General features: G+C 29.1%; 4 protein-coding genes and 1 non-coding gene across 5 annotated transcripts; 2 read left to right on the top strand and 3 right to left on the bottom strand.

Annotated features, from left to right (window-relative positions):
* Positions 1–7,831: 7,831 nt before the first annotated feature.
* On the bottom strand, positions 7,832–10,855 carry LOC124914817 (autophagy-related protein 101). The gene is made up of 7 exons (XM_047455427.1): positions 10,704–10,855; positions 10,520–10,556; positions 9,892–9,977; positions 9,529–9,624; positions 8,853–9,018; positions 8,594–8,756; positions 7,832–8,285 (listed from the first exon to the last, which is right to left on the bottom strand). Exons 1-7 carry the CDS (start codon positions 10,734–10,736, stop codon positions 8,210–8,212), a joined length of 657 nt encoding a protein of 218 aa, XP_047311383.1. The 5' UTR covers positions 10,737–10,855; the 3' UTR covers positions 7,832–8,209.
* Positions 10,856–28,172: 17,317 nt separating this feature from the next.
* On the top strand, positions 28,173–29,718 carry LOC124915511 (dof zinc finger protein DOF3.1-like). Its single transcript, XM_047456238.1, has 2 exons — positions 28,173–28,358; positions 28,459–29,718. The coding sequence occupies exon 2, from the start codon at positions 28,477–28,479 to the stop codon at positions 29,431–29,433; it is 957 nt and encodes a 318-aa protein (XP_047312194.1). The 5' UTR covers positions 28,173–28,358; positions 28,459–28,476; the 3' UTR covers positions 29,434–29,718.
* A 7,120-nt stretch (positions 29,719–36,838) lies between these two features.
* TRNAA-CGC lies at positions 36,839–36,911 on the bottom strand. Its single transcript has one exon. It is a non-coding gene; the product is annotated as a tRNA-Ala (tRNA).
* A 787-nt stretch (positions 36,912–37,698) lies between these two features.
* Positions 37,699–40,821, bottom strand: LOC124914863 (L-ascorbate oxidase homolog). Its single transcript, XM_047455481.1, has 8 exons — positions 40,535–40,821; positions 40,340–40,449; positions 39,928–40,198; positions 39,277–39,373; positions 38,835–39,180; positions 38,383–38,748; positions 38,213–38,291; positions 37,699–38,130 (listed from the first exon to the last, which is right to left on the bottom strand). The coding sequence occupies exons 1-8, from the start codon at positions 40,676–40,678 to the stop codon at positions 37,927–37,929; spliced, it is 1,617 nt and encodes a 538-aa protein (XP_047311437.1). The 5' UTR covers positions 40,679–40,821; the 3' UTR covers positions 37,699–37,926.
* A 27,255-nt stretch (positions 40,822–68,076) lies between these two features.
* On the top strand, positions 68,077–70,825 carry LOC124916084 (transcription factor HHO5-like). The gene is made up of 5 exons (XM_047456817.1): positions 68,077–68,358; positions 69,576–69,867; positions 70,051–70,127; positions 70,241–70,295; positions 70,653–70,825. The coding sequence occupies exons 1-5, from the start codon at positions 68,077–68,079 to the stop codon at positions 70,823–70,825; spliced, it is 879 nt and encodes a 292-aa protein (XP_047312773.1).
* Positions 70,826–72,089: the final 1,264 nt, after the last annotated feature.

A 72,089-nucleotide genomic window follows, 5' to 3' on the forward strand; every position in this document is an offset into this window, starting at 1 on the left:
CATTCATTTTATAACACTTTCTTTTCAACTTGGATTGTGACACTGTTTTGGACTCATTTTCAAATCCATTAACTCCACTAATTTCATTCCATATTAAATTATACTCTTTCTTAATTGTAAGTTACACTTATTTCTTAAATTGTATCTCAATCACTTAAGTGGTAAAATTTAAATATAAATATACTATTTGTTGGATATAGGGTTCTAAAGATTATTTCAAATAATCCAATATCAATCCCACTAACATTATATACTAATTTGATATATTTTTTAAATTGTTATTGTATTGACTATTGATCTTTTTAGTTAATTATACACCTAATTTTCAGAATATAAGGTTGTAAATTGTAATAGCCTAATAGGGTTAAATTTATCAAACTAAACCGACTCAATTCAATCCGTGATCAATTATACACCTTAAACCATATTAACAAGGACGAATTCAGAATTTAGGGTTAGGGTTGGGGTGAGCTTGAAAGAAATATTGGTGAACTTAAAATAATAATGAAAAGATTATGAATAAAACGAGTAAATTAAAGTAATTTTTATAAACTTTTTAATAATTAAATAAATAAACAATAAATTATATTGAAAAAAAATCGGGGATAAAACGTTTAAAGTATAATTTTCAATTTACTTTGTTTGTTGTTCTTAGATTTAATTTTCTAAGGATGCATTTTATAAAATAAAATAAAAAACAAATTAAGCATCCATTATTTGGAATCAATAATGAATATTCTTTCTTTTCTTGATTTTCAGTGAAAGATACTCCAAGATATTTTTTAATAGTCATTGAATTAATTGACTTAAATTAGTATGTTTTAAAGAAGATTTAACACGTTTCTATTGTTATTTTTAATACAAAAATTATATATATTAGTAATGAAATATTTAAAGTAAATTAAAAAAGGAAAGGATATCTGATTTTAATTTTTTTACTAATTTGATCCCTACCTTATTTTGCATTATGAAATGTTAATTTCTTGGATGATTATATATAGAAGATATGACGATCTTTGCGTTTGGATTGTTTCAGATGTCATGCAAATATCATGAAATTTAAAGGAAAGATAATTAAAAGATTATTAATTTCATTATATCTTGAAGAATAAAAGCATGTTTAATATATATTTCAAAGAAAATCTTAATACTAATGTTTTCATTTAATCCTATATCAACCCTTATCTTTCCGCTTGAACATTCTTTTTTTCCATTTCAAGGAAAAGAAAACAAAAAAAAGCTCGAAAACTTGTTTTATTTTTTCGATTAAAATTGTAAAATAAAAAAGTATAAATTATTTAGCTTGTTTGGTGTGTTACTTCAAGTTCACGTGTAAAACGAATTCACTTTGTTAAAGCCCAGAGGAACAGGAGATAGAGAGAAATCAGCTTTGCTTTATCCATATTTTCTTCATTTTTACTTTTGCTTTTTTTTTTAAAAAAATTTATAATTTGTTTGATTTAATCCAATGAAATTTTATTATTATTACTATTTTTTAACAAGATATTCAGACGCTAGACTGAGTAAGACCGGCAAGCTCTCGAGCTAGGGCAGCCCACTCCCCAGAGGACAGTCCATTTATTAAAGGAAGATATTTTATTAAATTTGTTATAATTTTAAATATGTGTTATACCTTAATGGTTGAAAATAAGAATCTAAATATTTTATTGGGTAATTAGTTCAAATTTTACCAAAAATCAATTTTTTAATTAATTTTTAAAATTAAAATCAGGCAACAAAAAAAATATTGATTTTTTTTTCTACCGAAAACTGGGGCAGCCAAAAACTCGGGACCAGCTCTATTTGAGACCAACCATTAATCCTAACTAATTAACATATTATCATTATCTTCCAATTTAGTACAGTAATTTCAATAAAAAGAAATAGAATTCTCAATGTAGTAATACTTCCTAGTACAACTTTCTTAAAGCACTCAGTTCATTTAACTCGGGTAAGTTTTTTTTTTTTTTTTTACAGTGGTTACTCAGTCTTTTTAATTCAAGGACTTCTATTAGGGTGCGTATTGAAATTGAAATTGAAATTGGAAGAACATGTGTATTTAGAGATTTAAATGTAGGAAGGGATATAAAATTAGAATTATGATGGAATTAAGATAAATGTATTTTTTTTAGTTTTAAATTTCACTATTTTTAGTTTTAAATTATAATTCTTAATCATATTTTCATATTCATTTTATTATCACTTCCAAAATGAATGATGTTGGTAGAAGAGAAAACAAAACTATTCATTCAAATCTATATTTTTTCCAACATTTGAAATTGAATTACAGTTATATACTTTTTTTTAAACAGTTAAAAATTAAAATTTTAATGACAATCCAAATTTTAACCTCCATCCAAACATACCCTCATATATATTATATTATTTTATAAGATGACTTGATTTACTATTAAACTCATCCCACCTGTCTAGCCACCAATTATTCACCCTGGTTATTTTTTTAAAATAAAAATAAAAATCCTACCAGGCTTCTGTCTCGAACAAGTTAACAAGTTAAGGGTAAGAGTTTTTTTTATTTGATCATAATTAATCATTATTTTTTTTTAATAAAATATATAACTTAATTTATTAATTAAAATATTAAAATATTCTATAATTAAAAATATATTTTATTATTATATATTAATACATTTAATATATTTTATAAAAAAAAAATAACATCATCAAATCACTACCATTTAACATTTTTTAAAATAAATTAAATTTATTTAATAAATTCAAACCAAAAAAGCTATAAGTAATGATAAAAGAATTCCAAAATTTAGGGCCTCCTTAATAATAAAAAATAAAAAGTTTTAGAGATTTATATCATGCAAACTTAGGAAATCATTTAAAGGTCCGTTCATGAGTTTTCTCCATATGTGATGATCCGATTTAAACTTTTTCATAAATGAATTTAGAATGAATATTTAAAAAATAATAATTATATATAATTATTTAGAACCTTGAATTGAAAATTTGTGAATATCATGTTAGTTTTATAGATTAAAATAAATAAATATATAACTCACTAGTTTATAGACATTCAATCTACATCAATAATATAACCTTCTAGAAACATATTCACATGTATCATGAAATCGTTTTTATATAACTCTAAATTATATATAACAAGACCCTAAAGAGTTTAGATCTAATCTTTTAAAAATCTTATAAAATATACATGTACTTCACATACTTGTCAATATCTAATTACTAATTATCTTTTTAAAATTATAATTTATTTTTCTAAAAAAACTAACATAGAAATATATATACAAATAATTGAGACTATAACTCCTTGATAGAATACAAAAATTAATGTTCTCATACTTAAGAGTTTGAATTTTCACAATCGAACCATATATATATATATAAATCAATATTATTAAATCTCTATAATGGGGTTGAATGTTATAAGAGTCTTTGTATCTTGACTAATTTTGTTGAACTAAGCATATTATTTATTTATTTTAAGTACATTCATGTTGACCTTTATTGTGATATGCTTGATTTACTTTTCAAAGAGAAAGAATGGAGACCTTATAAATATAGTTTTAAAGTTTAAATTATATGATATGATATTATAATAAAAAATATTTAAATAATGAATGACTGTTTCATGATACACGGTCAAAGTGATATTTTCATAAACATTTATTCTTTGTTTTAACAAAGACTATCTAGAAATTGTGATTTATACAAAATACCAATACACAATTTTTGACATTATATCGACGGAAAATTGTATTGCCCACCAAAATATTTCCACAAATACGAGATGACATGTCATTGATATGAGTATCGATTTCACATTATTTTAATTAAAATTCGAGCACCGAGGGTTCTCTGCTATCAATACTCCAGTGCTCTCTCTCACAGAAGAGGGGTAAAAGTGAAATATTTTTTAGTTGTTGTAAAAAGACTATTTTACCCCTGCCTGTGAGAAGGAACGTGAAAAGCAGTGGAGTATTGGTAGCGGAAGTATTGGTAGAAGACGATCCAACCTCAAATTCAAGTGCGAAACCTAACAAGAAACTATAGTCCATGACAATGCGTGACTCTGTGGGTTGAGGCCTTAATTAAGTTTTTAAGAACATTGAAAGGTGTTAACATTTAGTTGTTGAGTGCAGGCAAAAATCTTTGGGATTAATTATAATCACTACATACACAGAGATTTGGATAAGATACTTTATGTTTTAGCAAGAAAAAAATAAATAAAAAGGATAAGATACTTTATGCACATTTTTATACAGCATATAATACAAAAGATTGTGTCAATAAATATTAAGAGAAATGATTAGGTGAGAGAATTTGGTGAGGGAATGACTTGGCATAATCTTATTCGCTGAAAAAATCAAATAATTTCTATCACTCATCTATAATAATTTTCCAACTAATGAAGGTGATGTCAAATCATTCCCTTACCAAATTCCCTCTCTCTATCCCTCCTCAAATATTAATTAGGTTTGTTAACTAAAATATAATAATTATAATATAGATAACCAGTGTTCAATTAAAAAAAAGTTTAAATACCTAATTTCTTAAATTTCTTCAATTTAATTCATTATTTGTTTATTTAATTCTAAAAAATGACAAAACTTAATTTTATTTACTCATTTTATTTATATTTTTCTTAAATCATTCCAAATATTTTTTAAACTCACTCCAACATAGATTTATGGTACTTCGTATAAACACTTAATACTTTGCATATTCCATTAACTAATTCAAATGTTCGAATTGTAATTGTTGAAATCGATTATGTTAGCTAGGCTGCAATTAGCCAATTAGGGATAAAAATGGAACTGATGGGGAAGAATAATACGTTTACAATCCGCATATTGTTTTACTTTAGGAATATTTTTATTACCATCTCGCTCTGTTCAATTTCGAAAAATCAATCTTCGCTAAATCGTTTTTATCATAATTTTTTTAAATAAAATAATTTTTTTTATAATAAAATGATATAAAACGATATTTTTAAATAATATATATTTTAATATATTAAAAATTTATATTATTATGAAAAATAAATTTAAATTTCTTATAAAATATAATATATATATAAATTAGTAATGTTATATATTTAATTATATTTATTAGTGTTCGTGACTAAAATGTGATGAAATCGAGACGAGACACAAATACTCCCCATTCCGAGCAATTGATCAAATTGAACCCAACAAAAAAATCTCAATCAGAACAATTCGAATGAAAAATCTGATGCACCACCGAGTGTTGGTTGTTGACTGAAGTGAACACAAGTTGGCTTTGAAGTCAATTAGCAACTTTGAAGGTTAGTTGGCACCTTCCTCAAATTTCCTACACATGTTTTAGACCAATATTTATTATATATATTAATGTATTCATACTAGAGTATTTTAATTTTATTATTATAAAATATAAATATATCATTTATAACATCTCAATAATTAATATTGGCATGCATGCTAATTCTGAATAGTTTCACACCGTCCGATCATTTGAAAAAAATAAGATGCATGAACTTATGTCAGCGCAGCAGCCAGCTTTAAATTATTTCTTATCATATATATAGTCCCATGTTTGAACGTTGAATTTCTTTACTGAATTATTCAAACAATAAATAAATAAATAAATAAAAATTTAGCAGTCTATATTCATCACCAAATCTGAAATGGGAAGCTTCCCAGCATAATATATATAATCTTGTAATACAATTTTTTTTTAAAAGAATTAAAAATCAATTTTGGATTCCAAACAAAGCGGATCGACCATGTTGTTACATGTCTTCCAATCAAATATTATAATCACACGTGTTTTACAATTTTGGTATCATAAAGGTTGAAATATATCTCCTAAATAATATTTAAGTATGATACAAAAATAATATATTATTATCTTATATTAAAGAAATTATAAATAAATAAAGAGCCATGTGATTCAGTTTGATTTTTATAATTTAATTTAAACCTTTTTAAATGATTAATGAAATTAAAGTAAAAAAACGTTTTAGCATGCAACATAAAAAACAACCTAAAAAAAACAATTAAAAAAATTACAATTATAGTTGGATCGAAAATCTTAAAAAAACGCGATTAGATATTCTCCAATCCAAACGAATAAATATGTTTTTCGGATCTAATTTTCGACGTCCTATAATAATATTGTGAGTAATTTAATTAGTTTAGTTATATAAAATTAATATTTATAATTAGAAAAAGTAATTTATTTAAATATTCAGTTATTCGATTATCTATATAATAATTTATTATACCTTTTTTGTTTATAAATTTTAGTAAAATAAAGTTCTTGAAATAAATATATAAAAATTAGTACGTTAAACAATTTTAGATTAATAAAAAACATTTGATTTTTCAATTTAGTTAGTTGGATTTTATTAATTTTCACACTTATATATAACTTAAAATATATTAACTCGTATATAAAATAAATTATTTAGGTTTTATTCTCAAATATATTTATATTTAGCCATTAAATCTTATTTAAATAATGTGCTTAAATATTAATCATTCTAAAAATTCTTCTAAGATCGCGTTTTATAAATAAACGTAAAAGTATAAAAATAAAGATTTATTATTAATCGATTCGGTTTGAATTAGCAAATTATAACTATTGAATCTTTTCGGGTCGGCGCAATAAATGGCGGTTATGGCCTTTGAATTGTTCTTTCGTCCTATGCTCAATATTATCTTAAATATAACATTATATATTAACTAAATCTTGTTAAATGTTATGTTAATTATCCTACCTAACTACATTTGAGTCACATGTTCAAATCACCTCTAAATTCTAATGCCGTAACAACAAAATATCTGTTGGTCCCCTTTAGATATAACTTTAGAATAATTGCATTCATCTAATTATATTGGCTCACATTTATTACCTAATTTTTTTCTAACAAAAAAACAAAATTTCTTAACCTAGTGCCTACCTGTTTTTCATGTTTACTTGCCCACAATTGTTTTAAAACACATGTGCCCACTTCCTCAATTGATCACTATTAAAAATAAAACTTAATGACACAAATTGTTTCAATTCATTAATATAATTTAGACTCATATCTGGAAAGTATCTTTAAATGACCCCCCCATATATTTCTCAAGTCGTTTCTCACGATTGCCTACCCAATTATTCTTAAAAATGTTTATGAATTTAAAGATTAAAAATAGTCACTAAATATATATATTTTAATACTTCCAATCAGTAACTTCATTGACATATTGCTATATTATAAAATACACTATTAGAATATTAAGCATTTAACAGAATGCTAAACTTCAAAATAAATATACTTCTAATATTAAACTTTAATTTCTCAAGAAAATAAATCCCTAAAGTTTTGCATATTAATATACCCCATCATGTACGTACACATAACTTCATAGTTTATACTTGTTACTATCAATACCAAGGTAGTCAAAATAGAGTTAAAAAAATTTGTTAACAAGTTATAAACCTCTAAAATTTAGAGTTTATTTAAATATTGTAAAAATTTAATTTAAAAAATATTAGTTATATATTATTATTATTTATATATAATTAATTATTTTATATATAGACAATAAAAAAATATTTAAATATAAAATTAATTAAAAAATAATAATAAGTAAATAACACTACAAAATAGTAAAGTCGAAATTATAAGCTCATAAAACTGTACTATTATAATTTTAAAATCGTAAAAATTTACTTATTTAACAAATTAAATAAAATGAAACTCGTTAACTTTTTATAGAATAAACTTGACTAGTATAATAATTTTTATAAGGTTCAAATTGAATAAATAAATTTAACTATCATTCATGAAAATTCTTAATTTTCAAGCAATAAAATCAAATTTTCAATACATATAAAAGATATTAATGATAACACTTATTTAAAAAAGCAGCCTAACACCACTGAAAGTTATAATTAGTCATAAGATTAACAATAAGAACTCTTAATCAAACAGATTTAAAAGCTTTAGTGGTAACCCCACTGTCGTCGTCTAGTCATTGCCACAAACTGACTGTTCTTCGAGAAGGCAATTGACCCGACAGTGAGAAACAAAAAAAAAGGAGATAACATAACAAAAACTAAATCTTATATCAAATTCATATTTACAAATAACAGCAACTTCCTTAAAAAATAAAAAAAATTATTCTAGGTTCGCGTTCTCTTGACGTGTCGACATTTTCATAAATCAGATCGACATTTTCATAAATCAGCTAAGCATAGTAGGATGTCCTGTCTGGAGCATCCTCTTAAGCATGTCCATTCCAAATGCTGAATCAGATGAGCTAATAAAGAACACAAACAATAGAATTAATATAGATTCCATAGATAAGAACTTCATTCATCTTATGCATCTAAAGAATGATCTTGGTAGCCCAAGTTTCAATAATTTATTCACTATCTCATTTGGATCCGGATATATAAAATGAACCTGGTTAATGTAAGTTTCTTTTATGATTATTTCGGATAAATGACTAAAATAACGTGAGTGTTTTCAAATAGAGCCATGAATAGATTACTGCAGCTAATTATGCAAAAAGGCTAACACAATGCAATGCATTGGAAGAGAGTAAAACAAACACTTGGTACTCACCTTGAAATCGTAATCTCGTAGGGAAAGCAAACACCGTCGAGATTTGGTATAGGAGGAACGTGTTCCCTTTTTTCATTAGAAAATTTTATTATCTGAAACAGCACTTCACAAAGAGAAGCCTCCAATGCTGCCTGGCGAACGCTTCTTTCTTCTACTGCTGTCTCTGCCATCATTATTCACAAAGTTAGAGAATTGTCAAGGGTTTTCTATTAACGAATATTCATGAAAATTTTAAAAATTACAATGTTTTAGGCTGTACCTCCCGAATCTATCATTACATTTGAATGGTGAGATTTGCCAGATTGAGATTTTGGTTGTTGCACTACATTCAAATTTATGTACCACTGTTCCCAGTATAGCCGCTCTACTTTGTTACTGAACCATGTTGCCTGTGTTTTTTTCATTTCGTAGAATGATAAACATATCTGCATCAATACAAATGGGTCATTATGGAAAAACAATAAAATAGGAGCTATTCTCAGTTTTCATGCTTAATGACATACTAATTTGTTATAAGGGATAATTTTGTATTTGCATTCAACCAGCACAATTTTAAAGAGAAACACTGAAATAACTAGAAGCAGCTCCCTAGAAAAAGAGGGTCTTCCACAAGCCAAAAGGACTCGTCATCATAACTAACAATCATAGAACCAAAGTGAATATAACTTTAACAATCTAGAAAGGGAAAGGAATGATGTTTAGAATCATGATAAACAATGAGCAAAAAAAGTCATGATAAACTCTTCATCATTGCCAAATGTCTCGTGGGAGAAGGCAAGAAAGAAATTAAAAGATGACTAGATTTTGTGAACACCAAAGGAATTGTTAGTATGAAGAACAGAATAAATAATACAAAGGAGTAAACTCACTATACATTAGATTTATCAATGAAGTCGTGTAATTTGATAACTTAAAAGACAATAGAAGGAACAAACCTGATTTTTTTTGTTTGGGTGTTTCTCAACCCTCTCAATGAACTGGTCAATTTTCTCATCCACTTTCTTCTCTAGACCAATATCACCGCATTGCACCTAACGCAATAACCCCAACCACTAACAGTTAAAAACATAACACTCCTACAAGATGATACAGAGATTTCTTAAAGCTATAGAAACATTGTAGTGCAAAGAGTAATATGTATTGGATATAAGACAAGATTTATTAGAATTGATTTTCACATGTCAAAATTTCCAATTCAACAAAGAATTTTCATCATAAAAGAATCTAAGGAAACTAAGTTGTTTTTAGTCACGAAAGCTTAAGACTAAACATTTAAAAAGAAGTTAGAACATACTTACATATGTTATTTCAAACAGTTGAAGATCAACATCTTTAGGCCGAACAAGACCTAATGCCCTGTGGAATAATATTGTGTGTAGAATACCTGCAAAATTGTTTCCATTGTTTTGTTTAAGGCGTAGTTAATAACATAGAATGCTTCTCTTATAAAACAATCAAAGTAAACAAGAGAAACTCAAATACATGCAATTTCAGATCAACTTCTATAACCAAATAGAATGAATTGTCATGAACTTTGGCTATAAATACATTTCCTAATGTATATCCACTTAAAAGTTCAAGAAATTTACTATTCACATACAGGTTTTCTGTCTCTTTTTTCAGCAAGGAAACTAGTAATTCCCTCAATTGAAAAACAAAATTCACAAGTAATATAAAGATGAATACATAATAACAAGTCTCAGTATCAATACAGAACAGCAAAATACAGTTCATCCTAGAAAATCCTTTTAAGGAGTCATTAGTAGTTAGCAAATTCAGCAAAAGAAGACCAGTAATCATTCAATCATCCTGACCAAGCAGAAAAACAAAGTGATGCAATGAATTTAAAGAATCCAATTACTCATTCATAATGTCAATCATGTCTTCTCTTAATCGTTTTCGATTAAAATCGAAAGAAAAGCTTACAGCGCAGGACTTCACGTATCTCGAAGTGTTCCACTTCCTGAAAAAAAGCAATAGATTAATAAGCCCTAGGATAAATCAGGCTGCAACAAGCTGAAGTATTCATAGAAGAGATGGTGAGAAGTGAAACGGTTGGAAGTAAGAAATCCGAGAAAGATGTGATAAATATATATATATATATGTATACCAATTCTTTAAGCTGGCAGACCTCGCAGTTCATGATAAATTGGAATCTGTGATAGAGAAGGAAGGCAGGTGAAGAAGACGACTGAATTCTGAGTTTGAGATTTTGATCGGAGCAAGAGCATCTGACACGTCTCAACTTCTTGTTGTTATATTATTGCATCCTTTACGTTATCAGATTCGGACGGACGGGGCGGGTTTTCCTTTATTTTTGTGTACCTCTTATTTGTTTTTTTTTAAATTTAAGTTTTGTTGGGCCTGATTTCTGTTTTAAATGTCTAAAACTTAGGTAGACCCAAGAATGTGTCTCTTAGTCATACTCTCTTATAGTCTTATACATATAAAGGCAGGCCTCTTACAAGCCCATGAAATTCAATTTACCTAATAGAAAATGAAGAAGAAGATTGCAATAATGAGATATATCCAAAAGTATTGAAAAATAACTTATCTACTAAGAAAAAGTATGTTTAGGTCATTAGTGCATTGTTTAATTAAATTACTTAATAAAAGTAAGTTTTTTTTTTGGTTCAAACAAGTAAGGTAAATATGAATATGATTGATAAATGTGTTGTAACAGAATGCAATATATGATGTAAGTAATAAAGAACGACACAAATTTAACATGCTTCATTAGGATAAAACTTGGTTATGTCCACTTAAAAAATAGAAACTATTATTGAGAATATTGTTACATAAATGATAACATAACGAAATAGAATTATAACACGAGTTTATATAATACTCGGTTCCTTCAAACACTGATATAGAAATCATAACAAATAGAGAGTTTGGGCTGGCCCATTAAGAAAGCCCAATTATTCAAGTTTATTCAACAAATCTCCACATTGACTTGAATTCTCTCAGATGTCCCATGTACATTAGTCAATGCCTAGATGTCCCAAATACATTCGTCGATGTCAGATGACCTAAATGAATCAATTGATGCTAGATGGCCCATATGCACTAGTTGGTGTTAGATGACCTAGATGCACTGCTAGTGCCGGATGACCCAAATGCACTCGCTAGTGCTGAATGACCCAGATGCACACGCCGATGTCAGATGGTCCAGATGCACTTGCCGGTACAGAATGACCAAGATGCACTCGCCGGTGCCGGATGACCCAGATGTTTAGGGTGTTTTTATGGATTTTATATAATGATTATTAACATGAATTAAACTAGGAAGATTCCCGTACGATGCACACAGATAAAAATATAAACAAAATAAAGCTAATAAAAAAATTATAATAATATGTATTCAATGTTTAATTTTTTTTAATAAATTACGAATAATATATTAAAATAAAAAATATAACACTCTCATTTCACATTTTATTCATTTCGTTAAACAACTCATTTTCTCACATATCTCATCACATGATTTTCTCAATGAATTTCTCATCTCGTGACCTTACACTTTAGTCAAATCAAAAATCTCAAATATTATCAATCTCTTTTTTACCCTCACTTTAGCTCATCAATGCTCAATCGACCTCTTATCTCGTGACCTTAAATCACTCAGACTGACCAACCATCTCATTCCACATTTATCTACCAATTCAAATTAGACTTCTCATCTTGTGACCTTAACTTTTACTTCGATCAAATAACTAATTTTCTCACATATTTTAACCACTAATATCAATTCTTTCTCAATCGACCTCTATATTTTTACCTTACTTTCACTTCGACTAATAAAAAATCATCTTATTCCATATTTATCCCCCAATCACAATCGACATTTATTCTTTCGAAGGCCTTACTTTCACTTCATCAAACAACTCATCTTCTCACATATTTTATAATATACAACCCGCCATTCTTATCCTAAATTAGGCTAACCATACATCTCATTTCACATTTATCCACCCCAATTAATCTCTCATCTCGTTACCTTACTTTCACTTTGACTAATTAATCATATCATTCCACATTTATCCATCAATTCACAATCGACCTCTCATCTCGAGACCTTGCTTTCATTTCGTCAAACAACTAATCTCCTAACATATTTTACAATATACAACTCGAGTTTTTTTATCCTCAATTCGGCTAATCATCTATCTCATTCCACATTTATCTACCCAAATAATCAACCTCTCATATGTGACCTTACACTTTCACTTCGGTCAAATCAACCATCTCCAACATCACCATTCTCTTTTACTCTTCACTTTGGTCACCAATTCCTAACTGACCTCTTATCTCGTGACCCATCTCCTCTTATATTTTATAATATACAACCTGAATATTTTATCCTCACTTCGGATAACTAACAATCTCATTCCACATTTATCCACACCTTAATCAAACTCTCATATTGTGTGACCTTACATAATACCAATCTCCTTTACCCTCACTTTGGCCCACTAATCCTCAATCGACTTCTAATCGCGTGACATACTCACTTCGAGTTAACAACCATCTCATTCCATATTTTTATCCACTTCAATTGACATAAAATCTTGTGACCTTATACTTTCATTTCGGTCAAATCAACCATCTCCAACATCACCAATATCAACATCTCATATTGTGTAACTTTACACAAATTCATTTCGGTCAAATCAAATCATCTCCAACGTTACCAATCTCTTTTAACCTCACTTTGACCCATCAATTCCCCAATCGACCTCTCATAGCGTGACCTTACTTACATCTCATTCCACATTTTTATCCCACTAATCTCAATCGACATCTGATCTCGAGACTTACTTTAATTTCTGTCAAACAATCCATCTCCTCACATATTTTACAATAAACAACCCGACTTACTTATTTTCACTTCAACTGACCAACTCATCTCATTTCACATCTATCCACTATAATCGTACATCTCATATCGTGATGTTAAACTTTCATTTTGGTACATTACCAATCCCTTTTATCCTCACTTTGGCCCACTAATCCCCAATTGACCTCTCATCGTGTGTCATACTCACTTCGAGTGAACAACCATCTCATTCCATATTTTTATCCACTTCAATTGACATATAATCTTGTGACCTTACACTTTTACTTCGGTCAAATCAACAAATCATCTCCTTCCACATCGTGAATGTCATTTATCCAACCACCAATTTTATCGCATATTTTAACCATCCATTCCAATCGACCTCTAATTTTGTGAATGTCATTTACCCATCCACCAAATTCATCACAAATTTTAACCAATATTATTTGCATCCAACCATCTCCTCACTTCGATAAACCAACACGTTTTTAATTCACTCATATATATATATTTATTCCTTGGAAAATCAACCACCAATCTTAATCACAGTTTCACATGCTTTGTATTCTTCAGTAAACTAACCATCAATCTCAATCAAAATCTAATCTCGTAGCCTCACGATCTTTTGTTACCGACCTCTTATCTCTCGACAACCCATATTTCAATCACACTTTCACACGTCTCTTATCCCTAAGAAAACAAACCACCAATCTCAATTGATATTTAACATCGTGATCTCACACTTTGGTCAATCAAATATTTGATTCATATTTTTTAACCACTTTCAATTGTTATCGACCTATTATCCCTCGGCAAACCACATCTCAATTACATTTGGTTAAAGGGTTGTACTTGTTTTGTTAGGTTACAAGTTCGAAATATACATATAGAATTTTTAATTTTTTTTAACCGTTTTAAGTTTTGGGCGATTCAACCTAAAATTCGACTAAAGTATTCATTTACTCTCACATATATATCCAAATTAACCATAGTTCTCGACCCGACAATCCAGACACTTTGAAATTAAGTATTATTATATATATATATTAGTTAGTTAAAAGTAGAACTTATATTGTTAAGAATGTCTCACGTTCATCAAACTTGGTGTTGAAATTAAAATATAAAGTCTTATTAGCTTAATTGGTTAAATGCTTGTACTTGTTTTGTTATGTTGCAAATTCGAAACATATATATAATATTTTTAATCGTTTTAAGTTTATGGGCGGGTCAACCCATAATCTAACCAAAATATTCATTTACTTTCACATATACATCCAAATTAACCACTACTCACAATCCGATAATTTAAATACTTTAAAAGCATTATTATATATAAATAAATATTAATATATATGAGAGTAGGGACATGAACTAATCCATCCCTTCACCGATGTTAATCATGAAAATATGGTGATTCAAATTTATGAGTAAACTCATTATTGATTTTTTTTGTCTCGTTTTATTTTCATTTGTTTTTACTATTATTCACATCCTTAAAAAAACATCAGCTAAGCCTCCCTTTATATTATATTATATTCTAAAATAAAATATATAATAATATAATATGTTTATACATAATTAATATATTAAAAATTCATATTATTATTAAAAAAATAACCTTAAACTCTTAAAAAAAATATAAAAAAATATAGTATCTATATTATATATTTAATTATTAATGTCGAGAGGAATGAGATAAGAAGCGGAATATAAAATACTATTTCAGTTTTAATTTTCAAACAACTACCGGTCAAACCAGAAAATACTATCCAAAATAAATAATTTGGATCGAAAATTTACAAAATAGATTATATTTATTCATCTTATTGTCGCATTATATGAATTGAAAAAGATTTTGATATACTAAACACTTATAACAAGCTCAAAACACAAAAAAAATGAAAAAAAAAATCACAAAAACAAAGGCTAGTCCAAAATTTCCATATTATTTGTTTCTTACAATGCGGACTTTTTATTTTATTATTTTTTTTTTAATAAAGGAGAGCTAGATGACCCTCCATTGTAACCAACGTTAACCTTATTTCTCAAAAACAAAAAACATTAACTTTGATAAAAAAATAATAATGTGGTCTAGCTCAATTAAATAATTTTCAGTGAGATTCAATTATAGGTATGAAATTATTAAGAACATTTTTTTAATTTTTTTTATCAACTGTAGTAGTCTTTGGAGTCGTCTTTTTTCCATTAATTTAAAGGTGGCTATCTATCGACAAATAAAATATTATTTATCTTTTGTAAGAATAGTAGTTTATAACTAATGTCAAATCTTAAGGTCATGACAAAGACAAAATATTAGGTCTTAAACATGTGGAATTTGTCAAATATTTGAATAAAGTAATGATTTTCGTTGGTGACCCTTCAACATCATCAATCTTAACAAATCCCACATTATTGTTAATCCTTTTGTAATTGCCGTGACTTAGGGCTATAAAAAAACATAAACCTAAACATGACAATGACAAAAATAAGTTAAAATAAAAAGTCCCCTGCTAATAGTTTTATTTTCTTTTTGAATATTAAGAAGTACGTACAATCATAAACAATTATCGAATTCGTTTCCATTTAAGATATTTTTAATAAAAAAACTAATGTCACTTGAGTTAGCTTAATAGATTCTTTATAGAGTATTTTTAGTATAGATTATTACAAAATTGAGCCATTTATGCTCTTTAATAATATTTTTAGTTTAATCCCAAACAAGATTTTTTTGTTTTAAATATTTAAATTTTATTTTATTTATTAAAGTTTTTAACTACGTGTAATTTTAATTCAAATAGTATGTCTTATTTAGATTTGGGTTTATTTAAATAATAATAATATATTAATTATGGAAGTCTACATATCTACCAATATCTCATTTTTTGTTGGAAAGTTATTTATGACGAAATTCTTATCAAAGATAGAGGTATGCGAAAAAACATAATTTGAATCGGTATTGTATGCATTTTTTTTCATTCGATTTTTGTCTCTTATTATACTTCAAAATAGTGTATAAGCCGAATCAAATTTACCCTAAATGTAAAAGACTATTTTAATCCATCTTACTTTTAATTTTTTTTTCCTAGTTATGCAAAAACACACCTAGTTTTTTCACAATTTAGTTATGAAAACCAGTTTAAATAAACCTTACTAGGCTATGTATATATAAATTAAACAAGTCCTTAATGATGAAGGTGGGAAGTTGGTCAATGTTGGTCTAATCATGTGTTATGTGGAGCCACGTTTGTGATAGCGAAGCCTTCCACTTAGAGTTGTCCCCTATAATTCAAACACACCCTAATCAGTGTTCAACACGTGTAGGCCTTACAATCTCATTATCTCCCACTTCAAATTGTCCTCTAATACGTTTCACACGTGCCGGACTCTCATTTACTACAATTAATTAATGTTATAACTATTTTAAATAAAACAATCTTGTATATTTAAATTATAATATTAATTGTTCCATATACACAAATTTATTGGTCAAATTATTATTAATTAAGAATACAAAGTTTGATTTAGCTCTCCCATTTACAAACTACATTATGGTCAAGTTTATAGCAAGGACGGTGAGAAAGAAAATAGTACTGTTATGAATGATTAATTTTGGACTGTATAATATACAGTCCAGATTATACCATTACGGGACTTCCAACACTAGCCACGAATTAATAATTATATATTGGGTGGGTCCACAACAATTATTTATTTACAAATTCATTTTTTTATTTATTATAAAAATTGGCCCACACAATTAAATTTAGCCGGAGATTTATATTTTATAAAATGCTTTTAAGCGTGAATCAAAATGAAGATATTAAGTGTCTTAGATAATTCTAATTAAGATATCTTAATAAATTTAAAATTTAATTTATCTTATTCTAACCAAAAAAAAAACAAACAAACTATGATATAGACAAAAATTAGATTATAGTGACATTTAACATTCATTTATCATTTAAAATTTTGGATTAAGTGGAGGTCTAACAATGAGTTTATTTTTTATTTATTATTAATATTTTTAAATTTTTAAATTTTTTTTTAATAAAAGAGAAATAGCATGATACCTCACAATCATGCCCTCGCTTAAACTCAAAACGTTTTCAGATGAAATTGAACCCGTGACTTTTTGGTCTCTTAAAGTGTCTAACAATGAGTTTATTACTTGAATGATATTGAATTTTTTTGTACAGTTATATATTTTTAGTTAGTTAAATTTGGGGAAAAAATTCAATCACAATCTTTTGGAAAATATGAATTTTTTTATCTCATCCAATAAAACAGTTTTACCAAACAAAGATGGTTTGAATCATATATATACTTAGGTCTCTAAGTTCAGGGTGGCGCCAGGGCCGGCCCTGTGTGAGGAAGGTTTGAACCTTTAAGATCTAACATTTAATCAATTAAACTATATTACTTATGTTAACTATAATACAAAATTATTAATGTATTCCGTATAACATAAAATATAACAAGTTTAATAATAACCATATTTTTTCTGCCTAGAGATAACCCCTAAGTGTCGTCGTCTGTTGTTTTAAGAGTCCTCAGTCCTATAATTAAATTTCCAAAAGGAAAGATTTGAATATATTTATAGCTAAATTTGGATTGAATAAGGGAATGATATATAATAATTAATGGCATGAAAAAAAAAGTATATATGTCTTGCATGCGATGGTGGTGGGACACAACTGTCTGTCTGTCGTATCTTGGTAGAATTTTCATGAACCTACCTTAAAGATCGATGCAGCTTTGGTCAAAGTTCAGTCAAGAAAGTGGGTGACCACCTTGATGAGCTGGCATTCCTTAATTGCCAGGTATACCGTACATGTTTATAACGCAAGGAGGCACAATTTGATTTCAAATTTATTTGTTTAAAAACGATTTTAAAATCATTTATTGGAACCCAAAACACATTGCCAAACCATACATATAGTCCAATTTGTAGACATCAACACAAACACAAACACAATCTAGAGAAACCACAAAAATCAATCCAAACAAAGGGAGACTGGAAAATCCTTCAAGAATCTTATCTAGCAGTAATATTAAGTATTGGGGAATAATCAAACTAGACCTAACATGACATTTAACTTAAATTTAATTTCTCAAACCATGGTAACTACATTTTCTAATCCAAAATAAAGTTATATATAAAAGTAGGTCTCGTTATAACACCTTTGAATGAAGTTAAAATCCTTGAAAAGATGTGAAATAAAGGAAAATAAATAAAATTGAGAGCTGAAAAAGAAGCATTTAAAATACATAGTAACATCAATTCAGATGTATGAAAAATTGACATAGTATGACGAGTCGTTGATGGATGTGTCACAAAAAGGGAGTGTGCTTCATTTGCATTTATATTATATCGGAGTTATCGTTAGTTGTTGAGAAGTGTGAATAAAGACGTACGGTGAACTCGGTTGATTTGAGTCATCGAATTCATATCCCACTTATCTTCTGGTGATTCACTTGAAAAGAACCGTAAAACGTTTAGTGAACGTTGTCGTCCGATGAATTTTAATACATAATTATATTATTATACAATCGAGAAAGTTTATTAGGTAGATCAGTTGAGTGGTAGAGAATTAATTGATCTTCTTGAAAAGATATGTACTTGTTAAAATTCATTATGTTTTGTTCTTTGTCTATTATTGAAAATTTTAATTGATTTTCTCTCAATATTTTTTTTTTTAATATTTATCATTGAGCCTAACTACTCTCATTTATATTATTTTGCATTAATTAATTTTAAAAATAAAAAAATCAACAAGTCACAAAATTAATAAAATGATTGTGCGCAACTTTGTCATTTGTTTGTTGAATTGTTTTCTGTATAAATTTTAAAGTATCAACTTGTTTGTGATGTTTTTTTATATGAAATGTTTTTAAGATTGAGTTGTGACAAAATTAAACGTAAATCAATGTAAAAAGATTCAATTGTCTTAAAAGAAAAAAACATATATACAGTTGTGAAAGTGACATGAATGTAACAGTAGTATCGTATATTTGCAGTTGCAGAGTAATGGGCCCAAGCACCAAGAGGAGGTGGGGCAGCAACTTGCTAGCATGTGAGAAGAAAACAAAAGAGGGTCATTGCTGATCTGATGTCGTTTTCACTCCTGCCCGCTGTGTGGACCTATAAGGCTAAGCTGCCCGACATCCCTTTTTCGAATCCTGCTAGCCATAAGACCTACCGTAATTCTATTCTATATATGATGAAAGAGATGGTGTTATATCTTGAAACCCTAACTCTATTATTATAAGTTGGCAAACAAACTAGGCCTATAATCTTAGAGGGTGCACAGGCACATGTAATTAGGAGTGGCCTGTTGGGTGGGGGGCCATATATAAAAAGGAAAAATGGGTTCCTACTGATCCAGTCCGGTGTCCAGTCAAGTTCATAATTGTAACTTTTTTCTGCCCAAAACAATACATGACATCTCTTTTACGTGTGTCTCTTTTTTAGCTTCATCTCTCCTTTTCCAGCTGCTCAATCTCACTTTTCTCTCACCTCTCTCTCTATCTATATCTGACAATATGAAGTTAGCCGCTTCTATCATGCTTGGGATATCATCTTCATATTTCTATTATTGTTGTTTTTATTGTACAAGTTAGCTTGCAGTAGTTACAAAACACAATTCTAGTTTGTTTTTGTTTTTGTTTCTGTTAACCTATCTGACTACTTAAGCTGTTATATATATAAGATCTTTGTCTTGTTTTTTTACTATTGTCTTCGAATCATATACAAATTCATGTGTCCATCTGTCTATTTCCATCCACTTCTAATTAAACTTCTCAACAGAGTAGTTAAAATTGACAGAACAGACATAAAGAGAATGCTTGGCTTCTCTTGGGTCAATGTAATGAATTTGAGAATACATTATTTTTCTATTTATCCCTACTTCTTTACAGAAAATAAAAATAAAAATAAAAATTGTGATTTACCAATAATAAGTGCAATCAAATATTATTATAAAGCATAAAATAAGGTCACTCTATTTTAGTTTTTGGTTGGAAAAGGGGTTGCGTGTAGAGTTGGGCGTCGAACCAATCTTGTAATTCGACACGGGCACTTCGTGTCAAATTGACAATTGTGACGTGCATTGTCGAATGTCGAGGCCTATTTGTATGGGTGTCGTGTCGTGACTTGAACAAATTTATGCCGTGTCCAATCCACTGTGTGAGTGAGATAATATCGTGTTGTGTCATATTGTGTTGAATCTTATTGACCCAACCTGTTGTCCAGTTCTATTTGAGATTCTAAAGTGCTCAGCCAAATGAGAAAGTACAGTCTTCCTACTAGTTGTTGTTGAATGTCTTCTTCTATGTTATCACGTCGTGATTGGTATTTGGAACATCATTTGGTATTTGATTAGAGTTTAGTGGCTATGCCAAAATCATTGATTGTTGTTGGGATGCTTGGTTTGAGGCAACTATTCTAGCTAGCCTTAAATGTTGACCCTTCTATTATGGTTAAATTATTTGGTAAAATGATTTTGAGAACAATTGAGTGAGAATTAATTATTCACAACAGCTCATAGGAGATTAGCCTATAAATTCAGTTAGGGACCATCGGGAATGATTCTAAGCTAATTATTTTACCTCTTTCTTTTTGGTTTTTTATTTTTATTTTTTTTATTTTCTCTTATAATGCCTGTTTGTTAATGCATGGACAATTTAAAATATATATTTCTAGTTACACTTGCAACTAAATTACATAGTTATCTTTACAAATTATGTTATCCAAAATTTTGGGATTATTCAATATATAATTGGATGATAAAAACATGGATCTCTAGAGGAACCAAAGAGCTAGTCTCATATCATTTGAAAACATGACTCAGTATATATAGTAGGAGGAATGTCTTCTTTTTTACTTTTCATATTATAAATTAATGTCTTTTTTTATGAATATGAATTTATCCTGATGGGTTGATCTTTTTATTCTCGTCTTTTTTTAAATATCTTTAATTTGTTTTGTTTTATAAAAGAGACATTGTGATACTTATCTTGATTTAAAACTGATTAAGGTTCTTTCAAATGAAAAAAGTTTTGCTTAAAAAAAATCAACAATTTGATTCAAAAAGGTCTTACCCTTGAATCTCACTAAGAATTTCACAAGTTAAATTGGGAGTCATTAATTAATGTGAGTACCACACATTAACTTTCTAAATAGAATAATGTCTAATCTAAAAAAAACTTTTCTTAGTTTTTGTGTGATAATGTCACATTTACTAGAAGAATAAAAAAAAATTACTTAAAAATATCTATCCTTTTGATGCTTCAGCAAAATCAAACATAAGCTTTGTTGAAAAATTAAATAAAAAGTATATTATATATGTTGTGAAGTTTTAAGTATTTAAATTGCACATATATATAATGGTTATGTACATAAATAAGAACAATTATAAATAGTACAAAATTCTTAGCAAAAAATAATAATAATACAAATAAAATACAAACCAATATAATAATCTAATGTGATAATGTGTCCTCTTCTAAAAACTCAACATTTGGCACACAACCATCTTCTATTATTATCACTCACAATTCACACATAAAACATAAATTTGTGACATTGTGTTGATTAATATATCAAAATGGTAATTTTAATACCCAAATCATAATGATATATCAATCATATCATCAATTTCAAATTAATTTAGGGTTTATTTACTGTATTAAAATAAGTTTGGGGTGAAATTTTTAAACATATATATAGAAAGTTAATGACTGAAATTAAAAAGAAAATTAAGTAGGGATTTGTGAACTAAGGGAAATTGAAGGCTTATAAGTTGGGGAGCATGGTTTCTTTTACACGTACTTCTATATCATAATTAATTAAGCCATATATATCTTGGATTAGCTAGCTAGTAATGAATAATGATTCTCCCCCTTAAACATGTTAATCATGAAGCACAAAACACTAACGATCGATGATAATTATGCTTTTCGTAAACTTGATTGATGTCATCATTATTATCATATTATACAAATTAATCCTTAACCACCTAATTAAATGATGGAAATTCAAGAGATTAACTTTTTTTTGTGTGTGTTTTATTTATATAGAAGTGAATAACTATGTTTTTTAAGTGAGAAATTCAATTTTCCACTTTTAACCTACATATTTTAAGTTCAATTATTAGTAATTTTTTTTTATATTAAAAATCTCAAAAGAGAAAAAAAAATGGACAAGGTTCCTTTGCTTTATTCTAACAACCTAGAATAATCTAATATTCGAAAAATCAAAGAAACAAGTCAAATAAATTACAAACAATCAAACAAACACTTAATCTTTTATTTCACTTTGACTTTTTCGAAACTAATGACTTCTATGATCATAGGGGATTCTCCATTCTTGACATAGGCTCTATTCTCGCTCACCCTTGGGAATTCCCCTCAAAGTCTTCATAAGCGTTTATTGTCTTTCACTTTGTTTAGGCCAACAACTTTGTTATCCTCCCACGCTCCCGGAAATCTCAATAAACCCATAGCCGAGACAAATTCACTCCACACTAGCTTAGTAAACGGGCAACCCCCAAGTAAGTGATCAATGGATTCTATTAAAGATATGGAGGCTATTAAAGATAAGGATGCCCTTTTACATTCCAAGGAGACTAGAAAACATAAAGTCTCATTCATTCCTAAGGAAACGTCAACACCAACCAAGGGTCTGCCAATTATATATCATTAGTGTTGTCATTTATTATTTTAATCTTTCAATGAATGTAATGTATATAAATAGTGTTGATGTAATATTTACGTACATAGTAAATATAATTTCCCTTCTATCATTATTCTATCTTCTCTAACTTGGTATCAGAGCAATCAACAGGGAAACCCCTCTTACATCGATCCCCTTCTCAAATGGCTCAAAATAATGCCTACTCTCTTCAACATACATCTATTATCAAACTCGACCAAAAGAACTTTGTTCTTTGGCGTTCTCAAGTTGTACCTGCTCTCAAAGGGTACAGATTCTTTGGATTTGTCAACGGAGATCTCTCAGCTCCTATTCAAACCGTAGAAGCATCGACTTCCACTGAGCTTCAGGCCTGGGAACAAAAGAATCAACGTTTGTTAAGCTGGCTCCTCGGAACACTATTTGAATCAGTGTTTGCACAGGTCGCAGGTGAAAACTGTATTTCATCTCAATACCTCTGGGAAACACTTGAGCGACGTTTCGCTACTCAATCCAAAGTTAGACTAATGCAGCTCCGTCTTCAACTTCAAACTATCAAAAAAGGAGAATCATCCATGGAGTCTTATCTCCAAGCTATCAAGGTCATAACTGATAACCTTGCGGCTGCCGGGCAAAAAGTTGTAGACGAAGATCTTATTCTCTACGTTCTTGGCGGCCTTGGACCCGAGTATGAATCTCTTCTAGTCGCAGTTACTACACGTCCAGATTCTATTAATGTCGACGATCTTTCTAGATTACTTCTCACACATGAAATCAGACTTGAGTCTCTCTATGCCAACTCGCCAACTGCTAATGTTGTATATAGTCGTCGCGGAACTTCAGCGACTACGAATCATAAGGATAAATGTGTATTTTCTCCCTCTTTTGGATCTGTTACTCGTCCATCGACACCAGGTGGCTCTTTTCACTCACAATAGAGTGCCTCTACTACATCTTCTATTTTAGGCCAGCCATCAAATTTCTTTAATTCAAGGACTGGCCCATCTCGCCCTCATCGTCCCTATCGTGGTCCTCAAAATCAAAATAGGCCTAAATGTCAAACAAGTGGTCGTTTTGGACATCTCTCTAATATGTGTCGTTCTGGTTTAATTTGTCAACTTTGTAATATTCCAGGACATTCTGTAGGAACTTGTCGACGCAGATTCGACCAGAATTTTTGTTCATCTTCCTCATCGGCAGCTATGATGGTAACTCCATCTATTGTATCTGACTCAGCTTGGTACCCTGATACTGGAGCAACTAATCATTTGACCGCTAACTTGGACAATCTCTCCATTCATTCTCCTTACAATGGATCAGGTCACGAAGAAGGAAATTCTTCGAGGAACCTTGCATAATGGATTATATCGACTACTCAGTCCAAAGAGTGCACCCAAACAAGCATTTATTAGTTCTCGATCAACTGCATCAGTTTGGCACTCTCGATTGGGTCACCCGTCTCCTGCAACTTCTACTTATGTTATGTCTCATTTTAATTTACCTTTATTGGGTAATATGCATACTGAATTTTGTGATGCTTGTCAATTTGGGAAAGCTCATAAACTTCCTTTTGTATCATCCAAAACGTGCTCTTCTACACCTTTAGAGCTTATTCACTCAGATGTTTGGGGACCTGCTCCAATTTTTTCCTCTAATGGTTTCGGTACTTTGTTATTTTTATTGATGATTATAGTCGATTTACTTGGCTCTATCCGCTCAAACGCAAATTTGATGTGTTGACAGTATTTATTCAATTTAAAGCATTAGTTGAAAACCAATTCAGTAAAAAGATAAAAACTCTACAAACTGATGGGGGAGGCGAATATCGTACTTTTGGACATATTACCTCTCTTAATGGTATACATCATAGACTCACATTCCCTTATACAAGCGAGCAAAATGGGGTAGCCGAGCGGAAAATTCGTCATCTTACTGAAACATCTCTTACTCTACTTGCTCATGCATCTATGTCCCTTTATTTTTTGGATGAAGCCTTCTCCACAGGTACCTATCTTATCAATCGATTACCTACTCCTGTCTTGGGTAATCGATCTCCCTATGAAGTATTGTTCAATCAAACTCCCAATTACAACTTTTTGCGCACTTTTGGATGCCATTGTTATCCTCTTATTCGAGCTTACAACAAGCACAAACTTGACTTTCGATCCCAAAAGTGCTTATTTTTGGGCTATAGTCTCTCACATAAAGGCTATCGATGTTTTCACATCCCCACGGGACGCATGTTTAATTCACGCCATGTCATTTTTTATGAAACCACATTTCCTTATAACTCATCATCTCCCCACAAAACTCACAGCCTATATATACATCACCAACAACAAATCCTCATTCTTTATTACCTATCACATATACTATCCCTAGTCCACCTGAACACACTAGTCCACCTGAAACCACATCACCCTCTTCATCACATCCACCTTCACCTAACCCAAGCGGTTCACCCACTTCATCATCTCCACCTTCACCTAACCCAAGCGGTTCACCCTCTTCATCACCTCCACCTTCACCTAACCCAAGCAGTTCACCCTCTACTTCAAATGTTTTATCACCCACTCCATATTCTTCACCACCTACTACCCCCTCACCCATCATCAATCAACATCATACTCCAATTCTCAAAGCCCATGCTTGCTCCAATCATCCTATGCGCACTCGTGCCAAGTCCCGTCTCCCTTTTTCTTCTGTCCTTCTCTCTGCAAATCCAGTGTTTCACGCTCGTACAAAACATATTGAGATTGATTTCCACTTTGTTAGGGAGAAAGTGGCTCAAAAATCTTTACTTATTCAGTATGTCCCGACTCATGATCAAATTGCTGACATATTTACAAAAGGATTGTCATCACTTCGGTTCACTTTTCTCCGTGACAAGCTCACGGTGTGTGCATCCCCGTTTCGCTTGCGGGAGGGTATTAAAGATATGGAGGCTATTAAAGATAAGGATGCCCTTTTACATTCCAAGGAGACTAGAAAACATAAAGTCTCATTCATTCCTAAGGAAACGTCAACACCAACCAAGGGTCTGCCAATTATATATCATTAGTGTTGTCATTTATTATTTTAATCTTTCAATGAATGTAATGTATATAAATAGTGTTGATGTAATATTTACGTACATAGTAAATATAATTTCCCTTCTATCATTATTCTATCTTCTCTAACTGATTCCTCGCTCTCCTCGCATAATAGGCAACTAATATCCAGTATATCCATGTATCTTCGTATACAGTCCCGTGTATTAAGTCTCCCATGAAAAGTTAATCAAAGAACGAAACCATGCTTCGGGATGACCTTCGAAGACCAAATAAGTGTAGCCCATCCAACGACCTTCCCTCTCTCTCAAATAACGTTCCAAACCTTGCTGGAAATAAGCTTCTCGCTTTCCTTGGCTTCCCAAAAATTCTTCTTAATTTTAACTTTGTTTGAAAATGAAGAAATTTAATAGGGTATAATATATAAGAATTGACCAAATAAATTTTAGCGTCAACACAAAGATTTCTCAATTGTTGTGGTAAATGATCGAGATCTCAAGTAACAAAATAAAATAATTTCTACTATTTTATGGCCGTTACATCCAAATAAAAAAATGTTAAATATATATCATGAATTAATAAAAAAAACATAACATATACAACTAAAAAAATGAAATACTTAATACAAATCTCAATTCATCTCATTCTTCAACTTTAAGCTTCTAGTATGAGCTAAAATCTATATTGATATGAGAATTCTAGATGAGTTGGTCACTTTTATGTCCTTTCTTTGTGTTGTTCTTGACTCTATTGAAATGATTTTGATTTGTTTATATGTATATTACTGAGGATTGTGATTCCTTTTATTCAATGACATTTTCAACCAATAAATCCACATTTGTAGAAAATCAAATTATAGTTTTTTTATGTTTTGATTTATCTTTTGGAGTATATGAATCATCTAAGTCTAATATTTTGATATCCTCCTCATCAAAAGGCTTGTTGGCTAGGCCTTTTCGTATACAATTTGTCTTTCGCGGAGTATGTGAATCTCCCCTCTTAACATTTAAATATCCTTCTAATCAGGCTTGCTGGTTGGTGTGACTTTTCACGCGCCTCTTTCATATTCTACCATTCTGTGATATGGAGACAACTTTGGGACAAATTTGCTCACAATGAGGTTTGTTAACTTCTTTGGACCGAGTTCATCTATTCAATGTTGTTCGACACTAATCAATGTTGTCCGACCATGCATCTTAGTGGCTGTCTCCTTCAATTATTGATCAAGGTAGTTTTCTACTTCCCATTTTTTATTGTAACGATACCGGGATCGATCCCTTCATCCGCCCACAATGAGGTGAAGAATCCGCACAATCTCTCACGAGATCAAACTTGAGACGCTCTACCCAAAATCTTTGTAAGGTTCCTCCTAATTTTACTTGTATTCTTTTTCACAAATAAAGAAGTTATAGAACAAAATTAATAGTATCATCGCTCATTCTAACAATTTGTTGATACAGTCAACTAAATTAACCATTTTCTGAAATAAGAGGAAGTATATATATATAATCCTATTTTTATCAAAATAACATGTCATTATTCATTAATATTTGAATTTTTTTGTATGTAAGAAGTTAGTATTACCCTATTATCATGATTTTTACTCTCACTTCGATCCATGTAAAGAGTTTTAAGTGTGAATTGATCGAATCCGTGTTTGGTTGAACCAAAGACAATTTCTATGCATGTAAAAAATGTTTAAACATTATTATTTTTAAATATAATATTTTGTTGATTATGATTTCAATGTGAGTAATTTAGTATATATTAGAAGACAAACTATACAAATTAAAGAATGAAATTAGCATGTTGATCTACAAGTGTGTTTTGAGTTTTGAAGCGGGAAAAGTAGATACGTTGAAAAAGGTAATATTCGTATGATGATAATATAATGTGATGATAATATAATGTTATATATGTATTATGTATAGTACTAGCATGAATATGAAAAGAAGGGAAATAAATGTAACAAAAAGTAAAAGTGTGGAAATCTGAAAATCCTTTAAGACCACTAACTTATCAGATTCATGGATGATTAAAGGGCTATATAGCTGCTTTCTCTCTCTATCTCACTTGTATTTCTTTCTTCTATATTAAAAAAAGACTCTATTCTTTTACACCCACGAAGCCTCTCTCCTTCATCATCAAAAGCCACATTCCCACTCATCTAATTAACCAAACAAGGCAAGATCTTTCTCTTTCTCTTTCTCTTTAGCTTTTGATCTTCCACTAAAGAAAAAATAAATAAAGACTAACTTTGCTTTCTTGTTTTGTATTCTTGTAGATCGATCGATTCAAAAAGATGATTCAAGAGTTGTTGGGTAGTAATAATTCTCCTCTTATAGTGGGTACTGGTTCTTCTTCAGCTCCTTCACCGCCGTCACTCTCTCCATGTTCTTCCTCCATAACAGCTGCCGCCGCCGCCGCGAATAATTCCTCGAATTCATCGGAGAAGGAAAACTTGAGGTGCCCTAGATGTGATTCGCCAAACACCAAGTTTTGTTACTACAACAATTACAATCTCACTCAGCCACGCCACTTTTGCAAAACGTGTAGACGTTACTGGACAAAAGGTGGAGCCCTCAGGAATGTTCCCATCGGAGGTGGTTGCCGGAAGAACAGGTCAATCTGTGGGGCGGCCACAGCTGTTGCTGCTTCACTTGGGAAAACCTCCGGCTTGGCAGCCAGGTTCAAGAACATACCCATGTCTGAGATCGGAGGAACCATGTTTTCCGATCATCGTGACCTTCCCTCGAGTGTAGTCGGAGGAGGTGGAGGACCTATACTGTGGTCTCCACCTCAGAGCTCACAGTTGTTGGCATTTCTTAATGCCAACTCTCAAAACCCTAACCCTAACCCTAATCCCACTTCTTATCTGATGGATAATTCTCTAGCTGTGAAGGATGAAGGGTTTATGGTTGGATCCCATGAGGCTAACGGGTTGAACGCCCGGTCTAATATTGGTTTAGATCCGTTGGGCGGTTCGGTTTCCTTAAGTTCATTGTGGATGAACAATCCGATGAATCAATCTCAAGCTGGTATATTTCTCGGGGAATCTCATCATCATCATCATCATAATCAGAACAATGGATTTCAAGAACTATATCATAGGCTCAGATCGTCATCCACATCTAACAACTATTTCCCCGAGTACTCGTCGGTTCTTCTCGCTAACGCCTCTTCTTCGTCGCCTTCTTCCGCCATTTTGGATTCGGCTCCTGTTAGGGCAGCCGATCATTTTGGATTCGGAACAATCTAGCTAGGGAGTCATCTTCCAAAGATAAAATGGTGAAGTTTCTTTCTTAAATTATAACTAGTGTGTGATGATAATTACAATATCTTCATATATATGTAATGTGTAGCTGTTTGGGGGGTTTGGGGTATATGATCAATATGGGGGGGTGTAGAGTGGTCAGTTTTTCAAATTTAGCTTTTTTGTTGTGTGTTTATGCTTTAAGGTGTGCATGTTTGGTACAACAAGAACTAATTAAGGAGGTATTCAAAATGGATATTAATTATTAATTATATAATTAGTTTACTATTACATATGAATTCTCCTTTTATTACATGAAATAACAAGTTGGGTTTCTCTTTTTGATTAATAATTGATACAACTGCAAGTGAGATGAAAGGTTAATTTCAAAAATGAAGTATTAATTAATCAATTTGATTTGAAAGTGAAAATGTGAAAGAAGATATGGAATAAAGACAGGAGAATATATCGTCTTGGTAAACACAAAAGTATGAGGCTTCCCTTTTGATGTTAATGATATAAAAATAAAAAAACATAACACTATGCATGTAATTGTTTAGTACTGGTAATGGTGGCATGGTGGGGGTGACAGGTGATAGAAGAAGATTCTTTCATAGATACAGCTGATTTATCTACTAGTAATTAATATATTTCATAAATATATTTATTTGTAATGAGAAAAAGGAATGAGGGGTGACTGATCCAAGGTAGCAGCCTTAGCCTTAGCCTTAGCCTTAGGCTTTGGGTTTTGCTTGAAAGGGTAATTTGATTCCTACAGTTGGATATTGATGGATTGATTTTGATTCCATCTGCAGCCTTTTACCCTCCCTTCACTCAATTCTATTTGTTTCTCCCTCTTTTCTCTTTCTTCTTTATTTTATTTAACCCAACTAAATAATGTATTATTGTTCTTTGTTATACTAATTTGAGGTTAGGAAAAGGGTTGATTATTTGGAGTACATAAATGTGTCAAAACAATTAAATTTATAATTGAAAAAAATAAACAAATGTTTTTGTTTTATATATTTTGAATGATATTTGATGATTAGAATATTATGAATTTATATTAATAAAAATTTATATATATATATATATAATAAAAATTAAAAAAATTAATAATTTAAGCACAACAAAAGCATAACATGAAAAAAAATAAAAATAAAAAACATTACTCAATAAGTTATCGAGCATGTAAGTCTTCTAAAAGAACGATTAACTCCTTCACGAACTCTATTAGTTTTTCGGAACGAATTTTTGAAAACGTCATATTAATAACATTATAAATGATACGCATCAGACGACTGCGATTATTGAAAACTCGACGATTTCTCTTCAATCAAATAGTCCACCAAAAAATAATTAGGATGGTAACCAAAATATGTAAGCCTAGCATATCAGTCGCATCAATCAAAAGTTTTAAACTTCTCAGCAACTACCCAAAGACTCTAACATCACCCATTGAATTCCAATAATACTCCACAAAGGCTCAATATACTAGACACTCATCAACAATGCAAAAGTAAGTGAGTTGTCGATTCAACATTCTCGTGACACATACAACGACTAACCATATTACAACCTTTTTTCATTCATATATCATCCGTAAAAATACCATCGTGATTAACGCTCCATTTAAAGAACGAGATATTGAATGAAATCTTTGACTTTTAAAATTTTTCCAACAAAAATTATATTGAATCATCTTAGCGAACAACTTGTATCAATTCCCCACATGAAAATTATTCATGTCTTGCCAACTCATAACGTCTTGTTGCTTGTTTGCGTCATACTAAAAATAAATTCTATTTTGGAATGAACTCTCCATAATATTTAATCTTCTTCTATATCTAATTTGGCTAGCGAAACCACTAGACCGAGCAACATGTCCTTAACTATGATATTTGTACATATAACAATGGAAGTAATTTCACGATATGTCATAGCTAGACTTTTGATACTAAACTAAATATCGTCCTAAAAACTGATCGAAGAATCATCCTCATAATTAATATAGACTAACCAGACCAATCATATACGTGCTAAAATAAATTCTCTTTCAAATGCTACACCCTGTTGGATAATTAAACATTTTGATAAACTAACCAGACCAATCATGACCATACTTACATCTGATCATCAATTCTTAAAGACTATCCGATTCCATTGCAAATCTATTACACCATTTTGATAGATGAGTCTTAATAAATAAATAAAAACTCGAATATTCAGATCTTCTTAATCTTTAAAACATTTAACTTTATCCAACTAACTAAATGATAGAAGATGAGTTAGAAAATGCTCATAAAAATTACACATCATTCTCTCTATTTTTAAGATCACACTCTTGAAAAGAATGAATAAAACATCTCATATACGTGAACATAGATGACCACACACTATGGATTAATTGACCCACTCTATAAATTTATAGAAAATACTATAAAGGTAAATTAACAATATATATATATATATATATATATATAATAATGCTTAATTTTTAAAGTGTCCGGATTGCCGGGTCGAAAGCTGTGGTTAATTTGGATATTTATGTGAGAGTAAATGAATACTTGGTTCGGATTGTGGGTTTACCCGCCCATAAACTTAAAACGGTTAAAAATAAATTTAAAAATGTTATTTGTAGGTTTCGAACTTGCAACCTAATAAAACAAGTACAACCCTTTAACCAACTAGGCTAACAACACTTTATATTTAAAATTCAACACTAAATTTGATGAACGCGAGACATTTTAACAATAAAAGTTCAAATTTTTAACTAACTAATCTATATATACAATGATGCTTAATTTTTAAAGTGTCCGGATTGTCGGGTCGAGAGCTGTGGTTAATTTGGATATTTATGTGAGAGTAAATGGATACTTGGGTTGGATTGTGAGTTGACCCGCCCATTAACTTAAAACGGTTAAAAATAAATTTAAAAATGTTATTTGTAGGCTTCGAACTTGCAACCTAATAAAACAAGTACAACCTTTAACTAAATGTGATTGAGATGTGGTTTGTCGAGGGATAATAGACCGATATCATTTGAAAGTGGTTAAAGAAAAATAAATCAAATATTTAATTGACCAAAGTGTGATGTCACGATGCTAATTATTAAAAAATATGAATTAAATATTTGATTGACAAAGTGAAAGTGTAAAGTCACGAAATGAGAGATTCATTCGAAAAAATATGTGATGAAACATGTGAGAAAATAAGTTGTGAAATGAGAGCGTTATATTTTTTATTTTAATAATTTTAAACATTGAAAAAATATTATTATAATTTTTTTAATTTATTTTATTTTTATTCTTATCCTTATCCGTGTGTATCGCACAGGAAATTTTCCTAGTTAAGATTAACATCTCTATAGTTCATAATAAAATTAAAGTTCAAATTTCATATGGTCCAAATTTAAATAAATAATAAATAATAAATTTTACATGAGAAAAAAATAGCTATATATGTGAATTATGATGACAATTATAATTTGTTACAAAGTTTTTGATCCAAAATATATTGTTTGAGATCCGATTTGATCGGTAGTTGACTAGTTGACTGAGGATGATAGTTGAGTATTTTGTCTGATTCTACTCAACAGATAAATATATAACATCACCAACCTATTTATTTATTTTTGCATTTTGTTTTAATTTTATTTTTGAATTTATTAATTTCATATATTATCATATATATATATATTATATAAAATTTCTTTTATATAATTTTAACAAAAAAAAATTTCAAATATAATATAAACGGTACATTGTGGAAATATTTTTTTACATTTTTTAGTCAGAAGGAATCAGCTGGGCCTCTGCCCATCCCGAAAAATAAATAGATAATTTTTTTACGATAAAAATGTGACATACTCTCTTAATTTTTTAGTTTTTTTCAATTTAATTTATTATTTGATTTTTTAATTTTCAAAAATGAAAAATTACACATGTATCCACTTGTTTTATTCGTAACTTTCCTTTTTATGTTTTAAGTCCAGCTCACAAAGTTTTCAAGCCCACCCCACTTTAATTTATGTATCCATCCCTGGTATGAATTCTTAAACTGAACAAGACATGAATAATAGTATAAAATCTTGATTAGATGACTATTGTTATTCACTATATGTGAGACTAAATGAGGAGTCAATTTTTGTTGAATATGATTTAAATTTTTTCATAAATCGGGAGAGAAATTATAGTTAAAAAAATCTTTAAAATAAAAGGGAATAAAAATGGTAAACACAACCCCAACCCATTCTAATTTGATTCAACTTATTCTCACTTGATTGACACCAGCTTATTCAAGCTATTATCCAACTTATTTTCAGGTACGTTTATATGGTTTTAGCTTATTTAATCTTTAAATTTGGGTATGTTTGATTCAGCTTATACGATCAGTTTATTTATTTTTCATATTTATAATATTATTTAATAATTAATAATATATATATATATATAATGTTATATATATATTTATTAATTTAATTTTAAATATTAATAAATGATTTAAATTAAAAAATAGTATATATTTCAAAATAAATTATATTAATATATTAATTTTTATAATTTTTTTTGTTAATATATAATTTTAAATATTAATAAATGACTTAAATAAAAAAATAATATATTTTAAAATAAATGATATGAATAAAGAAAGTAATTTATTATTATTATTATTATCATTATTATATATATATTTACATTATCACCCTCTCCCTTTTTTACCCAATTTTTCAATTGTCAATTTGTTTTTTTAGCTCTCTCACCATTTTCGTATTATCATTCATTTTAATTGTAGTCTCATTCTCTTCGTATTATCATTCATTTAATTTGTAATCGATAATTTTAGATAACTCAGACTTGTTTAATTTCTAAAATTGTAATTATAAATAAAAAAATCACATTATATTTATATTTTATATTTTGTTTAATTGTTTTAAATATTAAGATATATATATTATAAATAAAAATATAGTTAAATATATGTTTTTTTATTATAATAATTTTATATAAACATATAAAATATTATAAATATATGGAATAGATGAGAGATGATTAATAAAATGATCGAAAATAGATTAAATAAATGAAAGAGAGTGAATAAAATGAATAAAATAGATGAGAGAAAATGAATATAAAATATTTACAAATGATAAGAGAGAAAAACGCTGAAATTATAATCTTAAACGCTGAGGAAGAAGGTAGAAAGAAAATTGAGTTTAAACGCACAAGTGTGTTTGATTATAATTTTTTGTGTAAGCTTATTACGCAAAGTTATTATAGCAGCTTATTACGCGCTCATACGCGACTTAGAAACGCTGAATCAAACGAGCAACGAGTCAACTTTTTTGTTGAATAAGGTGTTATTTTTTTCATACTAAAAAATTTACAAATATTGATTAAATGTATTATTAATGACGCATAATTGAGATTGTTTTTTAAAATGATTTAAATATAAACCTGTGAATTTAAATGAGAAACCACAATAAACAGGTTTATATTTAACTTATAAAATAAAATTTAAAAAATCATTAATATATTTTCTTTTATTCCTATGTTTATTATTATTATCTGGATATATAATAAATAAGCAGTAGTAACATTGTAAAAGCATATAAAATGATTAAAATAATTTATTAGTTTTAAAATTAGAATTAGAATTTCAATTAGAATTTTACATTATTTTAAATTACAATTCAATTCATGTGTTGGAAAAATTATAATTTAAATCTAATTTCATGTTTGGAAAAATATATAATAAAAATATTTTTAATATATATTATTAAGATATTTATTTAACCTTGCATATTAGAATATCTCAAGTATATATAATTTTGTGTAAAGGTCAATTTTAAAAAAAAAAAAAATATTTGTTTGACATTTTATATACTAAATTAAAACATAATAATAGTTTGATATTTAACTTTCCAAAATATAGAAAATAAATATTAATTTAAAATATTAACCAACTAAATTTTAAAACTAATACATTGGTTCAACATTTTAGCTTTTTAAATTTAAAAATAATTACGATTTAATACGTAATTGTGTTGTAATTGATAAAATAATAATATATTTCTGAGAATTATAAAAACACCTTTTTTTTTTTTTTTTCCTTGATTGAATCTTTCAGTATTGGTTTTCTGATTTAACTAATTAGTCCATTCCTTCTAACCCACTCCACGACTTCTTTCTCTCCCCCATTTTTTAATTCCCATGATGCTAGCTAGTTGCCTCTATCGATCCCAATGCCAGATGGAAGTCACTAACGTAAAGTTGGGGCGAAATGAAAATACTAGAGACGGGTCGTCTTCTTCGGATAGAATCAGATATCTTGTTTTATTTATTTTAAACTTTCCAAATGAGGTCTCACTTCCCGTGTATTCATCCAATCCCATGGATACGTTCACGAAACTGGAAGTCTTTTGAATCCCGTCAATGCCAATGAGTGCACTTAAGAGCTGGTGGCACCCGAATACCTTTCACACCTATGCCAACAATCTAGGTCCAGGCACACAGCTACAAAAGCAGAATTTGAGAAGCAAGAATGATAAATTCTTGGCTCACTCAATGCTTGGATGGATAAACAAGCAAAGGAAAAGGAAGCATGCCAAAACTCCACTATGGAGGAAGATAAAAATTTTATTGAAATTTTAATTTTAATTTTAATTCTTAATAAATGATCTATCAAATTACACTCCAATATTATATACAATTATATTTCAACATCATGACATATTTATTATGAATCATGATTTTTCAAACAATTTCAATCCAAATTGGAAGCATGTTCATTTGAGACATCATTGCTTTGAAAGAGAGTCCATCCTACCAATAAGACAATAAAGTATAAACACTCAAGATAAAATAACATACAATAAAGTGGGAAAATCGAGAATGATAAAAAAAACTCAATCCACCTAAGTAATTATAAACACTAAAAATTTATCCCAAATATTCTAAACATATTCGAAAACAAATGTTCTTAACCCAAATATTTATCACGATTTCTTTATTCTGCCTAACATATATGATTTACACCCTTCATTTGATTCTTCATCTTCAATAAAAACAATTTTTTTTATTTATTAAATTGTTTTGTTGTCTATTTCAACATTAAGCCAGCTTTATCACTACCTTTAGAAAAATGATCAGTTGTTTCGACCATCATGAGTGATAATTATAAATCCAATAAATCATTGGTTGCGTTTCTATCATATGACTTATATGAGCTACACAAAACAACTTAGACTTATTCAACATCGTAACACATTTATCAAGACTTTTGAAGCAATTAATGAGTGGAAATTGTTAAATGGAGATGCAGGAAATCAAACAGATGACTCTGTTTAATATGGATTTTTCATATTCAAAAAACAAACTTTCGAATATGAAAACATAAAAGTTTATTTAAATGGAGATGCGGGGAATCGAACCCCGTGCCTCTCGCATGCGAAGCGAGCGCTCTACCATATGAGCTACATCCCCGATTGATTTTTATAGAGTGCGTACTCTATCAGATCAGATACACCTATTTATTGATTTTTAAAAAATATTTGAGAAATGATTTACCTAAAAAAAAAGAAGTAAGGATTTTAGATATTTTGCATAATTAACCTATTTGAAAGCTTTATCCAAAATTTGATTGAATAGATAGTCGCTTTAAAATGACTTCTTCCCATACACATGCCATTATGGTACCAATAAAAGACGGTTGTCGATATATCTCCAACAAAAACAACTTTGTCTATGTCAACATAATCGCAATTTTATCACGATATTTGGACCAATGAGCCGTCGTTTCATCAAGATTCCCTCCATTTTGATAAAAAGAAATAGAAGCGCAGTCGCAACATATAAAAAAGGGAACCATCATGTGTGATAAAGAGAATCATATTCATTGCTTCTTGAATACAAATCGATCGAAAATTGTGTATATTTTAACATTCAAACCCAGCTCCGGGTATTTTCAAATGGGTCAATATTTATGAAAATATGTTTATTAATAAAATGATGCAAATGTATAAAACAATATTTTTCATATTGACGTTTGAATAAAATACTTTAAGAACATATATAATAACAATATATTGATTATCAGAAAAATTGAGACAATTAGAAAGTTTCAATTATGATACACAAGTCCAAATCCAAAAAAAAGAAATTACAATAAAAGAATCTCTTCAACATTCACATAATTAATAAAAATAAATTGCAAGTGAGGTATGATTTGAGATGATGACCAAGTTCCACTTTCAATGGCAAAAAGACATTCATGAGTAAAACAATATGAACAACTTCATTTCATTGAGGTGTACATATTTGGAATACCATACTATTATACAAATTGATGATTACATAGCTTAAGAAATAGTTTATATATAAAAGTTTATAACCTTTATTTTTCTTTCTATTCCTTCTTAGTTCTTACAGCTATTTCATAACCAAATCAAATTACAGAAAATTCCAAGAATTGCCAATCAACACAGTTCTACTTTTGTTTTCAAGGATGATGCCCTATGGCTTTTCCACAAAGCAAGACATTGGAAGGAATGTCGTATTCATTGTGAAGGCTACGCTCAGTGCTGTAAACCCGAAGATAAAGCTGTTGCCCCAAATACTGCCTTTCCCATATCGCAGACCTCAAATTCCACATTCCCTCGTTGTCCATCGATACTAATATGGCCGTCCAAGAGTCCCGGAATACCTATCAATAATAGAACAAAATTCAATATTGTTGAATAAAAATAGTTTATGTTTTGCTAGTAATAGTTATTTATTCCATTTACCTGTACAGTGTGCCTGGTTGTAGCATCCACAAGATTATATCCTTTTCTTTTTGCTTCTGTCCACTGTCCAGAACCATAACTGCAGTTGTTTGGTGAAAACATTGTCAATTGCTAAACTTTTACATTAAAAAGACAAAAAATATTTGTCTACAATCTACATGTTTGCTTACCCAACAACCCAGAAATCATAACCGTCCAAATGCCAAGATTGAACTGGCTTTTCATTGTTCTGGAACACGATTTCAATAAAGTTATGGAGAGATGTGCTCACAACTGAAGTTCCCAAATATGAAGGGCCTTCAGATGGAACACTTTGGATTGAATCCATATTAAAGACTCCGGAAATATTGAAATGGTCAGCAAGCTTAAGAGGAGTATCAGGATGTACAAAAGAGACTCTGTTAACAGCATATCTTCGTTTACCATTGATTACAGGTCGAGAATTCGCCAAAACTAATGTCCTTGTAATTGGTATGGTTCCATAATGGTATGAACCCTGAGGATTAGGCCTGGCCGCATTTGAGGTCAAATTCCACCTTCAATCGAAAAATAAATAAAGGGTAAAACAGGGCTAGTCTAGATTTTATTAAAATCTATAATTCTGAACTGAGTCTGTATAAACCTGAATGTTCTTGCTTGCTGCATAGATCCATGAAGTTGGAAACTGGGAGGGAGAGGAAGAGGTCCCGAGACAGGAGTTTTGGAGTTTGAGTAATGCAAAACCGCAATTGATGTGAGGATTCTCCTTGTGAATCGAGTAGATGCAACAATGTAATAATCTTTAGGGACTTGATCCAGAGTGACTAGAACTGCAACAGATTGACCTACATGAACATCGAGAGAATTGTATGTGTTCTGAAGAACATGAGAGCCCTCAACCTCAACAAGCTTCATGACATGGCCTTGAATTCTGAAGTTAAATGTGCCTGATAAACCCACATTTGAAATTCTGAACATGATGGTCTTTCCTGAAATTATAAAAAGTTAACTTCATTTAGTAACAAACACTCAAAATAATTCAATTTCAAGATATGCAAGATCTTGGGTTTTATTATATATACAACCTTGGTCACCAGTGAAGGTTGAATGAGTTCTCCCATTTATGAGGAGCCCATCAGGAAACCCAAGTGATCTTCCTGAATCTAATCTATATTGCAGAGTCTGTAATGACAATTGGAAGAAAAAAATAAATATTTAGACTATTTCATAGATTTATTTTATTTTATTTAAATTTGAAAGCTTGTATTATTAAACAGAATACACATTTAGAACAAGTTAAATCACAATTATTCAGCATTAAATACATAAGAAAAAAAATGAAATTTAGTACATTGATGAGAACACGAGCAATCTTCCCTTTCCAATAGAACTAATTCAAACAACAAATCATTGTCAAAAGGAAAATCAAAATCATCATAACCCACTGTCTCATCAATCAAATCATTAACTATAATACCGATTTTTCCTTAATTTATTATCTATAACATTTTAAAATATTAAATATTAAAAGTATTTTGATCATCTACATAAGTATAATCCAAACAAACCATGTTTTACATAAACTAAATAAACCATCTTATTTTCATAATCCAACATCAAACAAGCGGATTCCACAAAAAAAAAGTAGTTTAGGCTGCACATTTAGATTGAATTGACATGTAAAATATAGAATCAAACAGACATCAATCTTTGGCATATGATTATATGATTCATACCTTGTGGCTGGCCTTGTACCAATCACCAATGAGTAATGTAAAATCATTTGCAGGTCTAGCATATGGTACAACGATCACAGATCTCGCATATACATTAAGTCCTCCGAATCCTCCAGCCGCTTTGTGCATTAAGGTTGAAGGAAAATACGTGTAGGTTCCAATCTGATCCTTTGTTTGAAATTTGTAGGTGAAATTTGAATTTGGAGGTATAGGACAATTAGTACCCAAAACCCCATCTTGCCATGAGTTTTTCCTTTGCTTAATTCCATTCCTAAGAAATCCAGATTTAAAGCATTATACAAACAAATATGTAAAGTGAACCTGATTTATACCATTCTCACAATTGAATAAACCAAAACTCAAACCCAAAAAACATCTTTTGTAACAGGAAGATGAGAGTATATATATATACCATGTCAAGAGAAAAGGTTGATCTAGCTTGTTAATGACATTGATGATTAAATTGTCATTGGTAACAGTGTCAATTCTAGGTCCAGGGAATTGCCCATTGATAAGAATGACCTACAAAAGCATAAAAACACATATAATCAGCATTATGATTGATTAGACATATAATCAAACAGATGATATGCATGAAGAAAAAAACCTGTTGAGGGGTTTTCAATGGAGATGCAGTCCCATAAGTGACAGTCCAAGTGAGATAATAATAAGAGTTCTCTGCTTTCACCAGACAAACATTCATGAAAGCCAAAACAAAGAATATCAAATGTAACATCGATACTCTCCCCATAATTCCAACAGAGGAAAAAGAACAGTTGTGCCTTGTTAATCAGAAATTAACAAGAAAAAGATTAAAGAATGAAAGAATGAATGAATGTGTAAGTAAAAAGGAAGAACTATCCGTGTCTTCTCTCTGTTACCCACAAGACAAAATACATGAAAGAGGTGTCGAGTATATATATTCATTGATGCATGTAAAGTGGGACCGCGGCTTTTAGCTGGAAATTAGTTCATCATCGGCGGAGTTCACGCGTAATCATTTATTTCTTCAAAATTGGAAGATTATCTCAAGTGGGTATGCTGGTTTGTTTCCTTAATTCCTCCATTCACACTGAATCTCTATAATGGCGTGGATAATCTCATACCCTGACCCTTGGCAGTGGAAAAAAATGTCAACTTTTACTCATTCCCCAAATTACAGCTGGAACATCTCCCGTAAATCTCGCTTGATTATTAGCCTCTATTTTACCATTTAATTAAGAGTAATGACAGAGTTCGAGAATTTTGTGTCATAAATATGTCGTAACGATTTGTGATTAATTTTAAAAAAAAACTTATCTTCTATTAAATTTAAGTCCAATCACGTTTCACACATCGACATCAAAATGACATCAATTTCTCTGTTTATCCTTTCTCTTAATTTAATTTTGTCTAAAAATAATTATAATAATAGTCAACAAAAGTAATCTCACAGAATTTAGGAAGATTAAATATATATTTTAATAAAAAAATTGATGAAAAGTTTATTTATGTGAAAATATTTTAATCCATCAGAGACTAACCAAGCAGAATCAAACTGGATTCTTCATTTTTCATTTTTTTTTTATTTAGGCCCCTGAAATCCATGCTGGTTACAATTTATTTATAGAATTTTGAGTAGTTATACAATAGAGAAAATATTGTACATAAATTATATTTTATTTTATAAATATTAAATTATATATACAATATGGTAATAATATTATTATAATATATTTTTAATAATATTATGATAATATTGTTACCATATATATAAATATTAGAATAATAACTATAATATTTATATATTTCAAGATAATAAAGAATCCGTCAACTAAAAGTTGAAGACTATATTTATTTTATACAATGTATTGTGTCTTCTATTTTCATTTTGAATATTGGTATATTATTTTATAATAAAATATAAAGTAAATTAAAAAACAGTAGATAATAGACAAGAGATTAAATAAGCTTATTCATATTAAATGATTTATAAGTCTCAAATAGATGACTAATTATTTTTTTTTGTAACAAATAATTTATTTTTTATAATGGATTAGTCAACTATGTTCATATATAACTAATTACAGTGAGAAAAATAGTGATTTAAGTAAATTGAGTGAAAATTGAATATGGATTTAGTAACTAAAATTTAGTTTATCAAACCTTAAATAAGTTAGATTGAAGTGTTTTGGTTAGGAACTTAATTAGGTGTCTAACTTTGTTTTTTAATCTCAACATAATAAAAAGACATATATATATATATATATATATATATATATATATATATATATATATATATATATATATATATATATATATATATATATATATATATATATATAATCACGTGCTAATATCATGGTGAGGAAGTTGGAAAAAAACACTAATTATTTGTTATTAAGTGAGTATTTGGCACAATTATAATAACACGAGCCAACAAAATTATGAGTGAATTAATATATATATATATATATATATATATATATATATATTTTTGTTTATAGATAAAAATGTTATTCTTCTTCTTTTATTTATTTATTTTTAAAATAGTCCATGCATGGAAGGATACATGTGGAAAAAATTCAAACAAATATATAAATCAGAATAATAAAAATTAAGGTTTGAAGATATTTCAAAATTGAATGAGAATATGTCGAATTGAGATCAATATATATATTCTAGTATATGAATTAATAAATACAAATATTTAGATGCTAAATTTAGTCATAAAATAAATAAATTAAGAATTATATTTATGATTAGTTTTAAAAAGTGTTTATAAATAGTTAAATCCAAATTAGTGTGGAAGAAAACTAAATGGTAAGTCATATCACTGGTAAAAAAAAATCTCACATTTCTCTATGGTAAGACTATTAAATGTAGATAAAAAGTTTTATAGATTATAATATTATTTGAAATTTATCAAAATAAAGCTTAATGTTCACTTTATGATCACCCATGGTCTTTATAAACATATTTTTAAATAAGAACAAACACCAATCTCTTAAAATCTCCTCTTAAAATTTCGAAGTTCACTCTTAAAATTTTAAGAATTTATAATTTTACGTCAGGTTAATCTAATTTTAAATAAATTCTTAAATAACTAAATTTTTACTATTTTAAATTTATAATAATAAGATTTTATGAGTTTATAAATAATTTCGATTTTACGATTTAATACGATTTTATGTTTAAAAAAATAAATTTTATTTAAAAATAAAAAAAAGATTTTATTTATTCAAATAAATAAATTAATTTAATTAATTTTATAATTATAATTTTTTTATAGTGTTATTTATTTATTTTAATTTTTTAATTAATTTTATATTTAAATATATATATATATATTTTTAAATTGATTGAGTATAAAATTCTTAATTATATATAAATAATAATAATATATAACTATTATTTTTTCAAATTAAACTCTTACGATTTCATATAAATTCACGATTTTACGAGTTTACAACTAATTAACGATTTTACGTATTCTCGATTCTTAATTTTGACAATTTTGCTCTCAGTCTTAAAGGGCCCTCACTTTAAAAGTACCTAATTTTGCGCTGCACAATCTTTTATTTTATTTTATAAATACTGACTTATGAATAAAAAGAATAATATTTTTTTAAAAGTAACAAAAATTTATATCCATATCTAAATAAAAAAATAATAATTATAATGTGTGATACTATTATTTGAAATTCTTTTAAATAATTGAAAATGATAAAATAAACAGCTTGAAGCTATTTTGATTTTCCATTGTTTACAAATAAAAATAATGAAAAATGAATGTCATTTAATTTATAATTAAATTGATAGAATGCAAAAAGAAAAATAACATTTCTATACAGTGAATATCTATAATTTCGTTTTCTTTAACTCCATAACAATAAAACTCATTTCTCGATTAATTTTTTTAATCTTTTTTGAGTTTTTGTAGTATAGTTAGAAGGAAAATAATATTTGTTAAAGAAGAAAAATCTTAAGAGTTTAAGTGTTGTATATCAACATTTATCAATCATCCTTATAAATGAATAAATTAACCTAAAAACCCTAAATTAATTATACATATAGGCCCAAACACATTAATAATTAAATAAGTCCTAATTTTATAAATATAATAAATATCAATAACTTTCAATTTATTGACGATCTTTAAACTCACGTACTATTAAAAAAGAGAGAATTAGTTATCATTTTGCCTATCCAACCGAGAAGACATGTCTAATAACTAATGCAGTTGAAAAATTGGGAGGCTGGCATTCCGCGCAAAGGAAAATTGAAGAAAAAAAAGATCGTTCGAGAATTCCTCCAGCGAGCCCATGCCTACTGCCCAACCTTCCAAAACCTCTTTGGACCTTTTGATCAATCTCAAAACTGATCCAAATCTTAATATATATATTAATCTTCATCCGAGCCATATCTATTTGTTTGCAGATTCATTTTTTAAGATTATTCTCTTCATTAAACCGTTGACAAGAGAGGTGACCGAGTCATTTGTCGGATAAACTAGCAAGTCAACGCGGGTTCGGGTAATTTAAACTGGCCATGATCACATGCATGCATTCTAGATTATCTATGTGAGGAAAAGAGATATGAGTGCTTTTGGTCTAAGTGGAGGGGTTCGGTTAGGCCTTCGGCCCAAGTTCATTTAAAAATCAACCGGATGGATTTATATAAAGATGAGGCCTAGCTTTTTTATATTCAAATGTCTATTGAATCCATTTTCAATTTAAATTGTCTATAATAATTTTATAAAAAATCAAAAAAAATGGGCTAGAATCAATTTTCTAAATTTTATAAAAAAAAATATTTTGGATTGGGACAGTTTGGACATGACGAGTCTTCAAAACAAAACACTTTCTCAATTAATTGAGGGTAAGAGATGACCTAAATAGAATGAAATAAAAAAAAACAATATAAGACAAATTTTAGCGTGAAAAATCTCTTTTCAAATCGAGAGTAAAAAACTACATGACCGAAATGCCCACTTAACGTGTAAGATCAACCAATCATACTAATTATACAATTCTTGTTTTATGTTAGACTAACTTAAAAGCTTCATATATATATATATAATTTTTTCTATGATAAATTGTATAATTCCGTGAAATTCGATATTTGTTTTACAGTTTCATTAAAATTTAGTCATTTAAAAACTATGAATAATATTTCAAAATGTTTGTCCCAAACTTTAACAAAATATTTTTGTAGTTTTGTAAACAGAACATTTAGTGACAGTTTTGAAACCATGTTATTCAATTTTCATTTTAATATTTCATATTTTTAATACAATATATATAATGATGCTTAATTTTCAAAGCGTCCGGATTGCTAAGTCGAAAACTGTTGTTAATTTGGATATATATGTGAGAGTAAATGGATACTTAGGTCGGATTGTGGGTTGACCCTCCATATTTTAAAACGGTTAAAAATAAAATAAAAAATGCTATATGTATGTTTTGAACTCGCAACCTAACAAAAACAAGTACTTTAACCAACTAAGCTAATAAGACTTTATATTTTAAATTAAACACCAAATTTTATGAACGCAGAACATTTTAACAATATAAGTTCAACTTTTTAACTAACTCATCTATATATATATATAATGATGTTTAATTTTCAAAGTATCCGAATTGTCGAGTATAAGTTCTACTTTTTAACTAACATATATATATATATATATATATATATATATATATATATATATATATAATGATGCTTAATTTTCAAAATGTTCGAATTGTCGGGTCGAGAGTTGTAGTTAATTTGGATATATATGTGAGAGTAAATTAAAAATGTTATCACATTTTTACCGTATTTTTTTTTCTCGATTTTTATATCATTACTCGTGCAAATGCACAGGCTATATGCTAGTATCAATAATATTCTATAAGAACTTCATATTTTAAACAAGACGATGATTTTGTTTCATCACAATTTTTCTTTAAACTAAAAATGCAAGTTTATACCTAAATACAAATATCAAGAGATAAAAAGACTAAACATAAATATTGCTCAACTTTGTCGCTAACGGTAAGGAAGTTCTATTCCATGATTATTTGGAATGGTCTTCTCGATACCTCATTAGTGATCGAAACGTCCTGATTCGTCTTCTTGACATCGAATCAATGGCACCGATGGACAAATTTCATCGATATATAACTCGATCCATGTCCCCACAGTTTCTTCAGAGGCAAAAAATGTTGCGTCTCTATTGTTTGATTCAAATGTATGTTGAATCAAATCAAGAGAGATAAAAGCTCTAGAGATTTTCGGCGTTAAATTCTTGAAATTCTTCTCCAAGAACGTGCATATCATTCTACTCAGCAATAATAACAAATCAAAAATTCAATCGCATCACCGAAAAAGCAAGAAACATCGTTTGTTGATATAAAAAACGTTCGACACGAGCGACACGATATGCACGAGCAGCACAATCGGCATGAACGACACGATCGCCACTAATGGCACGATCGATAGTGCCACGTGTTGAGGTGTTCCTTGCCATTGCGGGCAGGTTTTTTAAATTCCGGGTAAACGGGTCAGAGTTTTCTGTTATGAAAACGGGTTAGAGTATAAATACTTTTTTGGGTATTTTCTCATAACTGAGTAAAGTTGAGAGAGAGTGAATTACAGATCTAGGGTTTTCTGGTTTCCTTCTTCTTCTTGTTCTTTGGCTGATCTAGAGAGAAAGATTGGGGAAGCTTTTGATTGTGGAGTAGTCCAATCATTCCTAGTGTAATCACTTCTTTCATTTGAGAGCAGGGTATGTAAGTTTCTACTATTGACATTTGTTTGATTTAGTGAAACTTATCCCTCTCGTGGACGTAGGTCGATTTTGACCGAACCACGTATATTATGTTATCGTTTATTGCTTTATGCTATTTCAGTTCTTGGTAATCTGTTTGTCGTCATAAACGATTTGGAATCTGATTTGCTACAGGTTTTGATTTCTAAAAAGATTCGTAGTTTTGCTGTTGCAAAACCCAATAGTGGTATTAGAGCAGTATTGATTGGTTATCTGTTTTAACATTGGAGCAGAGTGCTCTGCTGGTTATTTGGCAAAATTCATAGAGATCAACTGTTTCTTTGCTGGGGGTTTTGTCAGTTGTTAAGGCAGTAATAATGAGGAAATCTAGACCTGATATGGTGAGTCTGAATGGTACAAACTACATGCAATGGAAACTGATGATTAATGATCTGTTAGTTTCAGATGATTTGAATGAAGCAATTGAAAATGAGGGTGTTAGACCTGAGACTACAAAAGAGGTTGATTGGAAAAAGACAGATAGAAAGACCTGCAGTTTTATTCGTTCCTGGGTTGGTGTAAATCTTGTGCACCATATTGAGAACGAGACTACGACGTATAGTGTGTGGAGAAAACTTGAAGCACTCTATGCTGGGAGGTCAGCATGGAATAAAGCAACATTGGTACGAAGGCTGGTGAATCTGAAGTATATTGATAATAAATCATTTGCTAAGCACTTGAATAAATTTCAAAATATTTTGAATCAGCTGAGTAGTATGAAGATAAACTTTGATGATGAGGTGCAAGCATTTTTAGTCCTTGGATCTTTGCCTGCAAATTGAGAGACACTTATTATCACTCTCAGCAACTCAACACCAAATGGTAAAGTCAACATGGCATTTGTCACCAGTTCCTTACTTGATGAGGAGAATCGAAAGGGGGATAAACCCTCTAAGTCTGATATGTTGGTGACTGATAGAGGAAAATCAAAGGATAATAGAAGTGGTTCGAGCAGGGAAAAGTCTAGAAGCAAGTCTAGAGTTCCAAAGATGGCAAAATGGGTCACTGGAAAAATGAGTGCTGGAAATTTAAAAATGATAAAGCGAAGGGTACGATGAAGCCTAGAGAAAAGAAAGAACAGAGTGCAGATACATCTGCTTATGCTTCAGATGGTGAACTAACATATGCTTCTAACTGTCAAGACTTTTGTCTTAGCACATCTTCAAATGAAATAACATGGATTGTTGACACATGTGCCCTCATTTCATATTACTCCACAAAAAGGTTACTTCCAGTCCTATAAAGCTGGTGATTATGGTGAGGTTCGCATGGGTAACAGTGGTGTGTCCAAGATAGTTGGTCTTGGTGATGTTAGAATCGAGACAAACATGGGCTGCTTCATGACATTGAGAGATGTAAGACATGTTCCTGATTTGAGAATGAATTTGATTTCAGCAGGTAAGCTCGATGATGGAGGCTACCATAATGTTTTTAGTGGTGGAGCATGGAAGCTAAGAAATGGTTCATTGGTTGTTGCACGAGGTAAGAAATGTTGTTCCTTATACAAGACAAATTTGAAAATTGTCTATGATGCAACATATTCTGTTTTGATGGAGTCATCCTCTGAGTTGTGGCACAAGATACTAGGTCACATTAGTGAAAAGGGGCTGAATGTTTTGATCAAGAGGAATGAGTTGTTGAATCTCAAGGATGCTCATCTTGAAAATTGTGAGCATTGCTTGAAGGGTAAGAAGAACAGAGTCTCCTTCAGGAAGTCAAAAGTTGAACTGAAAAAGAATGTCCTTGAACTAGTCCATACAGATGTTTGTGGTCCTATGAAGATTAAATCCATAGACGGTGCTTCCTATTTTGTAACCTTCATAGACGATGCATCTAGGAAGGTTTGGGCCTATGCTATAAAGTCCAAGGATGAGGTTGCAGCAAGGTTTGAGGTCTTTCACAAGCTGGTTGAAAGAGAGACAAGAAGAAAACTGATGAGGGTGCGGTCAGATAATGGGGGAGAGTACATAGGCTCATTTGATGATTATTGCAAAGAGTAGGGTATTCGACATGAACAGACTGTGCCCAAGACTCCACAACAAAATGGTGTGGTAGAGAGGATGAACATCACAATGTTGGAATGGATGAGGAGTATGCTCTCCTATTCCAAGTTGGCTAAGCATTTCTGGGCTGAAGCCATGAGCACTATAGTGTATATGATCAATCGTTCTCCCTCCAAGCCATTGAATAATAAGTGTGCAGAAAGCGTCTGGTCAGGTAAAGATGTTAATTATGACTATTTACGTGTTTTTGGTTGCAGAGATTTTGTGCATGTTCCAAAAGATGAGAGGTCTAAACTAGATGCAAAAACCAGGCAAGGCATATTTTTGGGGTATGGTGATGAAAAGTGGGGATATAGGTGTTATGACCCAGTTGATAAGAAGGTTTTGAGAAGCCGAGATGTGGTATTCTTGAAGATCAGACTATTAAGAATTTTGAAGATGGTGAAAAGCTTGATGCATACATACGTGACCTTTCTAGTCTTGAGTTGTCTCATGATGTTGAGGAGACAAGGCCACATGTAGCTTCAGACTCTGATAGTGATGATGATGTTCCTCAGGGTCAAGTTGTAGGCTATGGAAATGATACTAATACTGAAACTGATCTTGGTAATAATGTTGAAGTTGATTTTGAAGTTCAACAAGAAGATGGAAATCAACAGAATCAACAAACAGAGGTACTTAGGAGGTCTACTAAGGAGAAAAGATCAAGTTCTAAGTACCCTACTACAGAATATGTCATTATAACTGATTGTGGGGAGCCTATATGTTACAAGGAGGCTCTTGAGAATGCTCATAAGGAAGAATGGATAGCTGCCATGGATGAAGAGATGAAATCATTGCTGAAAAATGGCACATATGAAATGGTTCAAAGACCAAAGAACATAAAAGTATTACAAAATAAATGGGTGTACATAATCAAGCAAGAAGGTGATGATAGCAAGACAAGATACAAGGCTAGACTGGTTGTCAAAGGTTTTGGAAGAGGCATGTAATCGATTATGATGAGATTTTCTCACCGCTAGTGAAGATGACTTCTATTCGAGTGGTGTTAAGTCTAGCTGCTTGTATAGATCTTGAGGTTGAACAGCTTGATGTCAAGACTGCATTTCTCCATGATGATTTGGATGAAGATGTTTATATGGAGCAACATGAAGGTTACAATAAGAAAGGTGAGGAAAACAAGGTGTGTGCAAACTTGTCAAAAGTCTGTACGGTTTGAAGCAAGCACCAAAGCAGTGGTATCTTAAGTTTGAGTCGTTCATGATCATCCATGGGTACATGAAGGCGTCTACAGATCATTGTGTCTTTGTACAAAAGTTTGCTTCTAATTATTTTATTATACTTCTCCTTTATGTTGATGACATGCTAATTGTTGGGAGAGACAAACTCAAGATTGCCAAGTTGAAAAAGGATTTGGCTAAGTCTTTTGAGATGAAAGACTTGGGTCAAGCAAGACAAATTCTTGGAATGCAGGTCATTCGTGATCGGGTGAAGAAAAGGCTATGGTTGTCTCAAGAGAGATATATTGAGAAGATTTTAAAACGATTCTGTATGGACCAGGCAAAGTCAGTTGCTTGTCCATTGGCTACACACTTGAAAATAAACAAGACAATGTCTCCCAAGGATGAAGAGGAAAGACAAGAAATGTGCAGTGTTCCATATGCTTCAACAATAGGCAGTCTGATGTATGCAATTGTCTTTACAAGACCGGATATAGCTCATGCAGTTGGAGTACTTAGTCGTTTCCTTTCAAATCCCGGTAAGACACACTAGAAAGCGGTTAAGTGACTAATGAGATATCTTCGAGGGACCTCAAAATACGCTTTGTGTTATGGTACTGGAAAGCCAGATGTTGAAGGGTTTTCTGATTCAGATATGAGTGGTGATATTGACACTATGAGATCAACTTCAGGGTATTTGTTTATCTTTGGAGGAGGAGCTGTATCATGGTAGTCTCATCTACATAAATGTATTGCTTTGTCTACTACAGAAGTTGAATATATTGTCATTACTGAATGTTGTAAGGAAATGAGATGGATGAAAAATTTGTTGAAAGAAATAAGCATTGTACAAGACAGGTTTGTGGTGTTTAGTGACTCACAAAATGCTATACATGTGAGCAAGAATCCAAGTTTCCATTCACATTCAAAACACATCCAAAGAAGGTACCATTGGATCCGTGAAGTGCTCGAGAAGAAGGAGTTATACTTGGAAAAGTGCATACAGATGAGAACGGGTCAGATATGATGACAAAGGGCTTGCCAAGAGGCAAGCATGAGATATGTTGTGCCAAAGCCGGAATGGTTCTGGCAGAAGCGTCACGATGATGAATGTTTATAGCAACATTCTCCCATGGCTCGGAAGGGGGAGAATTGTTGAGGTGTTCCTTGCCATTGCGGGCGAGTTTTTTAAATTCCGGGTAAACGGATCAGGTTTTTCTGTTATGAAAACGGGTTAGAGTATAAATACTTTTTTTGGGTATTTTCTCATAACAAAGTAAAGTTGAGAGAGAGTGAATTACAGATCTAGGGTTTTCTGATTTCATTCTTCTTCTTGTTCTTTAGTTGATCTAGAGAGAAAGATTGAGGGAGCTTTTGATTGTGGAGTAGTCCAATCATTCCTAGTGTAATTACTTCTTTCATTTGAGAGCAGGGCATATAAGTTTCTACTATTAACATTTGCTTGATTTAGTGAAACTTATCCCTCCCGTGGGCGTAGGTCGATTTTGACCGAACCACGTATAATGTGTTGTCGTTTATTGCTTTGTGCTATTTCAGTTCTTGGTAATTTATTTGTCGTCATAGACGATTTGGAATCTGATTTGCTACAGGTTTTGATTTTTAAGAAGATCCGTAGTTTTGCTGTTGCAAAACCCAACACCGCAGAATCCCCTGTTTTGCAAGCGCCTCTAGGGTTTCTATCTTACTCATCGCACATCGTTGTAACCGCCACGACAAGTGAGACACGGTAAATACCACACAATCGACGTCACGATCAGCACAAACGACACAATCGCAACGAACGACACGATCGACAGCGTCGCAGAATCTCCGATTAGATTATTCAAAAGCGCCACTAGGATTTCAACCGTACTAATCGCGCATCGCGATAAGCGCCGTTGTTTGTCAGTGATCTCACTTATAGTCAACTATGGTCGTATTCTCGGTCGACTGGCTATCTCGGTCGACATCGGAAAATATTATCGATTTTCTGTTGTGCAGAAATTCACTACTGATTTCTTGTTTGTTACTTCGCTAATTAGGAATCCGTCTGCTTTTACCACTTCGAATCAACATCGGCAAACATGAAAGCTTATGTAGTAGGGAATCTCTCTTCTTTGTCAACTGTTGGCTCAACCCTGACCAATTCTTTTAAACAGACATCTGAGGTATTGAATTCTTAGTTCACTCACACAAAATTAAATTAAATCCTAGAATGATATAAAAATATAATGATATTTAAATTAAATCCTAGAATGATATAAAAATATAATGATATTTATAATTTAACTTGGGATAACAAGGCACGACATTAACAAAATTAAAGTAGCTAATTTGAAAAAAAAAAATATGATTCCTGTTAAATATTTTGTTATATTATTAATAACTATTTTAAAATTTTTATTAATAATTTATATCATGTATTGTGTCTTCTATTTTCATTTGAATATTGGTATATTATTTATATTTAAATATAAAGTAAATTAAAAAACAATAAGATAATAGGCAAGAGATTAAATAAGCTTATTCATATTAAATGATCAATAAGACTCAAATAGATGACTAAAATTTTTGTTGTAACAAATAAAGATAAATAAAGGTTATATTAATTTATTTTTTATAATGGATTATTCAACTATGTTCATACATAACTACTTACAGTTAGAAAAATAAGTTGGATATGATTTAAGTAATTTCGGTTAAAATTGAAAATGAATTTAGTAACTAAAATTTAGTTTATCTAACCTTAAATAAGTTAGATTGAAGTGTTTTGGTTAAGAACTTAATTAGGTGTCTAACTTTGTTTTTAATCTCAACATAATAAAATGACAAATATATATATATATATATAAATAATTCTTTAAAAAAAATAAATAAATTGAGAATTCTATTTATGTTTGGACTGCACTAATCTTTTTTTTATTTGATAAATATTGTCATATGAATACAAAAATTAATATTTTTTTAAAAGAATTTATATACATAGTAATCAAAAAAAATATTTACATATCTAACAAAAATAAAAAAAACACAAAATGGTACAGAGGAACGAAGAAAAGAAAAATATGATTGATTTAAATTATGTGTCAGGATTAACTTTCCACGAACTTTTCCCTTCCCAATTACGAATAAGATCGAGAGGGGCCCGAAAACCCCCATACCAAGAACGGAAACGAAAGCCTTTCGATTCACTTTCCATTCTCTCTAAAAAAAAAGTTCGCCGTCAAGCACTGGGGAAGTCGACCGGGTCCCTAGATCTTGAAAATAAGACTTTAATGCTAAGACCAAATTGGATGCATCTAAGGTTTTAGAGAATTAATCTTGGGGTAAACTATTTGATTATTATTATTTTTTTTTACTATTTTACATAGGAAATGAGACACAATCAAATAAGAATATAAAAAGTAAATGAAAGATTAAAATATTTAATTGTTGTGATTATTTTGTGATACTATTCTTTCTTTGAATTCTTTTAAATAATTAAATATGCCAAAATGAACAAAAGCAATTTTGATTTTTCATTATTTACAAATAAAAATGAAAAGAAAAATGAATGTCATTTAATTTGTTATTTAATTGATAAAATTCAAAAAGGAAAATAATATTTTTACGTTAAATTTTTATAATATCCTTTTATTTAACTCTGTAAGAGTATAACTCATCTCTTTCGATTATTTTTGTAATCGTTCTGTGAGTTTTTAATCGATTACTATTCCATTAAATTCAATTATTAGAATTTATGTATTTGTCAAGTTTTTTTTTTATAGATAAATCATGATTAGTTTCATTACACTTAAAGAAGCTATCATCAATGAATAAATGAAGAACTTTCAACACAATAAAAAAAACAGTATATCTTAAAACAGTGTTAATCATATATTTCAGTAAAAAAAAAATGTATCTTTTTCCTTTCTTTATTCAATTTAGGTTGTATTTTCTAATTAGTCAATCAATTATATTATACAAAAGATGTAAATATACACCCGAGTCTGTAGCTAATTTGAAGAAAAAAAAAATGTGACACAACAAAACCTACTAACAAACCTTTCACAATAAAAATAAATGGCAAATCTTACAAGTAAGATCTTTTATACATTCTTTCAAATTATGGGTTTGTGATTAATTAGTTTTTGACCCACTATATTTTAATTAGCTTTTATTATTGTTAGTTATTAGGTGATTAAGTTAATTATTAATTGTTATATTCGATAATAATGGTTAAATTATTAGTTGTTTCATATAGTAATAGTTAAGTGATAGACATTACTCGAATAACTAGTAATGGTTAAATTATTAGTTTTTTGCTGTAGTAATAGTTAAGTGATAGATGTTACATATAAATTATGTATCTTTTTGCTTGATCAATGGTGTATTTAACACATTTGTCTTGAAAAATTAGCACACTGTCTTTACCTTTATTTCAACTTAAAACGTTTTAAATGAAAATTGTACTATTTAACTATTAAGAATGGACAAATTATGTTTAATTTAACAAAGTTTAATCATTTTTTAATGGTGAAGTATCAAAATGATTATTCATTAAGCATTCATAACTAATCAAAACAATGATTTTACAAAAAAAACTATTTATGAACTGGATGGAGGGACTAGGCATTGATAATTGCATATACATATGTTCTGACCCTGGAATCTTTGAAAGCATTCTACCTCGCAGGATACACGCAATTACCGTTCTGCAGATGAGCCACGCAAGGTACATAGTCGGCTTGATCCCTCATCACCATTAATCCTACTGCCACTGCATATAAAACATAGTCAATAATTTTAAAAAACATGTTATTGAAATTGTAAGATTAACACTAATACTATAAATCTAACATGAGAAAACAAAGGCAGCCATTATGTTGAAGCTGCTAGAAGAGAACTTGGCCATTTATTTTAGATTTGTTAACTCTTGTATTATTATTTGATAGATAACTTCTTGTATTGTTATTTGTCTTCCCATTTTATCAATTTATAAGGATATACAAACATGTGGGCTCATTGTTTTACTCCACACTTTTTGAATTACAAGATTTTATAAATATTACATCTTTATATCTTGAATTAAATATATTAACATCTTAGTGTGAATATTTAAACGTGTCCTAAAAATATCATTCCATATAACAAACAATATTCAAGTTTATCCTAGTATAAACAAACATAATGAGAAATATTTGTTATCATTTAAGTTTAATAGATAACAATAATAATTATTGGAATTATAACTGAATATTTTTTAAAATTAATATTTTATCTTTAATTTATATCTATCATTATTGCATGGTATATTAGCTGGAAATGACACTTGTAAATGGAAAAAGATGATTTTTGAGAGAGAAAAAAATGATGGAAAGTCGACTTAAAATTGATCTCTTGTAATGAAAATTAAGTGAAGGTAATATTTTTTTTGATGGAATTGGAAAAATAGGTTACCTATTTGATTGGTTTTTATATTTATAAACTTTTATTACTCTTTCTTTGTATGTATATCTCTTTTTAATATTGTTATGTTTTACTATGAAATAAAATATCTTATAAATATTACATCTTATTAGATTTTTTAAATATTACATTGTTTTTAGATTTACATAATTATTAGTATTAGTATTCATATTCATTTTCTTAAATTATTTTATTTTAATAAATAAATATTAAATTTGCTAGACTAGGATTATAACAATAATTTTTAGGTTAAACATAATGATTGATATATTTTTTTATTAAAATTTTAATTTTTTTATACTAATTAACATTTAGTTATTACACTTTAATTATTTTCTTACTAAAAATGTATATATCTTTTTAATACTATATTATTGTTTTTAAGAATACAAGATCTAATAAATATTACATTTTTTAGATTTACATAATTGATATTAATTTATTATCGTTATTTTTTATAAATTATTTTAAATTTTATTTAACAAATAGATTTAAATTTATTAAATTATAATCAGAACCATAATTTTTACTTGGGGAATTGAAGTCATTTTTCCCATTAAATAGACTTATAGTGTAAAAAGTGGGCCGTGTAGAGAATTGGGTAAGAAAAATTAAAAGATCTTTTAACAAATGTGAATTTGAGGTGTCCTGAAGTGGATCTGCTTTAGCCCATAAGACTGGTTGGTGATGGACCTGTTTAGAATACAAACATCAAATTAACATTAGTAATTAGTAATAGGTAAAGATATAAATAAAATATTATTTATATATAAATGTTTTAAATAAAATAATATTATTCAAATCTTTGAATTAGTTTTAATTTATAAAATTAAATTTAATCCAAATTTAATGTCTACTTATATTCTTAAATCCATCTAGTATATAAAGTTTGAAAAACATATAAAAGAAAGATATAAAACTTTTAGACCAAATCATATAAATTGATAACATCTATAATATATCAAAAAAGAATGAAGAAAAGTAGTTTAGAAAAGAAAAAAAAAATTAACGTTGAAAAAAATGAATTTAAAAAAAAAAAAAAATCAACAAATATTGAATTTTGAATCAAATTATATAAAATTTTACTTAAGCTAAGGTTATTTATTCTTATATATTTATGTGAAAATAAAAATATTAAAAAATTAAAAAAGTATCTAATTAATTCATTTGAATTTTTTTATATTTGTAATAGTTTTAATTATTTAATAATCAAATTTAGTATTAATGGACATTTATTCAAACAAAATTATAAAAATAAATAAATTAAATATAATAAAATATTTAAAAATAAATAAATTAATATAATAGATAATTGGACAAATATAAAATATTTAAAATTAATATATACATATATAAATAATTTTAAAAATATGTAATAATAAAATTGTTATGTATAATATCTTAATTTGTTTTTTATAATATAAATTATTATAATATATAATTGGATAAATAATATAAAAATTATTAAATAAACAAAGTAAGTGATTATAAAAATGTGTTCATACAATATCTTAATATTTTTTTTTTGTAATTATTAAAAACTATTTAAAATTAATATATTTAAATATATAAATAATTAAATAAAAAAATTATTCTTTCAAATATCTTAATTTTATTTTTTTTATAAAAAATAAATAAGTCTAAAATATATTTTTTAATAAATTTAAAACTTAACATATTTAGTTAAATATATTTTAAAATTTTTTAAATTTAAATATTTTTATTAATTTGTTTTAAAATTTATATTTTTTAAAAACATTTTTTTATTTCAGTCATTTTAATTAATAATTTAATACTAAAAAATTCACTATTAAAAATTTTAAATGGTCTATAATTATATATATATATATATATATATATATATATATATTTGTAAATTACATTTTAAATAACTATATATATACATAAATGATAGAGAGCGGGGGAAAATATTGAAAAAAAATATAGGAAAATGATGTGTCAATCCCTTGAGTGGATTGAAAATCTAAAAATTCTCTCTCTCACTCTCACTAAATTTTTAATTATTTTGTTAGGTTGTAAGTTCGAAACATACTTATATCATTTTTAATTTTACGTTAAACCATTTTATGTTTACGGGCGAGTCAACTCACAATCCGATTCAATTATCAATTTACTCTCATATATATATATATATTAAACACAATTCTCGACCCGTTAAATCAAGCCAATTCAAATTAAGTATTATTATATATATATATATATATAATATTATATATATATATTTAATATTTTAACTTAATAATTTTATTAAAAATATTAAATAATAAAGTATTTTAAAATTATAATTTTGTTTAGAATGTAATAAAATTAATAATTTTAATATATATATATATATATTTATAATTTTTAAAATGAATAATTTTTAAACAATTAGTTCATTTTAATTTTTGTAATAAAATTAAATTCTAATATTTTATTTTTTAAAATATTCATATATTAAAAATGATAAAAATCGCTTAAACATAATAATAAAAATGATAGGAGAAAAAAAATGATAGAATACAACCACATTACCCAATAAATAATCGGGCTCGTAAGTTCCCGAGAAAAAAATTAACTCCCCGATCAACTCTACCGTTTTTGGAACGAATCTCAAAAAACGTCACAATAATAGTTGATACGAATCAGATTACTACGTACGATCATTGAAGATTCAACGATTTGTCTCAAACTAGAAAGCCCACTATCAAATAATTTGGATGTTAACTCAAATCGTAATTCAAACTTTTAAGCAACAACCCGAAGACTCGAAAATCGCCTATTGAATATAGTAATACTGCACAAAAAACTCTAGATAATTGTCATCCATCGATAATGCAAAAGTAAGAGAGTTGTCAATTCCACCTCTTCGTGCACATACGACAAGGATTACCCTAATACAATTTTTTTATGCACATATTGTATGTAAGAACTCCACTGTAAATAGCGATTTATCTAAAGAATGAGATATTGGATGAAATGTTTGACTCCCAAAACTTCTCTCAACAAAATATCATATGGAAACATCTTAGTGAACAAAATGTAGCAATGCCCCCACATGGAAACTATCTATGTTGCATAACGTCTTTTTCACATGGAAATATTTGTTTGCATCCTAGTATCCTACAAAAAGTAAAATTCTATTATGGGAAGAACTCTCCCTAATATTTTTTTTCTATATATAATTCAACTAGCAAAACCACTAGACTAGATTGATGATAAAACATGTTCTTAATTGTGATATTCCTATATATAGCAATGAAAGCAAAATAATGACGTCGCAGCTAGATTTTTAACACTATATCAAATGTCATCCCAAAAACTAATCTAAAATCCATCCCTCACAATGAATTTGGACTACTCGTGCAAACTTTTTTACATAGAATACATTCTCTTTCAAATACTACACCCCACTCGATAATTACACATTTAGGTGAACCAACCAAACCAATCTTAACCATATTTACATATGATCATCGATGTGCAAAGGCTATCCAACTTCGTTGCAAATCTACTACACTATTTTAATAGACTAACCATATTAAAAGAAATAAGATTTCGAATATATAGTCCTTCATGATTTTTAAAACATTTAATCTTATTTCAATTAACTACATGACAAAATGATGAGTTAATGGGTCTATAAAAAAAAATTATACATTATTCTCTCCAATTTTACTACATTTTTAGAGAATGTATAAAGACATCATATATGTGGGCATAAAGGGCAACACACTCTTAATTAGTCGAATCACTTTCGAGATTACTTTGTTTTTCTATCTAGATAGATTACAATCCATTTTAGTGATAATCAAGTCCTAAAAGACCTTTGATCGTAATTTAGTACCCAATGACAAACTGAAATAGGTTGACATAAATATCACAAATTATAAACCCCAAAATATTTGTCAACATCATCCTACTTCTATTCGAAACTGAATTTGTGAAAAATTTATTTAACTTATTAAGATTAACTCGAATATCGGAACATGCACAAAATAATCATAAAATATTGTAAAGATACTTAAAGTTAATGTAGATGGTCAAAACTATGTTGAAATATTCCAAAGATACTTGAAAATAATGTAGATGGTCTAAACCATACCAAACGTGTCATGAGCAAACAAAAAAACAAAAAAATATTTGTGAAATGACAACAATTCTAATATATATATATATATATATACTATTTTATTTAAAATAAATTACTTAAATATTTTATAAATGAATACTCAATTTAAATTAAAATATTTTGGGAATAATAGTTTTATTTTTTTAATAATAATTAATAAATCATAAGATAAAAAAATAGGACAATGGATTAAGTATGTAACCGGAAACAGTGCGCGCAGAATTTGTCGCCTGACGGGTTCAAACCCATGACCTTAGGGTGAGTATTCACCTCTTATTGTTAGACTAGAAGAGGAGATTCAATAAATCATAAGATAATAATATACTTTTAATAATTTAATTTAAAATTTTATTTTACATAATAAGTAATAAAATGTTTTGATTCTATAATTTCATTTTGAATTTTTTAATAAAATTATAATTTATTTATTTATATTATCTATTTATAATTATTATTAATGATAAATTTAAATAAAATATTTATAAGTAATAATTTTCTCTTGAATTTTTTTAATAAAATTAAATATTCTAATATATATATATATATATATATAATATTTTATTTAGAATAATAATAATTATTTTAAAAAAAAAATCAAAATAAAATTACTATCTTAAAATAATTTATTATTTGTATGGTTTTATCCTGGTTTTAAAAACCGTTTCGGTCATGAACTCGAATTTTTAGGCAAGTTTCGGTCATGAACTCGAATTTTTAGGCAAACTTCGGTCCGACCGGTTGGTTGAATCGGAATTTAATTTTTGTAAAGGTGAAATGAATAAATAAATATAAAATTATTTAAAAGTAATACTAATAAATTACACTGGCAAAATATTAAACTTTTACTTTTGAACTTAATCACTATTATATTTTTTAACTTTAATTTATTTTCTTATCATCTTCCACACTACTGTCTTTCTTCACTACAACAAATTAGACATCCGCCGACGTTTAAAAAGACTTTTGCCGACGTTTAAAAGCGTCGCCAAAGATATCACCGACGCCTAAACTTGCGTCGCCAAAAGTAGGGTCCTTGTAGGTGCCACCGACGCTTAAATAAGCGTTGGTAAAATTAAAATAAGCGTCGCCAAAATCATATATTTTTGAATTAATTTTTATCCCATTATTTTTTCGGTTTTTTTGTTTTATTTTTTTATTCGATTTATATTTTTTCTCCAGATTATCTATTCTGTTTTTCATGCAATTATATTTTCATTTTCATTTTTTTACAGTTATTATTTATATATTTTAATAATTATTTTCAAATTTAAACAAAAATTCTAAATACATAAGAAATACTAATGAGATACAAAGTTTTTAATCAAAAATATGAAAACCATTAAATACATCCTAAAGTTATGCCTATTCATTGCATATACACCATCTATAATTAAAATATTGAAAGCATTAACACTTATATTCTATTACAAATCAGAAACAGAATAATAAAGAATGAAATCATTCACATTATTTTTCTTAATCCAATTAAATACAAACAAAATAATATAAAGATGGTAGGGCATAACAAAAAAATTTATCCTGCAATAAAATATAACTCATCAAAATCACCATTATTATACCTATTTATAATAAACTAGTTTAATCATTAAATTGATACCAAACATATATATTTTTATCATAATAATTTATTTGAATTCACACAATGCCTGATAAAATATTATGCACATAACTTTTAAAATAAGACAAAAACCTTCTATTAAAGTCTTAGTCAAGTACTTTATTTTAGAATAAGAAAGAATAAGAAAGTTAAAAGAAAAGTATAATTTATAATAAATAAATTAATATATATTTTTGAACGTGGTCACAAGACACTTCTATTTATATTAACAACTTAAAATTGATTTTAGCAAGCAAACATGATAGAATGGGAATAGAAACATAGTGTAACAAGCAAACATGATAGAATGGGAATAGAAACATAGTGGTAAGACCTTTTTTTGTCACCATCTTCATCTCTTATACTCTATCTTTACATTATTTATTTATTTGGTATTTTGTTAGTCTACTTCCTCATTATTTAATAACTCTTACTTATCCCATACTAATTTTCTTATTTGTAAAATGTACTCTACATTTATATTTCTTTAATAAGAAAAGAAAACAAATATAAAAAAACTATGTAGATGAGAGATATGTATCACATACCTTTGAATCCATTGTTTGATGTATGATAAGAAATCTGCAATAAAATGAATAAAATTAGTACTTAAATTAAATATTTAAGAGCATCAATATTACATATTTGTTTTAAGAATGTTCAAATGAAAATGACTGAGCTGAAACCAGAAAAACTCAAATCGATCATAAATTAGGAATAACTCAGCGAACACTTGGCAATTATGTGTGCAAAAGATCTCATTAGATAATTTCTAGTAATTGTATATAAAGAGACAATGAAAACGATAGCATATAATCAAAATGTGGTTAGCCTATAAATTAATAATAACAAATGACAATAAAGATAATTCAAGTAAGATGAAAGACTAATCTTATGTTGAATCTTACTTTTCAAATCAGATTTGTAAGGCTAGTGTGAGTACCACGAAATGAACCCGTGTATGTAAGTGAATAACTATGTTAATAATAAAATTTGTGTTACAGATCCAAGGAACATATAATATGAAATTATTAATCTTGATATTGAGCAGTTCATGATACCAAGACAATATTGTATTCCATTCCTATTCTCATCCCTATTGATATAGTTGCTAACATATTAATTTATGAAACCACAAAATAAAATTTTAATTTAATACATATTATAATTTATAACGTACTAACTCGAAACATTCTTTAGATCTTATTGAGATTCAATAGTTCAACAAAAATCAAACTACTACGAGCTAAAATCATGCTCTTACAACCTAAATAAGTAAACCTAAAATAAACTTGTATTATTAAATTGAAATTGATTGACTCAAAGTATTTTACATGTAAATATATATAAAACATGTTTATGTATAAAGAAATTCAATCAATTTCAATTTGATCTATATATATTGATGAACTGTTGTATTGATTGAAATTTCAATTTAATGTTCATATTTTATCTAGTCAGGAACCACCTCAGTATAAAACACAAACATAATCAAATAACATACATATATATATATATGTGAATTCTTGTTGGATTGTTTATTTAAAAACAATTGTTGATAAATAATAAAAATTACCTGAAAAATTATTGATGCAACAAAACACGACTGTTCTGTTTTTCGGCCCATAACCCTCGAGGACACGTACATGTCATGCCTTTTGTCCAGGTCAGTAATTCTGTTTGCTGATCAAATCTAGAAAATGTATTAAAAATATTTATCATATTAGTGTGAATGTAGCATCGATAACATAAAAAGTTTATACTTAAACTGACAATAGTAATGGCGTGGACAAAGGATAATATCAGAATAGGCATCATTAATTATTATTACTATCTGAAAGAAAGTAAAGTCAAGCAAATTGTGAGTAATTGTTGAATAAGGTAAATAGAGTGTACCACCACCACCTATACTTTCTTCATCATCTGATACACTGACGATTGTTCAAGGGTCGCATGAGTTCCAGTGAAAATCAACAACTTTGTCTCTGAAAAAAAAGAAGATAAAATAAATACTTGTTCCTCAAATCAGAATCGAACAACATAAATGGGGAACTAACACTATTAAACAAGTAGAGCCACAACCCAAAAATAAACATTCTAATAGGTAAAACCCACTTGGCTATTACAAAGTTCGACAACTGTAAGACAAACGAAGAAAAAGAAAAAGAAAAACGGCTTTACTTGTGCCCTGCATGTTTGAACAACAAGCCTTGTGGATAACTTGAAGATCTTGATCCACTGATTTCCTACTCCTTACCAATCTGGAACATGAATGGAATTTATAGTGCAGATAACTAGAATTGTGAATCAGACTATGAATTAGCAGAAAATCTAGAAATGAAATGTAACATCAACTTCCCATAAATAATCAAATCATAATAGCATAAGAAAGGGAAAAATTCAAAATGTGCACAAAAAAAAGAGCAAGGAATACAGATAAGTCAAACTCTCTCCAAAAAAAAAATTAAAATAAGACTCAAATCTAGGAAATTTGATTTATTCACTTTGGCAAACAGATGTGCCATTAAAAAACATGTCTGCAACTGCCTAGCATAAGAAATAAAAAAAACTAAAAAGAATAAGTGCACAATTTAGTAGATTAGGCTTTAGACCTTTTCAATATCCCACAAGTTTAAAATACCATCTTTTGCTGAACTGCCAAAACAGATGACTTGTCTGGAAACCATTGCAAAAAAAAAAAACAATAATAATAAGTCATTGAAACAGTTGTCAGAAGCTATTGTAAAAATCAACCTGCAATTCATTTATTGTCAGAAGCTATTGTTCAACAGATAAATAAAAAAAAAAAAAAAATAACTGATCATATATTGCAAACCTGTACACAGAGAAAAGCATCATCATGACCCTCAAAAAGCATCATCATGACCCTCAAATACATGAACAGGTGATCCAACCCCTCCAGATTTAATCTTTCGACGGTCAAACATGCGTATGGTATAATCATCCGATCTGTTGAATACCATGCAAATTAAATGAAATTCGGAATCAAAAACTATAAAAAATACTCAACAACACATCAATGAAGTTACACCCTCATGTACAGAAAGTAGAAATGTGTATATGAACTCGCGTTAACTTAACTTCTAACAGATTCACTGAAAAATCACATAATGGCAAGGAAATTACATACCCTGTTAGAATAAAATTAACATTGTGTGGATTCCAATTAACACAATGAAGTTCAGCATCGTGAGCTTTCTTAACCTGCAGAAGAGACAAGTGAATGCCATGGATAAATTAGGACTATAGGTAAAAGGTGAACTGGTAATAATGTTGTATGTAAGGATTTAGGGATCTTAAACCTGCATCCTTCCTTTTTAGCAAGACAAGAAACATAATGAAATTACTGTAGACTATAAAGTAGGGTTCCAAATAAGTCATCCTCTTTGAGCAAAATGGGGATTTTTTCCACCAAAATTGGCAGGCGGTCACATTAAGTAGAAAACAGAAATTCACATTAAAATCTCTAAACCAGCTGAGCAAGGAAAGTTCAAACACGAAATCTCATTGATTGAAGCATTTTATCAAACATGTGGATGGAACAACAGAAAGTAACAACTAATCAAACTGATAGTCGTCCAAATTGAAAGAAACATAAACCAATCTCAACTTAAAACTAAAACGTTAAAGCTAGATCGAATTGCTCTGAAACAACAGTTATAATCGACAAACCAAATTTCTCAATAAACTCGCTATGATTCATTGCAGGTTTATAGCTATTTTTTACAACTTACCAAGAAATATGACGAAATGCGGGGTAAACCCCTTATGCCTCCCTTCAAATCGATCTCCAACCAGTAGCGGAGAAGAGGACTAGTAGCATTCGACTCGATCCTTAATTAGCAACAATGAAGACGACTCGATCTCAAATCGAGAGTCGGTTTCGGTCTGTCCTTTACCGCCCACCCCCAAATTAGGAGTCAGCTATTTTAGAAGCTCCTTCTCTCGTTCTCGCTTTTGGATTTCGTCGCTGCTCACGATATTCATCTTCTTCGCAAGAGCCTCCGCGAAGCATTTCAGAAGAAAGAGAGAAACAAAACAAAATAGTTGAATTAGGTTATATTCAAATATCTATATATTTAATTTCATAAAAAATCTAAAATATTAATTTAATATAATATCAAATTTATATTTAATTTATATATATTTTTTAATTAAATTAAATTTAAATAATAATTAATTAAAAGACATATGATTGGTTATGTTATAAAAAATTAATAATTAAATTTTAAAATTAATAAAGTTTTAAAATAAAAATTTATTTATAAAAAAATAAAATAATAAAATAAAATATTTGTAAAGTTAAAAATATTAAAAATTTTAGTGACTAAATTATAAGGTTATCAACAAATATATATAAAAAACAAAAAAAAAATAATTGAACTAGGTTAGATTCAAATATCTATATATTTAATTTCATAAAATAATCTAAAATATTAATTTAATATAATATAATATAATATCTAATTTATATTTAGTTTATATATATATTTTAATTTAATTCAATTTAAATAATAATTCATTAAAAGACATAAGGTTAGTTATGTTATAAAAAATTAATAATTAAATTTTAATATTAATAAAGTTTTAAATAAAATTTATTTATAAAAAATTAAAATAATGAGATAAAATATTTATAAAGTTAAAAATATTAAAATTTTAAGTGAATAAATTATAAAGTTGTCAACAAGTATATATAAAAAAACAAAAAAAAAATAATAAAGGTTGTTAGTATATATTTTAAAGGTTGGCAAAACCTTTTTATTCTCTTGACTTTACCCCACGCTTAATATGCGTGGGCATATAAGCGTTGCCGAAACTATATTTTGTAGTGCTTGTGGCTGGAGATTCACGGTTTTATATGGTCTGATCTTCCAGCAAAGGTAAGATTAGGCTAATCTTCATCTTAGCTTAAAAGATCTATTAGACGAAGGATAAGATCAGACGAAGAACACGGAGAAGACAAAGATCAACTAAACTTTAACAGATATGATCAGACGGAAGACGACGTAGAATCGATTAACGTTTAACAGATCCGATTAGATGAAGGAGGATCGACTAACCTTGAACTGATTTGATCAGACGAAGTGAAAACATCTAATCCTCTTAAGAAAAACGATTTGGGATGAGATCGGAGCCACCATTTTGCGGTCGAACCGGTTAGACCGCCGATCCAACCGCGTATTCAAAAACATTGGGTTTTATTGAGTATTTATTTATTGAGTGTTTAAGTAATTATTCTAAATAAAATGTTTACATATAAATAAATATAAAATTATTAAAATTTTGAAACAAAAATATTGTTTACATTTTTTTTTAAATTATCATAAATTTTAATAATTATTATAGATTATATATATATAAATTAAAACTATTATTTTTATTAAAAAATTCATAAATATATATATAATTTCAACATATTTTATTATATTAAAATACAATTGTAAACATGTGCTTGTGTGGTTTAGTGGTAGGTGTGTGGACTATTTTTGTCTATTTGATTTTAAGGAAATGTCAAATTGATTATCATCACATAAACATATGTTTTGAATTTAAAAAGAATATATTATACCCCTATTTCTTTAGTAATCCTTCCCCTTATTCCTGTAACACCCCATTGTCATGCCAACCCCTTCCTTCTTCAAACCCTAGAGAATGTGACCTACTTAGAAAATAAATATGGTTTTTTCTCACACCCACATTTACAAAGTGATACAAACTTTATGTTGATCTAATTTTAATTAGTTTCATTTTTTTAATTATTGAAAAGCAGATACAAAAAGTATATATTTTCCTATTCATCATGAGCTTAAAATCTTCATTTTTTTTTTAATAAAGTAATATGGGGCTTTGATAAAGTGTTCAATGCCATATAACACCTCTTGAGTTCAATGTTAATTAAGAACTAAAACAACAAACAAACCAGAAAAACAAAAATAGAAACAAAATCATCTTTCATAATAGAAACAAAAAAAAAATAGCCATCATTTAAATAGACATTGAATCTAGATGTCATCAAAGAAGTTCACAATTTTTCTAGGGGAATGGATAGGTGATCAAGATTAATCTCCAAGATAATAAAATGAAAAAAGAGCTCAATCCAAATATGTACACATAAATGAGATTAATTTTCTTCTGGGAGGCCTCCAAAACTATATAACATCGGTCAAACTCACTATAATATCTTATTTTAATTGTTTTCGCTTTCTTTAAAATACTTTCTTAAACATTTATAAAATAATTATTTTATTCAAAAAGTTTATATTAAATAAAATCATTCAATTGCATCAATCTTTTGGTAATAGTGTAATCAAAAAAAGAAAAAAAATTTATAATCCAAAAAAAAACGAATGTAACGAAATAATATTATTTTTTTACCGATTACATTTAGATATGTAAAGGTAGCCAATTAATTGTCCATTAATTTATAATATTATTCAAAGGAAATTCAATAATAGTGAATTAATATTGCATAATCTATGAAATCTTTATTGTTCTTTTATTTTATATGAATAATGTTCATATATATTATATGGTCAAAAAACTAGATATATACAAATATAAGAACTATATTTGATTAATTAATTAAATACCCATAAATAATATCCTAATTGGTCGATGATTATAGACAAGTTATTATTCAATTATTTGCATGGTAAATAAAAGAGGTAAACAAATTCAATTCACTCAGAGCATGTTTGATGCAGTTTTTATTTTATTTTAATAAAATGTTTAGAATTAGAGGAAAATAGATAGTCAAATAATTAAAATTCAAACAAGTCTTAGTATAGAATCTCTGTCACATTTTCATTAAGATTTTGCAGTGCTATATATATATATTCTCATTTCTAAGGAGTTTATGCTTGTTTTTTATTCATACATATCTGCCTTCAACATTCATAGACACAAAGATGAATCCAGGCCAACTTGTACCAACCATAATTTCTGAGTTCCTTGAAAGCATCTCAACGATTAGAGATCTGTCTTTGAAATCGTCAAAGCTTAATGATTTTATCCTCAAACTAGAGGATGAAATCGAAAAGATCATTCCTGCTAACCAAGATCTTTCTATCGAGAAATTGAAGGAGCAGATATTGGTGTGCGAAATTCCAGGTTTGTTCCTGGTAGAGGGTAATTCTGGGGGAGTAGAAGGGGAAGATATGGAAGGCCGCGGGAATCTGGAGAAGGAATCAGTAAGTATCTAATTATTTCTAAATCTCTACCTTATACCTTTTAGTTTGATTAGTTCGTGTTAAATCAATGTCTTAATTTGTTTAATTGATCCGATATGCGGTTGGTAGGGGTAAAACTTATTCGATCGGGTTTTATAAGCTTAGTCGCTCAAATTAGTCACAAAAGGGCGAGATTTAATGTGTGACACCACCAAATTTAAGCTTGTTTGCAAGATTCGATTTAATCTTATTCAATCGTTTGTTTAATCGATCCGGTATGCGGTTGGTAGGGGTAAAACTTATTCGATCGGGTTTTATAAACTTAGTCGCTCCAATTTATTCGCAAACGGGTGAGATTTAATGTGTGACCCCACCAAATTTAAGCTTGTTTTTGCAAGATTTGATTGAGTCTTATTAAATCGTATGTTTAATTGATGATTGGGGTAAAACTTATTAGATTCGGTTTAAATCGCTCCAATTTAATTGGAATGTGTGATTTAATGTATGACCCCACCAAATCTATGACATAGATGTTTATGCAAGCTTGTTTGATTCGACTTATTCACAACAAAGACGTCTTTGGGATGAACTTAGTTGTTAATCTTGATCCCCTTTTCTAGTCTAGTGGGAACAAGAGGTGAATATTCACATTTTCTTTGAGATTCTAGGACATTCAAGCCAGTCAAGCGGCATGTTCTCTGATTGTGGGCTATGTGCTTAACCCACTTGTGGCTACATTTTTTAGTAACAAATTTGGTCACATTTAAGCTTAATCAAACTTGGCCTACATAGTTGTCTATTTGTGTTGCATGTTACCTTGTTTGGAGTGATTCCTTTTCATTTCTCTTACAAATTAGTTTATTAAATATGTGAACATATTTGTTATCATGTTTTATTTTAGGTATTGGGAAAAAAAGTTAACCTTTTTTGTTTTGGGAAAATTAAAATGGTTTAGAAAGATAATCTAGATCAAGGTTTAAACCATCTTTATTATGATTTAGAAAATATATGAATAATGAGTAAAGAAAACAATTTTATGTCAAATTATTTTATTTTCTAATGGTTGGTGAGTATTTGTTATAGAGTTTGAGCTCCAAGTTCACTTCAACTCTTTATATTCTTATATTTAGGATATCGATAGAGAATTTGGAGTCTTGATCAAGATCTATAAATGTTTAATTTTTTTGTTCTTTTCACATGTTTAATTGACTATGAGATGTCTTGACTTGAATTGACAGACAAAGATAAATGAAAATGAAGTTGGTGATGGTGGCAGCATTCCGATCAAAAAGCCTAGAGTAACTTTTAGGGAATTTCCGCCATTTACCGGAAAAGCTATTATGCCGAGGAGTGGAGAAAATGGAGGAGCTTCTTCAAGCGGTGGTTTCGTTGGGGAAGGTAGTAATAAAGGAAAAGCGGTACTTGATGAGAGCTTAACGAAGAGGCCGAGGAAGAAACAGAGGCGTAGTTGGTCAAAGGAAATGCGTATGAAGTTTGGGAAGGCAGTTAAGGATCTTGGAGGAGCACAATGTAAGATCACACTTTTCATTCTCTATTCTTCTTTGCTTATTTATATTGGTTTGTAATCATGTGTTACATTAATTTTAATGAGATTTTATATTCTTTTTAAAATTTATACAGAACTATAATTGCTAGAGGTATTTTTAATCATAGTATTTATGTAACTTTGGTTGTTTGGTTCCTTTTTATTAGATGCCACTCCGAAGAATATTATAAAGGAAATGAAGGTGGATGGTCTAACTGGTGATGAAGTGAAAAGTCATTTGCAGGTCCTCTTTACAACTGCAAAATTAATCTTATTCATCTAATTCTTTTATTTTAGTATATATAAGATTTATATTCTTGGTTTTGTTGTTTATAAGAGGAAGTTTTTCTATTGCAGAAGTACAGAACAAATGTTGGTAATTATTCAAGTAAGAAGAAGTCGGGTCGTAAAGGCAATCATAACTAAGTCCAAGTCCAGGAGGAAGACATTGATGTGGAGAAGAGGATTAAAATTACTTTATTTAGTTTTTAAGAACCTCCATTTTCGGATTTTTGGTTTTGGTTGGCAAATGGGAACTTAAATAAGATTTTGTGGATTTTTTGGATAATCTGTGGTGATACTTTTCGAATAATTTGCTTTTGACCATTCTAAGTTAATTTGGGATTATATCTTTTTTTATGTTTTAATTATGCTTGCATATGAATATTTCATATTTAGAATATCATTTATCTAAGCATTATTATTATTGCTCTTTATATGAAGAACATAACAGAACATGATTTATGGCCTATCTTATACATTTGATCAGGCTGTAACTATGACTTTATATTTAAGGTGCACAGGGTCTTACCGTCTAGCCGTTGGTACTCTACATCTTCACGGAGAATTCAATTTCAGCGGGTCCATATCAGAGTCAGCGGGGCAATCGTTACACCATTCGTGCATGTTGCTACTTATGCGACAGGAAATTTTGCTACCTAAGAACAGTTAGAGTTACTGTCTTCATTTACCGGGGCTTCCATTCAAAGTTGTTAACACTTCTTCTTTCGACCTTCCAGCATCGAGCATATGTTAAACTCTATACATCGTGTTACCACTTAGTAGAGTCCTGTGTTTTTAATAAACAGTCGCTACCTTGGTATGTGTCGCTTTCCTAAGTAAAAGATAGGAGAGCACCCCTTCTCCCGAAGTTACAAGGTCATTTTGCCGAGTTCCTTCGACATAGTTATCTCAAGCACCCTATTATACTCTACTTGTGAACCTGTGTGTCGGTTTGGGGTACGGGCACTTCACTTGGAGGATTGCCCTCCCCATTCTAATTTTTTCCTAGAAGTTGAAACCGGTTATGACAACCGTCACAACTATAAACAGACTCGCAACTATGGCAGAGCGTACATCTCGCGATCCCTACTCTAAGAAAAAGACTAAAGGCCCCACATAAAGATAAAAAATGGCTAAAGGGCCCGACCGAGTCAAAAAGGCTTGGATTGTGAACATTAGGGAAAGGAGAGTGAGGGAAAGAGGGGGCAACCCTCGGCCCGATCATCCGATTCACTCCAATAGATAGGCATGGTTCTGTAGTCAAAGCAACTTCATCACTTTCGTGTACCCATCGAACAACAGTCCTTTCGGGGGTTCCTTAGGGACCGACTCACTCTATGTAGATTGACTGAACGTGGAAAACCTTCCAGAGGCAGGCGATCGTGTTTTTTATAGAATTTCTCGTTACTCATGTCAGCACTCTCACTTTTGATATCTTCCGGTGTTGTTACCAAGAACCTTCCCCAATTGATAGAACGTTCCGCTACTAACACTTGAAAAAGTTGCTTTCAAGGTCTCAACGCTTCGGTGAATCACTTGAGTCCTAATATATTTTCAGTGCCATGGAGCTAGACCATTGTGCTATTACGCTTTCTTCGAAGGATGGCTGCTTCCAATTCCAACTCCTGGTTGTCATCGCTCAATCACTTCATTTTCTACTAAGTGATTTCTTAGGGACCTTAGCGTACGATTTGAGTTGTTTTCCTCTCGACTATGGATCTTAGCACCCAAAAAGTCTATCTGTACAAACGACCCCCAAAGGATGATAAATTTGTTATCATAGTTTTTAAACTTCTGTTACAAAAGAAAAGACTTTGACTTCCAAAGGCATAAGAAAATAAATCATAAATTCCAGGTTGAATGAATGAAGCCAGAAGCTAAGGGCTTTGTTCGAGTGGTTTGTCAATCCATTCTTCTATATACA

This window comes from Impatiens glandulifera, chromosome 9 (genome assembly GCF_907164915.1).
Source record: "Impatiens glandulifera chromosome 9, dImpGla2.1, whole genome shotgun sequence".
NCBI classification, from domain to species: Eukaryota; Viridiplantae; Streptophyta; class Magnoliopsida; order Ericales; family Balsaminaceae; genus Impatiens; species Impatiens glandulifera.

What these genes read in the sequence shown, in the direction of transcription:
- LOC124914817 (XM_047455427.1), bottom strand. Translation starts at nt 10,736, where the DNA reads ATGAACTGCGAGGTCTGCCAGCTTAAAGAATTG. An exon ending in GATACGTGAAGTCCTGCGCT is followed by an intron (nt 9,978 to 10,519) that starts GTAAGCTTTTCT and finishes ACAATTTTGCAG; the next exon opens with GTATTCTACACACAATATTA. An exon ending in TGTAATGATAGATTCGGGAG is followed by an intron (nt 8,757 to 8,852) that starts GTACAGCCTAAA and finishes TAATGATGGCAG; the next exon opens with AGACAGCAGTAGAAGAAAGA.
- LOC124915511 (XM_047456238.1), top strand. Translation starts at nt 28,477, where the DNA reads ATGATTCAAGAGTTGTTGGGTAGTAATAATTCTCCTCTTATAGTGGGT.
- LOC124914863 (XM_047455481.1), bottom strand. Translation starts at nt 40,678, where the DNA reads ATGGGGAGAGTATCGATGTTACATTTGATATTCTTTGTTTTGGCTTTC. An exon ending in CAACCTTTTCTCTTGACATG is followed by an intron (nt 40,199 to 40,339) that starts GTATATATATAT and finishes TGGATTTCTTAG; the next exon opens with GAATGGAATTAAGCAAAGGA. An exon ending in GGTACAAGGCCAGCCACAAG is followed by an intron (nt 39,374 to 39,927) that starts GTATGAATCATA and finishes TTGTCATTACAG; the next exon opens with ACTCTGCAATATAGATTAGA.
- LOC124916084 (XM_047456817.1), top strand. Translation starts at nt 68,077, where the DNA reads ATGAATCCAGGCCAACTTGTACCAACCATAATTTCTGAGTTCCTTGAA. An exon ending in GGAATCTGGAGAAGGAATCA is followed by an intron (nt 68,359 to 69,575) that starts GTAAGTATCTAA and finishes TTGAATTGACAG; the next exon opens with ACAAAGATAAATGAAAATGA. An exon ending in GGATCTTGGAGGAGCACAAT is followed by an intron (nt 69,868 to 70,050) that starts GTAAGATCACAC and finishes CCTTTTTATTAG; the next exon opens with ATGCCACTCCGAAGAATATT.